This window comes from Hibiscus syriacus, unplaced genomic scaffold (assembly GCF_006381635.1).
Source record: "Hibiscus syriacus cultivar Baekdansim isolate YM2019G1 unplaced genomic scaffold, ASM638163v2 tig00110339_pilon, whole genome shotgun sequence".
Taxonomy (NCBI): Eukaryota; Viridiplantae; Streptophyta; class Magnoliopsida; order Malvales; family Malvaceae; genus Hibiscus; species Hibiscus syriacus.
This window is the reverse complement of record NW_024062692.1, coordinates 225,917-298,005: the sequence shown is the minus strand read 5'-3', so window position 1 is coordinate 298,005 and position 72,089 is coordinate 225,917. Positions and strand designations below refer to the sequence as shown.

At 35.1% G+C, this 72,089-nt stretch overlaps 2 protein-coding genes and 1 pseudogene across 2 annotated transcripts; 2 read left to right on the top strand and 1 right to left on the bottom strand.

The window, feature by feature from the left end:
* Positions 1 to 3,604: 3,604 nt before the first annotated feature.
* Positions 3,605 to 6,109, bottom strand: LOC120120498 (TIP41-like protein). The gene is made up of 7 exons (XM_039140138.1): positions 5,665 to 6,109; positions 5,470 to 5,560; positions 5,142 to 5,255; positions 4,966 to 5,025; positions 4,841 to 4,882; positions 4,520 to 4,648; positions 3,605 to 3,893 (listed from the first exon to the last, which is right to left on the bottom strand). Exons 1-7 carry the CDS (start codon positions 5,994 to 5,996, stop codon positions 3,783 to 3,785), a joined length of 879 nt encoding a protein of 292 aa, XP_038996069.1. The 5' UTR covers positions 5,997 to 6,109; the 3' UTR covers positions 3,605 to 3,782.
* A 30,618-nt stretch (positions 6,110 to 36,727) lies between these two features.
* On the top strand, positions 36,728 to 44,763 carry LOC120120531 (annotated as a pseudogene).
* A 6,370-nt stretch (positions 44,764 to 51,133) lies between these two features.
* Positions 51,134 to 53,495, top strand: LOC120120463. Its single transcript, XM_039140097.1, has 4 exons — positions 51,134 to 51,231; positions 51,262 to 51,719; positions 52,095 to 52,442; positions 52,550 to 53,495. Exons 1-4 carry the CDS (start codon positions 51,159 to 51,161, stop codon positions 53,171 to 53,173), a joined length of 1,503 nt encoding a protein of 500 aa, XP_038996028.1. The 5' UTR covers positions 51,134 to 51,158; the 3' UTR covers positions 53,174 to 53,495.
* The last annotated feature ends 18,594 nt before the right edge of the window (positions 53,496 to 72,089 follow it).

Sequence of the window (72,089 nt, the reverse complement as noted above, 5' to 3'; positions counted from 1 at the left end):
AAATCTAAGTCCCGATTTGGGACAAAACCAATACCTAAAGAAATCTGGCCTTCCCCCCCGAAGCTCCAACCGGTGCTTCACCGGCGACCTAAAATCCATTGAAGAACCAACTCGGGCTAAGGTAAAACCAATCCTTTTTACTGTTTTTTATTTAACTTACTGTTTTTATTTTGAAAAAAATAAAATATAATAAAATGTAAAGCTGGAAAAATATAAAACCAAATGTAAAATAACCTTTGTTGTGTTTTTATTTCCGGTTTTCTTTGTGTATTCTGCTCGATCCAGGTAAAACTTTACATACTGTTCTGGGGTTTTTATAACCCCAGTTTACATGTAAAAATAAATCAAAAATTTTACACTCTCATTTTGTTTTGTGGTGATGAGCTGAACGTTGATGTGGAGCATTGGTGGCCACGGATGGAGCTGTCAGCGACGTGGATCCTTTGGGACCACGGGCGTGGCAGCTTTCCTAGAACGAGGAGGGGCAGTTGGCTCCTACTGGAAGCCATAGGTGGAGGGACAGTTGGATTGCTTGCTGTTGTAGAGGATTCTGGAATGTTGCTGCTGTTGTTGGAAGCTACTGGAACGCTGTTGTGGTGGAGGGACAACTGCTGGAAGTGCTGGTAGCTGTTGGAGGCTAAGGTAAAAATGGGGATTACAGTACTGAAACAAAATAAAACTGATAGTTTAGGCATTAAATGTGTAGTTTATCCTAAAATAAATTTATTAAAATTAATAAAAGAAATTAGAAGCTGAATCAACTAAAAGGGGTAAGCATTGTTTGTTTGGAATGAAAAAAAGGGTGGGTTTGATTGTGACATCGGAATAAGAAAAGCAACGAATTCCATTGTGTTGAATTGAATTGGATTAAGATAAGGGCATAAATCTAAAATTAACCCTCAACATTTATCAAATTGATCATTTTGGTCCTTGTTCTTTTTTTAGAGATTTTGGTTTCAACATTTTATTTTAGGTTAAAATGTTATTTTAGATACTAAAACATTTTATTTTAGGGTAAAAATCATCTTTTTAACTTAGTTAACTTATTGTTTTCATCTATGGAAGGATTTTTTATCTTAAAATAAATTGTTGGAGTCAAAATGATTATTTTAATAAACGATGAAACGTTAATTTTAACATTATATCAAAAGAAAAGTTTTGATCTTTTCTCCACCAATCATCAACATTTCTTATCCCCTTCGCCAGGAGTAGCACCACCATTGTTCTTATTCCGAAGAATCCATTCAAAAGCAATTCATCTACGCTATGTCTTTATATTCTTTTCATCGCCACCATGTCATAATCACTTAATCAAGATAGGCTAAAATCACAATAAACAGCATTACAAAAATTGGGTTAAGATTAAGATACCAAAAGGGCTGTGCTTGTTGTGGGAACTCTTTTAAGAATATGTTGTGACCATAAATGCAAACATTGTTCAAACCTCAATTTCTTACTTCTTACTTACTCAAAAAGGAATCATGTAAAGGTGTTCTCATTTCAACAAAGGAGCAGAATGATGAAAATGTGGAATCCTAAGCCTTGATAAGGGGCACAGTTTCTAAACCCTAAACAACACAACAATCTAAAATCTAAGAAGTAATGGAAGAAGGGAGTCCAGGGGAGTGGTTGAAGCTGAGCTTAGGTGGGAATTCAATGTCACTGTCAACAGCAGGAGACTCTTAATCAACACCAATTTCAACTTCAACAAAGGTTTTCTCCTGTAACTTCTGCATCAGCAAGTTTTATAGCTCACAAGCCTTGGGTGGCCACCAAAACGCTCATATGAGGGAAATGGGTGCTGCCGGGAGATGCCATTCCCATATGATGATGTCGCGTAGTAATAACCACATGGTTCGATTGCTTGGCGTTCAAGTCCATTCCCTCCTGCATAAACCCAACAGAGATGGAGCAGCAAGGTTCCATGAAACACAAGTTTTGGAATGGCAGGGATGCAGCCTACGGTTGATGATGCAATGGACTCTATGTGGCCTGGAAGCTTCCGGTTTGATCTTCAATTACCCAAAGCACCATCAAAGCTTGACCTGAATCTCCGACTCTGATGAGAATAAGCAGATGAAACGCCAAGAGTGCATTGGTATGTCTTATGTCCATACTAACTTCAAATGCAAGTTTTGAAGAATTCGATCAATCTCTAAATTAAAACTATGGTGCATTGGCATTTTAGAATCCCATATTTTAGTTCAACTAACTATAAATTAACATTTTGGATTAAAATATTTAAGTCTCATATTTTAATTCAATTAATTGTAAATTAACATTTTAAATTAAAATATTTTTTTCAAACTTACAAAGATCAAATTATCCTTTTTTTAATAATATACTTACTTAAATATAAAATGTCAAACTGTACCTCTTATATATTTTAAGTGTCTAAATTTTTTTGATCAAAGTAGATGTCTGGCGTTATGACATTACAATTTAAGGTGTTTGACCGTAAAAAAAATATGTTATTCAATCATTGTTTGATATGCAATATATTTTATTTTTAAAAAATAAAATTATTAATTTTTTAAAGCTCCTAAAATCCCTAAATTATTTAAAATTCCTAAACCTATGAACTTCAAATCTCTAATTCACATACGCTACCATCAAATCAATCACCACAGGTAACCCTTTTTGTTGTCAAACTCTCATCAGTCGATCGTTTCTTTGTTGTCACACACCATCACCCGAAATAGAGTAATCGCAATACTTAGTCTCTAATCCCATGTCATCACTGAATCAGACACTATTGGTAACTCCTTTTGTCATCAGACTCGCACCAATTGATCGTCCTCTTGCCATCGAACGTCGTTGTCTGAAATAGAATAAACGCAACATTTAGTAGCTAATCCCATCGCATGAGATCGTCTTATCTAACTATCGTTTGTTCGTCGTCATTATCGATGAGACTTCACTGTCGTCAGAACCTTTACTACTGCCTAATCTCATACCGTTTAAGGGAATTTGGAGATTTTGGATTTCTTTTAGAAATTTAAATTTTAAATTTTTTTAGAACTATAAAAATTTATTATTTTCTCTATTAAAAAAATTAATGTTAATCATAAAATAATACCACATGTCAAACAATTATTGGTTAACGGATTTTTTAACAAATGTTGATGAAATAATCTTAAAATGATAATAGAATAAAATTTTAAACCCCTTTAATGGTAACAAAATAATCATTAAGCTCCTATTTTGATAAGAAAAAAAATTTGAACACTTGAAACAAACCAAAAAATACAATTTAAACACTTACTTTTTTAATTAAACCTTAATAATAAGATTAAAAATGAATTTTTTATTGCAGAGTAAACTCTAAACCAAAATTATGTAATTAAAAAAAAGCATTTCTTTACTCTCATTTCTCAACTCCATAAAAACAATCAACTCTATAAAAATGTTTTTCTTTCATGTTTGTCTTTCCGAAAAAACATATTTTCCAAGCCTTCAAGTTTCCTTTGATCTTACAGGCAAAGACCAAGAAACTCCATCTTTCGGATAGAGAATCTTATACTATAAATGAAATAGCATCACCTTTAAAACTGCAAATATAACAAAGAATCTAAATGCAAACATGAGAAAAATAAAAACCATTAACTATGACACCTCAAATCAAATATTAGATAGAGAATTCTTATTCTTGTTTAAACCCAAAATCACATCATAAAATTTGCTTGTTAGTGGTACATGAAATACAAGAACAGTGGTTTTTTGCCTATGGAATCCACCGAAATGGATCAAGTTCGCAACGACTACGAAGGGAAATTTACAGTCTACAAGTTACCTGGGATTATAAGCTTTTGGGTCTGATGCATGATGACGGGTAGCCTTTGGCTGATGATGCTTGGATCACTATATGAATCAGAACCGGTAGGATATCCGTTCTGCACCAAAATTAGAAAAGCATCAATAAGCAAAACAATGTCAATGTCACAAGATTAAGCAAGAAAGCTGCTTTTGTTCACAATATATGTAAATAAGATTTAACGTGCTAATTTCAGCACATTCCTTGATAGACAAACACCAAATCTGACGATGATGTTACCTAATAAACCTATTAAGTCATGTGTGTTGGCTGTCAGGGGCTATATTGCCGAACATTTATATTGAGCATTCAAATTGCTTCTCCGGGATTTAAATTCAAATAGCATAGAAACAAAGTTTACTTGAGCTTGAATTTTACGATATATTAAACCCACCCCAAATCACACCAAAAGGAGAAGGAAAAATAGCCACTTCAAATAGTACAACTTTGAAGCTACCTAATCTATGACACAGAAAATCATTAAATGAGTTCAAAAGTGACTGGTTCGGGGAGGTAAAGAAAAAATACTTAAAGTTGCAGCAATAAAGAATTAAGCTTGTGGCTTGCCATTTAGACTTACAAGGAAAGATAATAAACTTCCCAAGGTAACAATGCCAAGTACGTATGTGCAAATAAATAAATGTTGGTATGAGCTCATCCAAACAGGCAGAGAGAAAGTGAATGTCTGAGTGATTATATACTTACAGCAGACAAAGCTTGAAATGTTCCTTCCCTCCAACATCTTTCCCTAAGAATGACAGGATTAGCACTCTCATAAAAAACACAATGCATGCGGGTGTCCCTTAATCGCATTAGCACTCCATCAACCCGAAGCTGTTAGAGAAACTGAGTAAGTGGCTGAAAGGGGAAATATTGCAGCAGCTTTTATCTTAAGGGGTTTTCAGGCAACCACATGAAACAAGCGTAGCATTTCTTCCAGGATTAACGGGGCAAAAACATGAGTGCTAGGAAAATGTCAATTGCATACATTTGCCTAATGAAAGCATTGGTAGTCTTCCCACTTACCCAAAATCGCAGGAGTAGAAACCAAGAACTTGGCATGACTCTCTAGACAAAAGGCAATAATGTAATTAGTTCTCTTCCATTATAGCATTATACAGATCACAATCCTTTCAAAAACCAACATTTACCACTTTCACGGTTAGAAGTGACACTCCATTATCAGCCAATTCGTCTTCGTATAACACTACCTGCAGAACAAACATGGTAACTTCTGTAACTCCTAAGATAAGAATGTCCAGAACAGCACATAAAAAAACAGTGGGCCTTCTTTCATACTATGTTTATTATAGTCTAAGAAGCTGACCTCATCGTAGAACAGAATAGGTTCTCTTAATGTGAGTGCAGCCACATCAAGCTGCTCTTTACAATCTTCCCAATGGAGGCCCGAGCTGCCCCCCGAAATTCCCCCACTACCATCCTGATCATAATTTAAAATGCCAACATCATCCTCATTTTAAAAGTTCAAATTAGCTCTAGCAAACAAACAAAGATAAACCTTTATAAAAACCCCTAATTTCTCAATTCCTAAACAACAGTCTTTTCACAATTCCATACAAAAATGAACTAAAACCCTAATACAAGAAACAGTTTCAAAGTAAGTTACATTTTAATTGGAAAAAAAAGGTTCAGACCTTGTCTGAATCAAGCTCAACAGTTTCACTTCCACAATAAGGAGTTGTAAACGTATAGTCGTAGTCCAATATCACCTGCTGGAAGGGTTTACTACAAACATCAAAGCAAACAATTTTGCTTCACTTAAGTAAATAATCAAAAACTCGATTGCAAATCAAAATTAAAGGTTAAAAGAAAGAATGGAACATTTTCACCTTCTGAATTTCCAATTAGCGGCGGCGGGAACTTCAACAGGAGGCAGACATTCCTGTTTCCAACCGGCCAAAGCATCAAATGCATTGAAATGAATTTTGGTGCCGCTGCGGAGGTGTTTAAGAACCAAACAACTTTCACCGAAAATCATTTCCGGAAAGTGAGACGTATGGAGGTTTTGTTCCCATTGTTGAAGAGCCGAGGAGTTGAGAATAGAGCGTTTACGAGACTCGATCACCCATCCATGGATACGCAAACCTCGCCTTCCATCTTTCAAAAGCTCGGCTCCCGCTGATTTTAGGTCTTTCTCGTCTACTTCAACTTCCAGTTCCATCTTCGCCGTTTATACCAGACTTCACGCCCTCCCTTTCTCCCTTCAGTTATTCCTAATCTTCGCCTTTTTCTTAACGTAGTTACTCTCCCATGTCGGATCCAGATCCAATAAGAATTTGATCTCTCCTAGTGAAACTTCAAAGCCCATGTGATCCAAGCCCAGAGATAATTAATTTACAAAGTAAAATTAAACAACTACATCTTTTCAAACACACATATATATATATATATGGGATATATTTCTAATTAACACCATGATTTACAAAATTGATAGAGTTCCACAAGAATTTAATTCGCCAAAAAGTATAAACATTGAGCAAGTAACAAGACCAGCAGTTGAACATCCATATCATCGTCCTATTGGACAAGGCATCATTTATCAGAACATCATCTTAAAATTACATTCAGGCACTTTTGATGGTGAAGACATCATCACAACGCCCTTGAATTGTTTCAAATTGCATCAAGTCTCTGATCAAATAATATAAAACCTTCTGGCACCATTCAGCTAGTTAAAGAAATTATCAGCCATGGTTAGTTAGACGCTAATACTTTTACATAATCTGAAGATGAAATGTTGATTGAACTATAGGAAATCACCTTGTGTCGCATATACTTCTCCTATCACAACTCTCAAATAGCTTCTTCTTCGATTGAGACGTAAGCCGTGGATGGAAATGACGCATTCCTTTAAATCAATTGGTCTATAAACTCTTTTCCTCTGGATCCAATCACATTTTATTTTTAAAGATTGGGGTAACATTATTTTTCTATCGTCTTAAGTTTTGTTTGAATCTTTAGACACCTAATTTCGTCCTCGATTAATATTATTATGATCATACTGCTATAATATAGTTATTTATTGATTTATTTCATTATAATTATATTATACAATATGATACATAGTACACATTTTTCATTTCTTGTACCAGGCCCTGTAGACACCAAATTTCGTCCCATTATAATATTTAATATAAAATATATTATATATATATTATGTGTTATATTATCTATTTATTTATTGTTTTTGTTACATTTGCAGGCCCTCCAAATAACAAGTGGCCCAGAAGATGGGACAAGGCCCAGCAATCAAGACCCAAGTCCCACGCAACCCAATTCAAACCCTAAAGCAAATTAGGATTTTGATATCTCCTTTCAACGCCGTTGGTTCCACTCGAGCCTTCCTCGCGCCGCACGCAGCCATCGCCGGAAATCTCGGCGTCTACATCAACAACCAAGGAAACCAACGAGTATTAGGATTCTAGTTCCAATAGGAGTCTTAAAATAGGTTTTTCTTTTCGATTATAAATAATATGTAACACAAACGAAATACAGGGGGGAGAACATGAAAAATACATACGAAATACGGGGGAAGAGAAGCTTTTCATTTTTTTCCTTTGTAACCACAAGAGAGGTTCTATAAAAATTACTCTCGAAAATACATGCAAGGGATTGATTCTCATTTTTCAGATTCCAAGCAATACAACCCTTTCTGAAATTTTCGTTTTCTACCAATGGTTATATTTTTCCATTTCATGTGTTTGAGAAAATATAAGAAATAAAGTGGGTTTCAAAAATGAAAAAAAGGTTTGAATCTTGCCTGAACCGTTTGAAGCTTTATCGTTTGAGAGCTTTTTTGAGGAGGCTATCGGAGTTAGGAGGTCGTCGGATCGAGGAGAGTAAAAAGGGTTTTGATTTTGGGAATTTTAGCTTTGGTTTATGACACTTTGGGTCGATCTAAGCATGGTTTAGGGTGGTGACCATTGCAAATCGCGGGGCCACCACAGGCGCATGGTGGCCAAGCTTTCTTTTTTGGTTTTGATATGCAGCGCCGCTTGATGAAATAAGAGAGGGGGGAGCTCGTGAGAAGAAGAAACAAATTGGGATACACTTTTTAAAACATTCCCGAGGTCGTAAATGGAAGAAAATAAAAACACTGACGAGGAGCTGGGGACCATGGGTGCACGCGTGGAGGCTTGTCACTGATGATGAATGGAGATTTGGAATGGAATAGCCGAACAGGTTATTTTTACTCTTGATTTCCTTATAATTTTAACCCTATTATAAAGCTTTAATTTTTAAAGTCCATGGCTTTGTCTTATTCCATAGTGCTTTAATTATTAAATTTCATGGCTTTTTCTTATTCCATAGTGCTTTAATTATTAAATTCCATGGCTTTGCCTTCTCCCTTCAAAGTTCAAATAATCGAGTCTTCTCAATTTATCTTTGGTGCAACGTGGTCATTGGAGTTAGTACCCACCGACCATTAGCCATTGCCGAGACTAAGCGGGATTAAATTTTTTTTCATCATTCAATTGCAATTTAATTAGGGAACGAATTGTGCATTCGATCTTCACCCTAAATTTTTATCTCTAACATATCACACTTAAGTTGAATAGCCGCTCTTCTTTGTTGGGGAATTTTTAATCAAATCAAAGGTAAGTAATTCTAATCGGTTTTTTAAATTTTTAATTTAAATTTTAATTTTCGCAAATAAAGACAACCGACAAATTAATTGGTACCGAAAAGGCGGTTCAAGGGTGCTAATCCTTCCTTGACCGTAACCAACTCCCGAACCCGACACGTTTCTGGAAAGACGCATATCAGGTAAGAAATAGGATATCCGATCAACCCATTTATTTTAGAATAAATGATCGGTTGCGACTCCAATCCACTTTCCTAAGTCGAAGCCCAATTCTGGGGCCCAACCGAAAGACGGTTACTACAGCTTGGCGACTCCACTGGGGACTAGGTAAGTGAGTCAGTCCAGAATTAATTTTCGGTTGTCTTTTTGAGCAAAAATTGCAAATTTAAATTTAAATTTATTTTTTCGATTCCAATTATTTACCTTTGATCATTTTTCAAATAAATAGTTGTACTGACATTTTGTTCAATGGTTTCAGATTTTTGAAAAGTTTATATCTCTGGCTCTATACCCGAGCTCCGAACATCTTTCTAAGTGGGGGTGAAAGCGACACATTCGTGTGAATTTATTCACCGCATATGCCTAGCAAGTAGCCTTCGGGATTCATATACCTTATGTCTTCGTGTGAATTTATTCTCCGCATAGACATAAGGGAATGTGTCCTCTCGAGTTTAACTTAGTCCACACAAGCCTGTGATGGGTTTAGGACTAAGGGTCTGGTAAGCCCAAGGGGGCGCCAGTAAGGAGAACTCGAGTACCTTTTTTTTAGAACCAAAATCGGGAGACCATGGAGAATTAGAGCCCATCCCAAAACCTCATTTCCAAACCCTAGACTGCTTTGAATTATTTCCTGCTTTATTTTTCTGTTAAAAGCATGTGAACTAGAAAATTATGTGGTTATGATTTGTTTGAAATTAGCATGCGGGATAGAGATCATGTCCGAGTAGGAATAATAAGCATGTGGGGTAGATATCATGTGGGATAGGACTTTCATTTTCATGATCATTTTTTATTGTTTTTCACCTCACTAACTATTTTCATCTTTATTTTATTTTATTTTATTTTATTTTCATCACTTGCATCATTAAAAGAGGTGTTGATCCACCAAAAATGTGTTCGTTAACCATAAATAATTTGCATTAATGGACAAAGGGGTTGTAATACAAGAGGTGAAAGAGTGCAGGGGTCCGATTATGGTCAGAAAAGACTCAGAAAGAAAAGGAGGACAATCTGCAAGGCAACTATGTGTCATATTCGATCAAGAAGACGTGGTGCCCACAATCAAGTACATCAAAAATTAACTTTTCAAAAATGGGTTGACAAAGGTGGCAGGGGCAAGACGAGAAAAAAGATTACTAACCTCGAGAGTCCATTTAAAGATAACGAGAACAAGATGGCAAAACGATAGTTGAATTGGAAGTCATTATCGACAAATTCAAGAAACAAACAAATGAACTTCGGATAATCCCTTTGATGGGGGATTTCAATGGAGTTTCTGATTCGGCAAAGGATGAAAGCCAGAGATGCAGTCATTCGATACTTTTGGGAACAAGTACAAAAAACAACTCGTCACTTGCACGGTTTAGCCAGAGAAGCCGGAGCGGTTCGACAGGGTATTCGATCGGTGACAGACGAAGGTAGAAGACTAGTCAACTTGTTTCAGTGTCTAGAGGATTTAGTCCGGATGTACCTTTAAATATGTTTATTGTCTCTTAAAAGATAAAACACTTTTGTCCCAATAAAGATTATTTATAATAACAGACATATTTTTGGATCAATGCCTCGAACATTTCATACATTCTTGCATTTTGCATTTTTTCATCTTCATCTACATTTTTAAGCATTTTCATAAACATGAAATTTCTTCATGGGGGATTCGATGAAGAGGTTTTAACCACATGACACCACATGGAAGCAAGATTGTAACATCAAAAGAAAAAACTGAAATCAGTACAGTGGGAGCTGGATCAGCTGATTGTAGGACTAAGTCTGCCAGGATGATCTGAGAAAAGAGTACCCATCTCCTAAGGGCTACGATGTTGAAGCTGTTACCACATAAGAAGTCCCAAACATTCCTCTGAAAACTGTAAGGCACTGAAGCGCAAGATCCAAACCCTGATGGATTCAGTGGCATGGACAGCCGAAGAAGGGGGCATAGCATATACCATTTGCACTTAGAGGATTGTTTTGTTTGAACACGTCTTTGATATTTCATGTTTGCTTAATCGACTGAATTTATGCTACCCTCTAAGGTGAAATAATTGAACGAGTTTTAATCTTTAGTTCTTCGAATATTAAATGAATTAATGATTCTTTTAATTCTTCAAGAATTATAGATTTTTGACATATGGCAAGATTATACCTTTCTTATCCTGTCTCAAACCCCAAAATGAAATACCTTTATCATTACCAAAAAGACCAAATTTTGACATTACCTCCCTTTTAAATTTTTTTGAACATTGCCTTTATCTTTTTGATACACCTATACCTTTCTTTGAGTCAAATAAAGTCACACCATTGTCTCTTTAGACTCAAAATTGACATTTTAATACCATTAAAACCCAAGGCATTGAGTTGTTCATTTGAACATGAGCATTCTTCTAAAGACACAACTTGGAGCATCTCGCGGGGAGCCTGAACATTGAGACATCTGGGGAAAAGAAGCAGAAAAAACAATTCATTCGAAATAATTCTATCATGCATTAATTACACTGTTTTCATGTGAATATAATTAATCTTGAGGATCTATCCCCTTGGGGATACCTCTTCTGTGAATACTTACATGTATGAAATGATGAACGACTTTCTTTCTTTATCCCTTTACAACAGAAGAAAATATATATCCCTTGTGTCCCCTTTTGAGCCTATAGTATTTTTCTTCTGATTCAACCCTAACCAAGGATCACCCTCCACACTGGGGGGCAAGGCGGAAGAAATCTGCTCACATGAGTGAAGACATCAATCCAAAGGAGATACCAAAAGGTGGACCAAATGGCAAGTGCGAAGATCCAATCAAAAAAAAGAAAAGGAGAAAAAAGCAAAAAACAAAGAAACATGAGAAACAAGAACAAAAGGAAAAAAGAATCAAAAAGAAAAAGGGAAAAAGATCACATGCAAAGATTCCCTAAAGACAAATGGCACATCAAGCTTTAAACTATGAGATTGATCAATCACAATCATTCCCGAATCACTGAATCACTTCACTCGAAGATCATAGAGCATCAAGAGAGAGAAATATTTTGAGAAGACAAGATTTAAGTCATCAGAATGAATTGATCATTAGTTCAACACCCTGAAACACTTGTTTGGGCCTATTTATTCTTTTCTTTCATAACCATGAACCCTGGCCTACATTACGTGCCTTAAAAGTCCCTTCTAATCATACATGGATTTCTAAACAGAAGAGACTATCTTCAGATTTCATCCCGCCTATCAGGATTAATCTTTATTTGCAAAAAATAATGTAATTAATGCATGGTAGAGAAAAATAACAAAGGGGGGTTCAAGATGTAAATCCTGAATAACGTCTTGAAACCAAAGGAGGGTTCGAGTTGAAAACCTGAAAAGGCGGCTCGAATATAAAAATTGTGCAACTGAGGCGATCACACAAATTCCTTGATAAGGCATCGAACAATCCGAGTGTGACAACGAAGGTTGGGAGTCAGAGAACATTTCTAGTAGAGGAGCATGCAAGCTACCCTATCAAACCTTTGAGCATCAAATGCCAAACCTTTGAGCATCAAATGCCAAACCTTTGAGCATCAAATGCCAAACCTTTGACCAAACACGATAACCTGAGACTTTTTATCCTTTCCTTACTTGACCATCTCCCAAAGATAGCTTTGATCTTGGCACTTGTCAAATATCTATAATTTATTGAAGGATTAACAATGTAATTAATTCTTTGATATCCAATGAACTCTAGTTTTATGATTCGTCTTAATTATGAAACCAAGAAAGGGGCAATATTTTCAAAACTTTGGATTAAACATTTTTTGAAACTCTTTTAATGGATATTTTCAGAACTTTGAAAATAAAAGAGAAAGAAAAACATTTTCAAACAAGTCAGTCTCTCTATAGTGGATCTTGGTAAATGACATGTGACCCTTAGACACAAAACTCATGCTCAGAATCAATGTTGAAGCAAGAAATGAGGAACATTTGGGGCACCTTTGAAGATTCAACATCGAATATTGGGGCATCTTTGGGGATTCAACATCCTAATGCAAATTATCAGACCTTTTTCAGGAGATAAAATATAACCAATTCATATTACATGCATCTTATGCATACATTTTAGAGCATCATATTTATCATTTTCCACATACATAATTTTTGCAGCTTTTAGAATCAAGTTTCGACTTCAAGACGAATGATACTCGATTCAAAAGCACCTTTAAAGATTCATGTTGGTTGCTTAACTCAGCAGCAAGAAGCTACACTTCGACCAACTCGACAGATTGAAAGGTCGACATTCATCTTCAGATTCAACATTTCCAATATAAATTTGGTCTCGCTTGAGACAGTCTCATTTAATGCAGATGATTATCTCACTTGAGATTACTTTTTTTAAAACAGACTTTGTCTCACTTGATACTGTTTTACTTGAAATAAGATTTATTTCACTCAAAATTGTTTTTCTTAAAACAAGATTTGTCTCGCTTGAGACCGTTTTCACTAGAAAGAATGCATTTCATTTCACTCAAGACTATTTTTAAAGAAGATCTTATCTCACTTGAGATAGTTTCCCTTGAAACAAATTTTGTCTCCCTTGAGACAGTTTCTCTTGAAACATAAAATTTGAAAACAATTTTCATTGAAACAAAATCTTTGAATATGTTTTCCTTCAAACAAATTTTGTCTCCCTTGAGATAGTTTCTCTCGAAACAACACAATTTGCTCGAGAGTGGATTTCAACTTCACGACGAAGGATATCTAGCTCGAAGCCAAACTTCACAACAAAGGGGTCTCCACGGTTTCAACTTCACGTCGAAGGGAATTGTATCCACCCGCAACATACAATACTTGGATTTCAACTTCACGACGAAGGATATTCAAGTCAAGGCTCAACTTCATGACGAATGGGCCATCCCCGATTTCAACTCCACGACGGAGGATATCGTGACATTTAAGACAACACAAGTTCAACTTCACAATGAAGGGACGACTAGTTGTCAACAAACAATTTCCCAATTTCAGAGCTAATTTCAACTTCACAGCGAATGATATTGGACTTGAGACAATACAAGTTCAACTTCACAACGAAGGGACGGCTGGTTGTCAACAAATAATTTCCCAGTTCCAGAACCAATTTCAACTTCACGGCGGAGGATATTGGACTCGGAACAATACAACTTACTTACGACGAAGGATATCCAATTCCAGACTCAACTTCACGACGAAGGGGTCACCAATGGTTTCAACTTCATGACGAAGGGAATCGTGCACACAAGTAGCATCCATCTCTAGATTGGATTTCAACTTCACAACGGAGGATATCCAACTCAAAGAATGAGTGTCTGTCAACAAACTTTCCAGTTTCAGAACCAATTTTAACTTCACAACGGAGGATATTGGACTCGGAACAATACTTGGATTTCAACTTCATGACGAAGGATATCCAATTCCCAGGCTTAACTTCACGATGAAGGAGTCGTATGCATATACAACTTCACAGCGAATGGTATCACACCGAAGTCTTCAAGTCGAGTTTCAGCTTCACAACGAAGTATCTTTGGCTAGAAGACAATCCATGAGCTACTTCCAGTACTCTTAGTTCGATTTCAACTTCACGACGAAGGATTCAGGCTCAGAATTTTCCAGTTTTGACTCAACCTCACGACGAGGGGGTCATCTCGCGATTCATATTGACAAACAAGTTTCCATATCAGATTTCAACTCTACGACAGAGGATATTCGATATGACCGAAATTTGTGTCTTTTAATCTTTGCTCTATTCTCGTTACACGATAATGAGCAAAGAGGAGCAGCTGTAGACACCAAATTTCATCCCATTATAATATTTAATATAAAACATAGTATATATATATTATGTGTTATATTATCTATTTATTTATTGTTTTTGTTACATTTGCAGGCCCTCCAAATAACAAGTGGCCCAGCAGATGGGACAAGGCCTAGCAATCAAGACCCAAGTCCCACGCAACCCAGTTTAAACCCTAAAGCAAATTAGGATTTTGAAATCTCCTTTCAACGCCATTGGTTCCACTCAAGCCTTCCTCGCGCCGCACGCAGCTATCGCCGGAAATCTCGGTGTCTACATCAACAACCAAGGAAACCAACGAGTATTAGGATTCTAGTTCCAATAGGAGTCTTAAAATAGGTTTTTCTTTTCGATTATAAATAATATGTAACACAAACGAAATACAGGGGGGAGAACACGAAAAATACATACGAAATACGGGGGAAGAAAAGCTTTTCATTTTTTTCTTTGTAACCACAAGAGAGGTTCTATAAAGATTACTCTCGAAAATACATGCAAGGGATCGATTCTCATTTTTCAGATTCCAAGCAATATAACCCTTTATGAAATTTTCGTTTTCTACCAATGGTTATATTTTTCCATTTCATGTGTTTGAGAAAATATAAGAAATAAAGTGGGTTTCAAAAACGAAAAAAGGGTTTGAATCTTGCCTGAACCGTTTGAAGCTTTATCGTTTGAGAGATTTTTTAAGGAGGCTATTGGAGTTAGGAGGTCGTCGGATCGAGGAGAGTAAAAAGGGTTTTGATTTTGGGAATTTTATCTTTGGTTTATGACACTTTAGGTCGATCTAAGCATGGTTTATGGTGGTGACCATTGCAAATGGCGGGGCCACCATAGGCGCATGGTGGCCAAGCTTTCTTTTTTGGTTTTGATATGCAGCGCCGCTTGATGAAATAAGAGAGGGGGGAGCTCGTGAGAAGAAGAAAAAAATTGGGATACACTTTTTAAAACATTCCCGAGGTCGCAAATGGAAGAAAATAAAAACACTGACGAGGAGCTGGGGACCATGGGTGCACGCGTGGAGGCTTGTCACTGATGATGAATGGAGATTTGGAATGGAATAGCCGAACTGGTTATTTTTACTCTTGTTTTCCTTATAATTTTAACCCTATTATAAAGCTTTAATTGTTAAAGTCCATGGCTTTGTCTTATTCCATAGTGCTTTAATTATTAAATTTCATGGCTTTTTCTTATTCTATAGTGCTTTAATTATTAAATTCCATGGCTTTGCCTTCTCCCTTCAAAGTTCAAATAATCGAGTCTTCTTAATTTATCTTTGGTGCAACGTGGTCATTGGAGTAAGTACCCATCGACCATTAGCCATTGCTGAGACTAAGCGGGATTAAATTTTTTTTCATCATTCAATTGCAATTTAATTAGGGAACGAATTGTGCATTCGATCTTCACCTTAAATTTTAATCTCTAACATATCACACCTAAGTTGAACAATCAAAGGTAAGTAATTCTAATCGGTTTTTAAATTTTTAATTTAAATTTTAATTTTCTCAAATAAAGACAAACGACAAATTAATTGGTACCGAAAGGGCGGTTCAAGGGTGTTAATCCTTCCTTGACCGTAATCGACTCCCGAACCCGACACGTTTATGGAAAGACGCATATCAGGTAAGAAATAGGGTATTCGATCAACCCATTTGTTTTAAAATAAATGATCGGTGGCAACTCCAATCCACTTTCCTAAGTCGAAGCCCAATTCTGGGGCCCAACCGAAAAACGGTTACGACAGGCCCAATGTTACAAATAAATTTAAACCCCAAGGCCCAGTTCAAGCAAGTCCATCAGCTACCCAACAAAGCACCCAGACCCAACAACACACGACCCAGCAGTAGAAACTCGAACCCATTTGGGGAAACCCGAATCGGCCCGGATTTGAACGGGTTAGGGTTTGAAACCCTAACCCTTGCTCTAGTTGCATCTCCACAGAGTCGTTTCTTTCGAGGACTCTTTCTCACCCACACCACCGATTTTCATGGAAACGTCACCAAGTCAACAAGGAGAACAAAGTTAGTTCCATTAGACTCTCAACAAACCAAGAGTTCCACTCGAAATCAAATACTAAAAATATCATTTTTTTGTGTTATAAAAAACATGTAAACACATTCGAAACACACACACACAAAATACACAAGAAAGCACGGAAAATATGAAAGAAGAACAAGGCTTATAAACGTTCGAAAACAAAGAAATAAAAAAATGGTATAATTTTTTACCTTTGTTTTGGTTGTTCTTGGCATGCATGTTGATCTTTTTTGCTTGTTTTTTACACACAAAGTGTTCAGCCGAGGACTCGGGGAGGGATTGTTTTCGAAAATTCTTTTTTAGATCTACCCCTCTCGAGGTCTTTTTTCAAAAAAACCCAACTCTATTTTCGTGATGAGGGTGGAAAAAACTTTTTTAAAAAGCATAATTTTTTGGTGGGTTGGCGCCGATCCGTGGCAGTCGGTGAGGTGATGGCCACTGTTTTCTGGAAACAGCGACAGAGTATTCTTCGTTTGGAAGAACAAATGAGAGAAATTTGAAGAAAGGGGGCTCTCGGTTTGATATAAAGGAAATTAGAAAGTTTAAAAAATATTGACTTAAATACTCAACCCGATCCGACCCGCGACCTGACCCGTCCGCCCCTGAGGATCCGCGTGTTTTCTTAAATAAAAGGGGGAATTCGATTTTGGTCCCCCTATTTTTTTAACATTTTATTTTGCCCCCAAATTTAACTTTTGCACCAATTTCCCTTTTAATTTGGCCTTTTAATTTTGATTTTCTTCTAAAGTAGCCCTTTTTATTAATTACTATTATATTTTTCATATTTGTTTATTTTTATATATATCTATTATTTTTTCCTTTTGGACCTTTTTATTATTCTTATATATCCTTTTCTGGTTACTGTTTCTTTTATATTTTTTTTTATTTTTTAGGTATTTTATTTAGGTATATATATATATATATTATTTTTATTTATTTATTTGTCTTATTAATATTCTAATATATATATATTTTCTTTTTAAATATTATTATATATTATTTTTACTATTATTTCCTTTTTATTTTTGTCTCTTTATATTCATTCCATTTGTTTTTATTTTCTTTATATTGTATTTATTTATTTATTTATTTTTATTTTCTTCTTGGTTTTATTTATTTATTTATTATATATGTGTTTACCATTATTTTCTTTATTTTCTTTATTTTTATTTTTCCCTATCTTTATTTTATTTATGTTATTTACCTTTTTTTAACTTTATCTTATTTATTTACATTACCTTTTATTCTCTCTAACACGTTTCTTGACTTTTTAAGGGTACGTTTTCAAAACCATTAAGGTGAGTAATTTGGATCATATGTTACCTTTTAATTTAACTTTCGATTTTCTTAATTAAAGACAACTGGAAATTACGTAGTACCGAAAGGGTAGTTCAATGGTGCTAACTCTTCCTTGACTACAACCGACTCTCGAATCTGACATATCTTTGGTAAGATGTAGATCAGGTAAGAAATAAAATTGTTTGATCAACCTATTTATCTTTAAAATAAATGGTCGGTGGCGGCTCCAACACATTTCATTCAAGTCGAAGCCCAATTCCAAGCCCACCCGAGAGACGGTTCCAACAGCTTGGCGACTACGTTGGGACAGGTAAGTGAGTCAGGCTAAGGTAATTTCCAGTTATATTTTTAATGAAAATGGTAAGTTTAAATGTTAAGGTAACTGTTCAATCCTTATTACTTACTTTTGATTATGTTTTTCAAATAAATAGTTGTATTGATGGTTTTTTTAAATGGTTTCAGTTTATCAAACTCTTTTTCCATCTAAGGCTCTAAACCCGAGCTCCAAACCCATTTTAAGTGGAGGTGAAAGCGACGCCTTCGTGAGAATTTATTCTTCGTGCGGGCCTAGCAAGTAGCCTTCGAGATTCATATACCTTAAGTCTTCGTGAGAAATTATTCTCAGTGCGGGCATAAGGGAATGTATCCTCTCAAGTTTAACTTAGTCCACATGAGCTTGTAATAGGTTTGGGACTAATGGTCTGGCAAGCCCAAGGGGAACTCGGGTACCTTTTTTAGAACATAAACCGAGAGACTATGGAGAATTAGAGCCTACTTTGAAACTCCATTTCAAAACCTAGGATATTTTTACCCTAACCATGCAGTTTGCTTTTCTTTCTACCTTTTTATTTTCATTATTATTATTATTCTTATTTTACTAACTTTTTGCTTTCATGTTTGCCTTTTTTTAGCATTTGCATCATAAAAAGAGGCTATTGATCCACTAAAACGTGTTCGTTAAACCCAAATAATCTGCATTAATTGACAAAGGTTTTGTAATCCAAGAGATAAAAAACGCCGAGGTATGACTATGGTCCGAGAAGACTCAGAAACTATGTGTCAGAACTGGTTAGCTACGCCTCTGTCAACCTTAAGTAGAATGATGTACAAGAACTTTGGAACATCTGGGACAGTTGGAAAAGTGACCGAAAACAGAAGTTCAGCCAGCAGTATGGTGACATTGCACTCTTGATTTATGTTAAGACTGATGAGCCTCTAATCAGAGCATTGGTTCAATTATGGAACTTGGGGTACAATTATTTCACCTTTAACCAGAAGGACATGGTGCCCACAATCGAATAGTATCCTACACTGCTGCAGACTGGAGAGAGCATACATCAAACACATCAAAAGTCAGCCTTTCAAAAATGGACTGGCTAAGGATACAGGGGTTGATGAAAAATGTGTAACTGACCGACTCCGACACGAAGGTAACGGGGAAGGAATTGACTGGATCCATATCAAGTAACTGATGATGAATCACCCCGATGAATGGAATGCATTAGATCTCTTCGCACTGGGCCTGTATGGTTTGGTCATCTTCCCAAAGACTTTGGGGTTCATTGATGCAGTTGTGGTGAAACTATTTGAACAACTCCAGAGGTGAGTAAATCCAGTACCGACCTTTTTAGCTGAGACCTTCCGCTCTCTCAACTACTGCAGAAAGACTGGCAGAGGAAGGTTCATTGGTTGTGCTCAGCTTCTTCAGGTTTGGATTCACAATCATTTCTGGAAAACTAACGGGGTTGCCTACCGTCGATTCAGCACCACTTATTCGCCTTTGGGAGAGTTCATCAATCTGAAATGGCATGAAGGCACCTCAAATGAAAAATAGATTAAAGTCTTCACACATCTTCAGGACCGGGACCTTGCCTGGAGAGCTCCTTGGTTGACCCACAATAACATTCTCTTTCGATGTGGGGATTCAGACACTATAACCCTACTTGGACTATAGAGAGGAGTTGGGTACTCTCCGCTTTTGTCACTTCGATAGTATGGGGCATGATAGTTTCTCCCAGCAACATACAGACTATCGGGATCAAAATTTGTATACCATGGTAACAACAACAAGAAGATGATCAAGGAAGTAGCAGAGTCATGGAAGAAAGTATTCTGAATGGTTGTTGTGGCTGCCAAAGACATGCTCACTCCTGACTATTTGGAGTGGCGAAGGTTAAGGAAAAACGACAACATCTCAGTGCCTGATTGTGTCGATACCCGGACCATGGAGGAACGTCTCAGGCCTGTCCATTCCGAACTTGAGATAGCAATGGAAGAGTTTGAAGCTGTGAAGAATGAGCTGAAACAAAGGGTAAGAGAACTCGAGGCTAAACGTTACCAGTGGAATCTAGATACCGATACTCAGAAAGATTGGGTAGACAAACTGGAGAAGGAACAGAAGAAAGTCTGTTTTGAGTTTGAAGACTTGAGAAAGGGGTACCAAGAACAAGTCCAGAGTAACTCTAATCTGAAAATGACTTCTGAATAAAGGAAAAGCGAAGCTAACAGTCTGAAAATAAAGTTCGAAGGGAATGAAAAAAGAGAGACTCTGAAAGAATAGCTGAAGATTACTCAGAGACGTTTGATAGACAGTCAACATCAGAACAAGCGTCTGAGAATCCAGGTAGCTGACTTAGAGAAGTCTCTTCAGAAACAACAAGAACAGGATGGCAATACCATAGCTGAGTTAGAAGTCATTGTGGATGGATTCAAGAAGTAAGCAAGCGAGCTTCAGATAGTGCCATTTAATAGAGGGTTACAGTGGTGTTTCCATTGGGAGGAAGCTCAACAAAGGGTGAAGGCTATATATGCATTCATCCGTGACTTCCTGGAACAAGTACAGAAGGCAGCTCGTCATTTGCATGGCTTAGCGAGAGAAGCCAGAGTGGTTTGACAAGGCATCCAACCAGTGACAGATAAAGGAAGAAGACTTGTCAACCTGTTAAAGGTTGTTCGGGGTCTAGAGGATTTAGTCCATATGTACTTTTAGATTGTTTTATTGTCTCTTAAAAGATAAAACACTTTTGTTTAAATAAGAATTATTTATAATAACATACACTTTTTTAGATCAATGCCTCTAAATCATATACATCATGCATCTCATACTTTGCATTTTATATTTTATGTTTATTTTTATATTTTCTATGTTTTTACATTCATATTAACTAACAGAACATGTCTAATCAGAAGAACGAACAAACACCGAGTTTACCTCCACAAGCTTTAGACACACATCATCCATATAATACTCGAATGAAGAAAAGAAAAATAGAAGCTAGAATCACTCAAATCGAGGAGAACATGTTGAAGCTACAGAGAGAACTGGAAGATAAGATAGCCCATAACAGTAGAGCACCCTGGATTCCATCACAAAAAGCCAGGAGTCCTTGGTCGATCAGATCATGGCCAAGTTGACTGGCTTACAACAAGCGAGTGCACCAGGGGCAGGTTTATTTGAAGGGGTAACTTTACCACCGACCCCACAGGTGGTTATCTCACTCGGAATATCACTGGAATCCTACCCGGGGACTCATATGCTACCAAAGGGAAAGTCGTATCTGTTGCGAAGATACAAACTTCTGCAACCAACCCTGACAATTATCCGGATGATTACCCTATCCCGAATTTTGATGAGGAAGATAAGACGAAAAAGATGGAAGAGAAGATTAAGATATTGGAAGACCAGATGAAGGTGGTCAAAGGGGACCATAACTATTATGGAGTTGATGCAATAGAACTGAGCCTGTTTCCGAATTTGGTGCTTCCACCCAAATTTAAAGTCTCTGAGTTTGAGAAATTCGACGGGAATAGTTATCCCTCAGCCCACAACAGTATGTTTTGTTGGAAAATGACAGGGTATGTGGAAAATGATCAACTCCTAATCCACTATTACCAGGAGAGCCTGTCCAGTTCAGCTATCCGGTGGTACAATCAACTGAACTGAACTCACATCAAGACATAGAAAGACTTAGCCAAGTCTTTCTTGGAGCAGTACAAGCACATTAATGATATGAGACCAGGTTGGGTTATGCTGCAAAGCCTAGAGAAGAATCATAACTAGAGTTTCCGACAATACGCACAGAGATGGAGAGATTTGGATGTGCAAGTTCATCCACCCTTGGATGAAAAAGAAACTAGGAAACTTTTTGTACAGACCCTGAAGGCTCCTTACTTTAGGCACCTGGTCGCAATCACATCAGGAAGCTTTTCAGACTTGGTTATGGCCAGAGATATGATTGAGTTGGTCATAAAGCAAGGTAAAATTGAAGGAGGGGAATCCAGCAAGAAACCTCCCATGAAGAACAAAGACAAGGAGATCAATAATGTCAACACCTATAATGCCTCCAAGGGTGTTATGATCTCAAGCACTAAAACAACTGCAGTTGTACCGTCATGTACTTCTAAACAAAATCAGAGAGAACCGAGGAAAGAAAGGGAAATGGAGCAATTTGATCCTATTCCCATGACATACAAAGAACTTTACCAATAGCTTTTTGACACTCATGTGGTGTCACCTTACCCTATGGAGCCAATAAAGCCCCCTTACCTTAGATGGTATGACAAGAACGTGCACTGTGAATACCATGGTGGTGTACAAGGACACACGATAGAAAATTACCTCGCATTCAAGAGGCTTGTACAATGAATACGAAAAAAGAATTGGATTCATTTTAACTCTAGAACGACAAACGTTGCACAGAATCTCAAGCCTAATCATCAGGAGACTAGGATTAACACAGTCACTATCGAGAAAGGAAAAAGAATAAAAAATGATGTTTCAGAAGTAAAATCTCCTTTGGCTTTGGTATGGAGCCAAATGGTAAAGGTAGAGCTTCTTACACCAGAGTTATATACAACGAGAAATGAAGATGGAAACCATTGTTGTTACCACAACGAAGAAGGGCATGAGGTGCAAGATTGCCCAAAATTCAAAGCGTTAGTCCAACTCATGATAGACCAGAAGGAGCTAGAGTTTTATGAATAAATTCAAGATTCTCTAGAAGCAGATGTTTACGCCACTAAAGAATTATCAGAAAGGAAATACGGCAGGGGTATTCCTTTGATAATAACCCCTAAAGCAAAGATAGCACCAACAACATAAACTAAGGTGGTAATCACAGCACCCCAACCTTTTCAATACAAGGAGAATCGACAAATGTCATGGAAGTATGAATGATAGGTGAGTACTTCAAAAGAAGATGATAGCAAAGTGGTGCGAAGACCACTTGAACCTTTCAAGGAATATGTGTTGGCTATCAACAAACCCATAAAGGATGAGAAAGCTAAAGAGTTCCTCAAGTTCTTAAAACACAATGAGTACAACATTATAGAACAGTTCCACAACTTGCTGATGTGCACTTCAATGTTGACACTATTGTTAAACTCGGAGGCATACCAAGAGACACTATTGAAGGTCTTAAATCAGACGTTCGTGCCATATAACATACCAGTCAGCAAGATGGATCGACTGGTAAACAACATTCAAGCCGATAATCTCATCTCATTTTCAGATGGTGAGATTCCATCTGGAGGGAGAGGCCAAACAAACGCATTACATATCACCACCCACTGTAAGGGGCACACTCTACCAAGTGTATTAATCAACAACAAGTCAGTCTTTAATGTAATACCTTTAGTCACATTGAAAAGGCTACCAATAGATACCTCATATATGAGAACCTGCCAGAACATGGCCCGAGCATTTGATGAGACCAAGAAAGAGGTAATTGGTAAGATCGAGGTGTCGTTAACCATCGGACCTGCCACCTATAATGACGAGTTCCTAGTGTTGGATATCATGCCTTCCTATAACTGTCTTTTTGGAATGCCTTGGATTCATCAAGCAGGTGCAGTACCATCCACGCTGCATCAAAAAGTTAAGTTTATTATCGACGGGGCCTTAGTAATTATTAATATTGAGAAAGAGATCGTGGTAAGTGTGACCACAGAGGGCCCGTACATCAAAGTAGACAAGGAAGTGATAGAATGTTCATTCCACTCCTCGGAATTTGTAAATGCCATATTTGTGGCCAAATGAAGGAAAATTTCCAAACCCCGGCTTTCCATGTGCTCCAAGATGGAAATAAAGAAGACCTTGGGAAGAGGCGCTAAGATGGGAAGAGGATTTGGAAAACTGTTGCAAGGAAGGATTAATCTAGTCCTTCCTATTTCAAAACTTGATCAGTTTGGTCTTGGTTTTCAGCCTAGTCACTAAGAAAAGAGGAAAGAAATCCAGAAGAACCGGGAAAAAAGACTAGTCAGGTTAACTAGAAGTGAATTTCAATGGGAACCCATGGTTTTCCCACTTCTTTATAACACATTCAAGTCAGGTGGTTATGTGTTTTAGACCACCTCATCAGATTTGGGAACGGCTCTAAAAGATCTGAGTATCAATGCCATAATCACAGTAGATGCTAACGACATGTATAGATCCGGAATCCTCCCTCTACCACCTGGGTCTGTGCTTAGCAATTGGTCGGCGGAAAAACTACATGTGGTTTACAAAAGTCTTTCAGAGTAATATTTGAACTACCTCTATTTGCCTATACCCGGGGCAATAGGTGATCTTTTGTAAGGGTGAATAAACATTGTTTTAAATTCAATAAAAGATGCGAATTTTCTTCATGACAAACAGTTTTCTTGCTTCATTTCTTTTGCATTCTATTTTTTCTATCTTCTTCATTTCAGTACTCCATTTCATTCTCTTTCGAATTTAATTTTCGACTGTTCCGTGTGGGATATTTTCCTCTCATGCATTACATTGTCTTTTTCCTTCAGGTCCCCAGATAATGATAATACAGACACTGATGATCTTGATCCGGAAATGGATTTTAAGTTAGCCATTTGTCTCAGGGAATTTGATGAATGCGATAATGAAGAGGAGTGTAACTTAACTACCGAATAGTTGAGGATGGTGGAAAGATAAGACAAACAAATACTGCCACATGAGTAAAAGATCAAAATCTTGAATCTGCGTACTGAAGAAGAGAGGAAGGAGGTTAAAATCGGCACAACTCTTTCGGCTGAAGTAAAATAAAACTTGATAGTCTTGCTTCAAGAATACAAAGATGTGTTCCCATGGTCATATCAAGACATGCCTGGGTTAGACACAGATATGGTAGTCCATAAATTGCCTATCAAATCATAATACAAACCCGTGCAATAGAAACTAAGGAGAATGCGACCTGAGATGCTCCTTAAGATTAAAGAAGAGGTCAAGAAGCAATTTGATGCCGATTTTCTTCAAGTGGCTAGGTATCCGGAGTGGGTGGCTAACATAATGTTAGTTCCGAAGAAAGATGGGAAAGTATGCATGTGTGTCGACTACCGAGACCTTAACAAGGCAAGCCTTAAAGACAACTTCCCTCTGCCACACATTGACACATTGGTGGACAATATAGCCGGGAATGCTTTCTTTTCATTCATGGACGGATTCTCGGGATATAATCATATCAAGATACATCCTGAAGACATGGAAAAGACCACGTTCTTCACAATGTGGGGAAATTTCTGCTACAAAGTAATTCCCTTCGGATTGAAGAATGCTGGGGAAACGTATCAGAGAGCTATAGTAACCCTGTTCTACGACATGATATACAAAGAGATCGAGGTCTATGTCAATGACATGATTATCAAGGCACAAACTGAGAATGAACATGTCGAGAATCTAAGAAAGTTCTTCAAAAGACTAAGAAAGTTATAGCTGAGACTGAACCCTAATAAGTGCACCTTCGGGGTAACATCTGGGAAGCTGTTAGGTTTTGTGGTCAGCAGGAAAGGCATCAAGGTTGATCCTGATAAAGTTAAAACTATCCAGAATCTACCTCCCCCACGAACAAAAAAAGAGCTCCGATGTTTTCTGGGCAGATTAAACTACTTAGCATGGTTCATATCTCGGTTAACCGCCAAATATGACCTAATCTTCCGCCTTCTCCGAAAGATCATCCTTGGAACTTGGGAAGAAAACTGCCAAACTACATTTGAAAAAGTAAAGAAGTATTTTTCTCACACTCGTATCCTGATGTCCCTATCCCAGGAAAACCTTTGTTCTTGTATCTATACATATTCGAGAACTCAATGAGGTGTGTCCTGGGTCAACATGATGAATTCAGAAGGAATAAAAGGGCCATCTACTACCTGAGCAAGAAGTTCACCGATTGCGAGGTCAGATATCCTCACATTAAAAATGTTTGATGTACTTTAGTCGGGGTTACAAAAAGACTCAGACAATACATGTTGTACACCACTTGGTTGATTTCCAGGTTAGATTCTTTAAAGAACATGATGGATATACATGCTCTCTCTGGAAGGTTAGCCCGGTGGCAGATGCTGTTGTCTGAATTTGACATCGAGTATGTGAGCCAGAAAGCAATAAAGGGAAGTGCCATATTGGATTTCTTGGCAAGCAGAACAGATGAAAATTATGAGTAGTTGAACTTTGACTTCCCAGACAAAGACTTGATGGTTATCTCCTTAGAGAAGGTAAGTACTTCAACGGACAGTTCCTGGGATTGCATTTCGACGGCGCGTCAAATGTATTAGAACATGGCATCAGGGCTATACTGATCTCCCCAGAAGGGAATCATTATCCATTCACTAGCAGGCTGAATTTCGATTACACCAACAACATGGCAGAATATGAGGCTTGTGTTTTGGGAATTCAAGTTGCAGTGGAATACCGAAAGCTAATACTAGATCTGCTCGAAGAATTCGATGAAGTCACCTTCCACTACGTGACTAGAGAAGAAGATCAAATGGCTGATGCTTTAGCTACCCTGACAGCCGCATTTAAGGCTGATGGGGAGTCTGAAATGATGCCAATTGACATGTAGTCATATGAGCACCCGACTCATTGTTACCAAATTGAAGAAGTGAAAGACACTAAGCCTTGGAACTACAATATTCTACAATACGTCAAGAATCGAAGTTATCCAGAGGAAGCCACTGAAACTGATAAAATAACCATTAGAAGGATGGCAGCTGGATACGTCCTTGACGGGGAGGTATTGTACAAGAAAAGCCATGATCAAGTCCTGTTAAGGTGTATCGATGCAGAATAGGCAAAGATGATAGTAGAAGAAGTACATGATGGAGTATCTTGAACACATGCGAATAGATATATGATGTCAAGAAAAATAATGAGATGCGGATATTTTTTGTCTACACTGGAAAGCGATTGAATTAACTATGCTAGAAGATGTCATAAATGTCAAATTTACGGAGATAAAATAAATGTTCCACCTCATCCACTTCACGTGATGACATCACCATGGCATTTCTCTATGTGGGGCATAGATGTTATCGGGCAAATACATCTGAAGGCTTCGAATGGTCACCGGTTCATTCTTGTGGAGATCGATTATTTCACGAAATTGATGGAGGTTGTATCATATGTCAGTGTCACTCAGTCCACTATTTGCAAGTTTTTAAAGAAAGAGATCATATGTATGTATGGTTTACCTGAAAGGATCATCACCGACAATGCTACAAACCTAAATAATAAGACGATGGATACTGCTTGTGAGCAATTCAACATAAAGCATCACAACTCTACTGCTTATAGACCAAAGATGAACGGAGCAGTAGAAGCAGCAAACAAAAACATCAAGAAGATAGTGGATAAAACGACTGAGACCTACAAGGATTGGAACGAGAAATTGCCTTTAACTTTGTTTGCTTGTCGAACCTCTGTACAAGCTTTGACTAGGGCAACCCAATTTTCATTAGCATATGGGATGAAAGCAGTGCTGCTCATTGAGGTGGAAATTCTATCATTCCGGGTCTTGTTAAAAGTCAAACTAGATGATGCAAAATTGGTGCAATCCCGATATGATCAGCTGAACCTGATAGATGAAAAGAGATTGAAAGCCATTCATTATGGTCAAATCTATCAGAAACGAATGATTCGAGCACATGACAAGAAGGTGTGCCTGAGAATATTCCGTAAAGGAGATCTGGTGCTAAAAAAAATTTGGTCAGTTCATAAAGATTTCAGAGGAAAATGGATGCCAAATTGGGATGGACCTTATATCGTGAAAAAGGCCTTCTCCAGATGAGCACTTGTCCTAACTAAAATGGTCAAATCTAAACAACCAAATCCCGTCAATTCGGATGCAATCAAGAAATACATCGCTTAGGATGAAAACCCGAGAGGGCGTCCTAAGTTGAAGAAGAAAAATAAAAAAGAAAAGAACGTTTAAGGTGAAAACCTGAAAGAGAACCCTAAATTGAAAAAAAATGAAAAAGAAAAAGAAAAGAAAAGAAAAGAAAATAAGGTGTGTTCAATATGAAAACCCGCAAATGGCGTCTTGAAACCAAGGATGGGTCCAAATTGAAAACCTGAAAGGGCAATTTGGACATTGATTCAAAAAATTCAAGCAGTGAAGCATCACAACATCCAAATTTTCTACAGACTTAACGAGTCGGAGAAAGGTTGCACTCTCCCGAACGTTGTCACATTTTTGAAGATCCCTTGACAAAGGCTGCGTTCAAGGTCACCTAACGGCTTATCAGCTCAGAAGCGCCCGCATTATTGGAATCTAAGACATCCCTTCGCTTCATTTATGTTTTTACATTTTAGAATGTTTTTTATGTATTCTTTTGTTCTTTTTCTCTATATGAATAAAGACAATAATTCCTCTAAATCAATTCCTTTTTAGCATATTGGGTTGAATTTAAACCTAATGATTTATTACTTCTGAAAAAGATAATCGCATATTACTGTACAAAGATTTTTGAAAAGTACAAGCACTTGGAAGCCAATCAAGGCTCATACACATACTTGAGATGGTTGTGAAGCATTTCCCAAATCAAGGATAAAAAAATAAAATCTACACATCAGATTTGAACACTTGAAGAATTCAAGATCGATAATCAAAACTTCAAGATTCCAGAATCAATAGTCAACAAGACAGGCAACCAGAGATCTAGATTTCTCTCTAGAGCCTAAAACAACATATTTTGCATATGCATATTAGGCACACCTAAGAGCATTGCATCCATAACATTGCATATATGCATAACATTGCAGGTTCTAGCTAGAGTCAATTTCAACTTCGCAGCGAAGGATATTGGACTCGAAGCCACACCATTTACTCGAGATTGGATTTCAACTTCACGATGAAGGATATCCAGCTCAAAACCAATGTGGTAAAACAACCCTTGGGTTTCAACTTCACAATGAAAGATATCCAATTCCAAGCTCAACTTAACAAAGAAGAAGTCATCCACGATTTCAACTTCATGATGAAGGATATCATGCCCATAAGAAACGTTCATTTCTAGATTGGATTTCAACTTCACAACGAATGCTATCCAATTCAAAGCTCAACTTCACAGCGAAGGAGCATCTGTCAACGAACAACTTTCTAATTTCATTGAGAGTCAATTTCAACTTCACAGCGAAGGATATTGGACTCGAAACAACACAACTTACACAATTCTTGGATTTCAACTTCATAACAAACGATATTTAATTCAAAGCTCAACTTCACAGCGAAAGAGCCATCCATGATTTCAAATTCACAATGAAGGATATCGTACCCAAAAGATTGACCCAACTTCACGATGAAGGAGTCATCTGTAACACAACAACACTAAAGTCTTCAGGTCAAGTTTCATCTTCACAACGAAGTATCTTGAGCTAGAGGACGATCCATGAAGTACTTGCCAAAGCTTTGAGTTCGATTTCAACTTCACGACGAAGGATATCGTGCTTAGAATTTTCCAGTTCAACTCAACCTCACGGCGAGAGAGTATTTTCAAGATCCACTTGATATTAATAAACCAACCATGACATCGGATTTCAACTCTACGACAGAGGATATTCGATAAGGGGGAATCATTCCCATAACAGATGACTAAATGATACATTCATGAAGGACAAAATTGGTGCCTTTTAGTCTTTGCCCTATTCTCGTTACACGATCCTAAGCAAAGAGGGGCAGCTGTAGACACCTAATTTCGTCCTTGATTAATATTATTATGATCATACTGCTATAATATAGTTATATATTGATTTATTTCATTATAAGTATATTATACAATATGGTACATATTACACATTTTTCATTTCTTGTACGAGGCCCAATGTTACAAATAAATTTAAACCCCAAGGCCCAATTCAAGCAAGCCCATCAACTACCCAACAGAGTACCCAGACCCAACAACACGCGACCCAGCAGCAGAAACCCGAACCCATTTGGGGCGACCTAAACCGACCCGGATCTGAACGGGTTAAGGTTTAAAACCCTAACACTTACTCCAGTTGCATCTCCATAACGTCGTTTCTTTCGAGGACTCTTTCTCACCCATGCCACCGATTTTCACAGCAACATCACCAAGTCAACAAGGAGAACAAAGTTAGTTCCATTAGACTCCCAACAAACCAAGAGTTCTACTCGGAATCAAATACTAAAAATAGGATCTTTTTTTGATATATAAATAAAGCTTGTAAACACATTTGAAACAGACAAAAAAATACACAAAAAAGCACGAAAAATACGAAAGAAGAACAAGCTCATAAACGTTTGAAAGCAAAAAAAAAGTATAATTTTTTACCTTTGTTTCGGTTATTCTTGGCATGCATGTTAATCTTTTTTGCTTGTTTTTGACACGCAAAGTGTTCGGCCGAGGACTCGGGGAGGGGTTGTTTTCGAAACTTCTTTTTTAGATCTAACCCTTCCGATGCCTTTTTTCAAAAAAAAAAACCAACTCTATTTTCGTGATGAGGGTGGAAAAAACTTTTTTTTAAACATAATTTTTTGGTGGGCCACTGCCGATGAGCGGCGGCTGACGCCGATCCACGGTAATCGACGAAGTGGTGGCCACCGTTTTCTGGAAACAGCGACGAAGTGTTCTTCGTTTGGAAGAACAAATGAGAGAAATTTGAAATGAAGGAAATAAGAAAATACTTAACCCAATCCGACTTGTTTAAAATGAAGGAAATAAGAAATTTTAATTTGCTTGACTTAAATACTCAACCCGATCCGATCCGACCCGACCCGCAACCCGACCCTTCCGTCGCTGAGGATCCACATGTTTTCTTAAATAAAATGGGGGAATTCGATTTTGGTCCCCTGCTTTTTTAACATTTTATTTTGCCCCCGAATTTGACTTTTGCACCAATTTCCCTTTTAATTTTGATTTTCTTCTAAATTAACCCTTTTTATTAATTACTATTATATTTTTCATATTTGTTTATTATATATATATATATATTATTTATTTTTTATTATTTTTTCTTTTTGGACCTTTTTATTAATCTTATATATCCTTTTCTGGTTTCTGTTTATTTTATTAGGTATTTTATTTATGTATATATATATATATATTATTTTTATTTATTTATTTATTTTATTAATATTATAATATATATATTTATTTATTTATTTATTTCTCTTTAAATATTATTATATATTATTTTTACTATTATTTCCTTTTTATTTTTTTGTCTCTTTATCTTCATTCCATTTGTTTTTATTTTCTTTATATTGTATTTATTTATTTATTTTTATTTTCTTCTTTTTATTTATTTATTTATTATATATGTGTTTACCATTATTTTCTTTATTTTCTTAATTTATTTATTTTTATTTTTCCCCTATCTTTATTTTATTTATGTTATTTACCTATTTTTTACTTTATCTTATTTATTTACGTTACTTTTTTTTTCTAACAAGTTTCTCGACTTTTTAATGGTACGTTTTCAAAACCATTAAGGTAAGTAATTTGGATCATATATTACCTTTTAATTTAACTTTCGATTTTCTTAATTAAAGACAACTGGAAATTACGTAGTACCTAAAGGGCAGTTCAAGGGAGCTAACCCTTCCTTGACTATGACAGACTCCCGAATGCGGCATATCTTTGATAAGATACATATCAGGTAAGAAATAAAGGTGTCCGATCAACCTATTTATCTTTAAAATAAATGGTCGGTGGCGGCTCCAACACATTTCATTCAAGTCGAAGCCCAATTCTAGGCCCACCCGAAAGACGGTTCCGATTGAATCTTTTAGATCAAGGTTAGATCCTCCCAAACGAAAGATTCAATTTTAGAATTTTATACGAAATTTTGATCTTTAATGGTGATTTTGGTTCTAGTTTTTAAATTTTTTTATTGTCCTCCAGGTTCCAGGATTTTATCATGACTAATTTAGATCGATCCGCATCGCACACCTGACTTTGATGGATGAGTCTCCCAACATGAATTTTCTTCATATATAAGACCTTGAACTCGAGAAATACTTAGTTGAATGATTAGAACGGAAATAAAAAGATCTAGTGATATTTTTTAATTTATTCTTTGATGATTTTTCGAAAAATATTGAGATGGTGATATAAGAATTACTGGAGGTATGTGGTGATTTTAAGTCAATTAGAATGCATTTAAGCTTTTGGAAGTTAGTCTTAAGTGTTAGAATCACGAAGTAGCAAAACAAGCTTAGATTTCGGCTTTGTACATTCATTCATTAGATCTTTGTTTTTGTTGATGTTTGAATTGATTTCCATCAAGTGTTGATATGTTTATGTGATTTCTCGTGTGTTTGAAATATTATATCTATGGGTGACTTCTACAATTAGATCGAATGAGAATGTGACTAAGGCTGTAAATGAGACGAGACAAATCGTGAGCTAGTTGAGTTCGATTTGATCAAAGTTTGGCTAACATTCATATCAAATGAACTCGACTCGAGTTCTTATAGAGCCAAAACGAGTTACTTAATATCCGATTCGAAAAGCTCGTGAGCAACTTAAAAAATATATTGAATTTTTAATTTTTAAATTAAATTATTAATAATATTAACATTTATACATAATTTTTTTAAAAGCAATATAAGGTTTTCATGTACTTAATATTCAAGTTCGAGTTTGAGCTTCAATCGAGTTAAATCTGATAATGTTTTGAATTCAAGCTTTTTCGAGTTTGAGTTGAATTTCAATTTTTGATTTCAAGTGTGTTTGATGAGTTGACATTGTCTAATTAGGACTACCAAACCCGAACCGTCTGATGAATTTTGAATTGATTTTTCCTAACACAACTAATTTTTTATTTTGAAAAGTTTGATTCTAGATATAATCATATGGTTATATGGTTTTTTTTTCTACCTTTTCCTAGTGTTGCTTGTGCCTCCATGGTTACATGCAAATGCTTGAGCCTCCATGGTTACTTGCAAATGCTTGAGCCTCCATGGTTACTTGCAAATGCTTGAGCCTAAGCATTGCAGTATTGCACCTTGGGAACACCAGTTTTGAAATATCCAGACCAATAAGTTGAACCAAAAATTGATAATATGTCCTAGATTGGTATTGTTTCTCCCACGATTTGCCGAAGAGGGATGATTGTGACTAGGGATGGCTCGAGGGGTATTTGTCCCCTTGAAAATTTTAAATTCTTCTCTATTTTAATTTTTTTTTGAAAGAAATACCAACTGATATTAATCATTAAGAACATCGTTCGTAACATGATAAGCTAAAAAACTAGGACAATTACGATCCAAGTAGATGGATCAGATCGATGAAGAGGACCATTATTAGAGAGAATAAGCAACATGATTGGCTGAACGTCAGACATATTGGACCTAAATGGAAGGAGGAGAAGCAAAAGTTGACTAGCAATAACGAGAAGGAAGCTTGCAGCCGAGAGATTGATATTCCGAGAGAGGAGTTGAGTAACCAAATTCCTGGAGTCACTCTCCACCACAATAGCAACAGCAGTTAGAGTCGTTGCACAACGGATACCTTCAACTAATACATAAGCTTCAATAATGGATGGATCATGGTGAGTTTTAACAAGACGTGCAAATCCGGAAAGAACAAGATCATGATCATCACGAACAATCACCCCTAAACCTATATTTTATATTTTTTTTTATATATTTTCTATTGATAATCTATTTTCGTCTCTTCAAATTTTATAAATTTAAAATAATAAGAACTGATTAAAAGATTACGGGTGGAGCAGCAATAGGAGAAGGGAACTATTTTTTACGATGACAGCGAGTACTGCTATGGGCGGTGAAGAGGAGCCTAAAGCTGGGACCCCATAAACTATCGAAAACATTAGAAATAAGAGGCTTGCTCATATTACCTATTCTTTCTGCAAACAAACCTTCCTTGTTATTAATTTTAAATAGTAAGTAAATAATTAATTGTTAGTTGACTAATAATTAATCTATATTGTTAATATAATATTTTTATATGTGTTTAATTGCTTATGTGATCATCATTTTTGGTGTATGACACGTGATATGTCATCGCTATGAGTGATGTGACATATGTCACATCATTAATTCAACACATGTGAGAATATGATGTAGTAAAATGAATTAATCTTTAATCAACTAACAATTTTCATCGAATAGAATTTGTTTTGACCAAAAGTTAAAACATTAAGAGTAAAATGTTTTAAAAAATATGAACAAAGTAATCATTTATACAAATATTTATAATATTTTTATCATTATTTAAAAAATACATTTAGGTAGTTTACCCAAAAATATACAACAACTGAATGCAATCCCATTCTTGTCTCTCACTCGCTCATTCCGCTTTGAGTAGGCATGTAAATGAATTGAACGTTCAACGAATCGTTCATGAATCGTGCGGCGGAAAGTTCGTTTATGTGCATTTATTTATTAAATGAACGAACATGAACAAGATTTTGTGTTCGTTTAATTAAATGAACGAACACAAACATATGTCTCGTTTGTTCATTTACGTTCGTGAACGTTTTGTTATGTTCGTTCAGTTATGTTCGTTCAGTTATGTTCGTTTATGTTCGTTCATTTATGTTTAACCCAATCTTCTTAAATCAATTTTGGTGACTAATTTGTAAGTATCTTAAAAATATTAATTAATATGATATTCTGATGATCAACTCCATAATTAACCCAATTTTATTTGGAGATTAAATCCAATATGTTAACCCGTGAGGCACCTCGTACCTATATTTATTTTCCCCCTTTTTTCCCAAACCCTAGTGTTCACTGGAGAGTGGAGACGATCGGTGAAAGCTTCAAAACAAGTTATATTATAATGCAATCTGAAGTTTTACAGGTATGTTTTCATCTCTTTCTCTGTTTTATTTGGCTTAATAGTTGATATGTAAAGTTATTATAGGTATCTTCACATCTAAAACTCAAGAAAACATCATACTTCTTTCTAGAAATAGATGGGAAGATAAAGGTAATAATTGGAAGTATATGAGCATCAGTAAAGAGAAAAATATATAAAATTTACCAGAAAACAAAACAAAGGTTTCTATGTAATTTCTGAAAAAGAGTGTAATAACGGAAGTAATGGGTTTTCCAGGAAGAACCCATTAATAAGTAGAAAATACACTTTGACAATTAACTTTTGTTTTCATAATTCTTGTGTGTCCTTTAGTTGTGGAGTAGACTTTAGGTATGTTAAAATTTTAAATGGTGGTTTAGCAATAATATCAGTTACGATATGTAGCATGAGAGGGATTTCGGATCTATATTATTGCCTTGTAGTCCAATTTGTACCGTTCAAAATCTTTATGCTGTTAAATTTTCTACTCTGCCAACGGAAAGGACCATTATTAACAAATCTCACTAAAGTCTAACATTGATGTCACAAAACTTTTAGCCGGCGAATTTATTAGAATAACGTAGTGAAAAATGATTGTTCATATGTAATCATGGATCACTAAGATAAATGTTATAGCGTTAAATTAAAGTCCTGTGAATCATTTAATATCTTTAAAAGATCAATCGAAATATCTGATATCTTCAAACATTTCATGACTGCTAATCAGCTCTTACGCTATTTATCACTGTAGATTTAGTTGATTAGCATTGTCGACTATTTTTCATGAAAGAACAATGGAAGGTAGGGTCTCCAACGTTTATGTTCGTTTATATTCGTGTTCGTTTATGTTCGTTTATTTATTAAATTAACGAACATGAACAAGCTATATTCCTTAATGAACGAATATGAACAAAAAAAATTTTGTTCGTTTATGTTCGTGTTCGTTTATTTATTAAATGAATAAAAATGAACATACCTCCGTTCGTGTGCGTTCGATTCGTTTACAGGCCTAGCTTTTAGGGTGAGCCAGAAATAAAGGCCCTTCTGTGTTGTTCCTCCCTCCTCTTTTTTCTTCAATCACCACCAATGCTAGAAAATCTCTCCCCTCTCTATGTTTGCAAAATGCACAATTATTAAAGGTTAGTTCCTTTAACACCTTCCTCTCCTTTTTTTTTTTTTTGTTCTAATGCAAACAAAAAGAAGATAATAACTAAAACAATAATGGCAAAGAAAGTTCGCTTCTATTAATTTCAAATTCTATTTTCCTTTTGTCTCCTTCTCTTGTTCTGCAAAAAAAAAAAACTGCAGTTTGCCATCTTAGTTGAGTTTTTTCTTTTCTTTTTTATAGTTTCTTTTCGTTCCGCGAGCTCGTAATTTTAGCTAAGGTTGCTGTATGCGTGCTAAGTTGAGGTTTCATTTACGTAAGCTTGGTATTCGGTGCATGCTTAACCATTTAAGTTGTAGATGAGCAATTTCTTTGTTAAATGAGAATGAAATGATGCAATTGCTTTTGCGTAGCATGTTTCAAGCCTCATTTTTCCCTCTCTCTCAACTAAGTAGTAAAATTGATAATAATTTGATGTTTACAAGTATAATGTGCTATGATTTCGTGTTCTCTTCATTGTTATTTCCTTTTGAGCAGTTTGTAAAATTAGACTTTCCATACTTCATATTTTACTTATTCTGGTCGATTACTTAATGTTGAATCCTGTAATATTTTCTCCTCTCAGAGCTTCATTAGCTGGGTTGGATTGTAGAAAAATTGTTGCCGGTTCATGGAACGCTACACAAAACATTCCTATAAATTGTGATCAGGTAATCCTTGTTATTTTTTTTGTCAATTTCAGGAAAATGCATATGGTTTTGGGGTTTTATATTGCAGAACTTATTGTGGTAATATGGTGCAGGTATGGGTAATTGCTAGTCTTATAACATGTATGATCAAAGTTGAACATATGGGTGTATCTCCATCACAAGCAAAGGGTAAAGAGGGGAACCATGTTTTCCTTGAAGGAAGTACATCACAGCAGTCGCATGAAATCGGAAGTGAATATTTACTTACTGGACTTTCAGAAAATAAAGACCAACACGGTCGCGCAATGACACAAAATGAATCAGCAGAAATTGACACTGGTGTGTCTTGCTCCAGCATTCACAAACCATCTTCAGAATATGTGGCTAGAGGTTCTTCCACTGAACATCAGGGACAGCTTCCTAGAGGAGGCAGTGAGCATAATCATACTCAAAGCTTTATCCCTCAAGAAATTGTACCAAGAAAAACACTTGAACACAAGCGTCAGCATGGTTCTGAAATTGTTAAAATTAAAGAATCATGTCCTGCATAACAATCAATACCATTTTCTAAAGGTTTGTCCCTGGATGCTGTTACTGATAGTTTAGGGCTGTCACCAGAAGATTCTAGTAAGGACACTCAGAGTAATGAACTTTCATGTCCCCAACAAGGTAGTGCAGAGACAACAGTTGGTTCGGAATCTGGAAACATATGTAAGGAACTTAGTGAATCGTCAGAGCAAGGGCAACAGATTGATTCTGAAAGGATACTCACTAGTATAGAAAAAGTGTCTACGGATGTTTTTAATCAATCCTTGCAATTGAATTCTGAAGATACAAACAAGAGCAACCATCGCAAGAGTTTACAGTTACCCTCTGAAGAAGCAAACAATGTTGTTCAGACCACTAAAAGTTCTCTTGTTGATGAAGCAAATAATGTTATTCAGACAAGTAAAAGTTCTCATGTTGATGAAGAAGCAAACAATGCTATTCAGACCAGTAAAAGTTCTCTTGTTGATGAAGAAGCAAACAGTGTTGTTCAGACCTGTAAAAGTTCTCTTGTTGATGAAGAAGCAAAAAATGTAATTCAGGCCAGTAAAAGTTCTCTAGTTGGTGAAGAAGCAATCAATGTTATTAAAACCAGTAAAAGTTCTCTTTCTGACGAAGAAGCACACAATGTTATTCAAACCAGAAAAGGTTCTCTTGTTAATGAAGAAGCACACAATGTTATTCAAACCAGTAAAACTTATCTTGTTGATCCTGTAGAGTTCCATGAAGAATTTGCTCCAAGAGATCTTAACATTCAACAACTAGGGATCAATTGTGAAGACATGGCCGAAATTTCTGGTGCAGAAAAGCATAAAATGTCTAATGATTTTGACTAAAGCAAGGATGGACAAACTTCGGAAATGATAAAAAATGAATATATGCTAAGATCTTTGACAAGCGATGAAAAGGTTTTGGCATCAAATTCGCAACAGAAATCTAAACCTAGTGAGTCGAGCAATAATTTGGCTGATGTTGGTTCTCGTAAGCCAAGAAAAAGGAGGGAAAAAAGAGAAGTTGCTGATGAATATTCAAGAATCAGGGGGCATCTTAGATATTTATTGACTCGGATAAGCTATGAGCAAAGCCTGATTCTTGCATATTCAGCAGATGGCTGGAAGTGTCTAAGGTGTGTTTATTTTATTGTTCTATCACACAATTTTGTTTATGAACTAATTGTCATGATAATGCAACAAAATGCATTTTATGTCCATGTTAAATATGATATGCTATAGATTAAGATGATGCCAAAGCAATGAATGAATTTTATCCCTACAACTCATTTTAAAGTATGCCACTTTTGAGATTTGAAGAGTAGAAAAGACTTTGAAGAATATTAAAGTTGAAATGTTGGATCAAATGCAAAGATGTCACCTTTTTGGAACAAAAAGTGATTCCTTACATCTGTGTATGTCATCAGAGAAGTCTGATTGCCCATTTTCCCATGGATAGCTAACATATGTGTGTTTCTTTGGATTGTTTGTGTAACCTTCAGCCTAGAAAAGTTAAAACCAGGATGTCACCTTCGGCGCAAATTGAAAATCAGAGATCTATTTCAACGTATTGATTCATTATGTGGTGAAGGCAGGCTTCCCGAATCTTTATTTGATTCTGAAGGACAAATTGACAGTGAGGATGTAGGAGAATCATAGTTAATATCATTGTTTTTATATTAGTAGTCATTTTCTTATTAATTATGTCTATTTGTGTCTTAGAAGTACAAATGCTTAGACATGAACTCTTCTAACTGCAGATATTTTGTGCGAAATGCGGGTCCAAATACCTGTCTCCTGACAATGATATCATACTCTGTGATGGCGCTTGTGACCGTGGATTCCATCAATATTGCTTGCAACCACCTTTGTTAAAAGAAGACAGTAAATACTTTCCATTTTATGTTTTGAATAATAAATGGGTTTGAATTGTTTTATTGTCATTAATGCTTTTCTTTTTCCACACTTTACCACGTTGATACAGTTCCTCCTGATGATGAGGGTTGGTTATGCCCCGGATGCAACTGCAAAGTTGATTGTATCCAATTGCTTAATGAATCTTAAGGAACATGTTTTGCACTCACTGACAATTGGGAGGTCAATAACATATTTTCTTTCTTTTCACTATTTGTTTTCTAAAATATATTTATATTTTTTCCTCATCATGCTTCTTCTTTCATTAGAAGGTCTTTCCTGAGGCTACACTATCTACATATGGACAAAATATGGACTCTAACTTTGGACTACCGTGTCATGCACAAGAGAAAAGGCAGAGAAGAAGAAGTTAGACTCGAAGAAAGGAATTAGGGAATTACTAAGGGTTAGGGATTGTAAGTAAATCAATTGGGAAATTTGGGGATTAGAAGACAAAGGAGAGTGCACGTGGGAAACAAGTGATTATTAAAACAATAGATACAAAAGGGAAGTCCATTACCTATGCAGCAAGAACAGGCCTGCAATCCTCCAGCCCAAAGGAAATAGATGACACCAGAATTTGTTATGACCAGGACAGCCAGCTGGCTTAGATAGATTCCCTAGTACTATTGTAAACAAATAAAACGGGTACCTGTAATGGGATCATTATGCATATTTTGAATGAATTCTGATTTCTTCATCTCTTTCTCTACTTCTTCCTCCTACGTTCTCTTCTCTCTACTTCTCTAATCTCTCGTAACCATAACAATTGGTATTCAGAGACATCATTTCCTGACAGCTTGAAGCAAAGAACCAAGGCATGACAGACTTCATTAATCTTTCTGCGATTCAGATGCAGCTTGACGATCTCACCAAGATGATAAAGGATACAACGGCTAAATAAACTCCTCCAAAATGGTGGGAAGCACAAAATGCTCGCATAACTGATTTGGAGACGGAAATGGATGCAACACAGAAATCGACGGAGCAGATCTTCCAGATTCTGGCTAGTACAATGAGTGAGCAAAAACAAAAACAGAAGGGATGTGGTAATGTGTCTCAGGTGTTCGATAAAATGCAAGCAAAAGAAGCTGAGCCATTCATCATTGAATCATCCAGCCTCTGTGATGGTCAAGATCCTGCAGAAACAGAAACTGAGCAGAAACATGCAATGGAAAACGATATAAAGGCTACTATAATGGATGATGCTTACGGTAAGAACATTTACCCTGTCTATACACTTGAAGAAGCTTGCTTTATGCCCAAAACTAAGTTAGAAAGCATTGAACCACCACTTAAATGTTATGCTGAAACTGTAAAGAGTGGCCCCAACAATGGTGTTATGATACTTCATTTCAAAGGGCATAAAATGTTTGAGAAAATGTTAGAGCTTCAGCATTGCGTAAACCATAGCAGTGGTGACAAACTTCTCAGTCGTGGTGCTGAAAAATTCAGCAAATGTGAGTCTAAAGGGGTACGCATCCACTGGTTAAATCAATACCAAAGTCTGAAATCTTACCTCAACATGGATAAAACCAAAATTTGGGAGGAGCTGAATCTGAAACAGAGACTTCTCCAAAATCGAATGCAGATTCCAGATGAACTGAGAAAGAGAACCACCATTTATTATGATATGGGATGGAGGGTGGACCAATATCAATTGAGGAATATTGGAAATCTAGACCAAAGTCTTCTTCCATTGTCACGCGTGTCGTCTTTGAAGACAAAACTTCTGCAGTTTTTGTTAGAGGTCTCTGTTGGCCAGGAAAAAGAATCAGCTTCTTTGGCTTTTGAAGATGCAAATGTGGAAGCCAAAAAGGGGAAAGAATTGTTGGCTGACTCGGAAAAGGTGTAGGTTCAGAAAAACATCGATACATGCTTTTACCACTTGACTAGTAAAAAGAGTCAACATGAGCAAATGAATCCAGAAAATGACCAGCAAAACAGTAACCAATGGATTATGCAAGAAACTCTCAAAGTCGAGCCCTTTGACATTGCGAGGACAACCTTATCACTTGAACTTACTGCCTTTATACATGAGACAAATCAACGAAGAGCTTCCCTTTCTGTTGGAAGTCCATGCGAGATGGTTGACAGCAGACAAAGCTTTTTGGATGGATTAGCGGCAGTTGTAACATCAAAGACAGTCCCATCAAAGAAAGCACAAGCAATTTTGATGTCTCGTACTTATTCATCTGCTGGAAATTTTGAGAGCTCGATCAATCAACCCTTGAAGCTTGCTGAAAATTTTGTTGCTGCTAAACATGCTTTGAAGCAAACAAGTTCAAATCTTGAATGGCAGAAAGCTTTGCTTGAGTTATTGGATGGGGATCCTGATGCAGGTGGTCTGAAGATTGAAGAATCGCCTTCCTTTGAGATGAAAACATACGGAAGTGCTGCTCACAGTTCCACTAATACAACATACTCTGTCGATGCTAGCAAGAATGATAATCAAGGCTTTGAGCAGCAGAGTTTCTTCAATGATGCAATAGAAATTTTAGATTGGACTAGAGACGTGACATCAATTCTCGGAATTCATATTTGTGCTATTGATGATAGGCTTGTATGGGTCATCTTCAAGGGGCCTATGGAACAAGATATTACAGACAAATTGTGGACAAGAGCTCCAACTTGAATCTGGAATGTCAACTCACCAAATCTATGACACGAATATAGCCTTGCATTTCACCAATTCTGTCCATGTGAGCACACGTGTTGTTGATCCATGCAATGATAGTACCTTGCCTTTGCAGGTAACAATACTTTCTCAAGTGAATGCCACATTAAATGTTAGTGAAGCTTGGCTTAATCTTCAAGATGGGTTTGTTCATATTGGACAAAGTGATGGAAGATCAATTTCCGCTTTTCTTCCAGTCAAAATATCTCTAAATTCAGGAGCAAGACTTGCATTCCATGTAGGCTTCGGGAGGGGAACTACTGAGGATGAAAATAAACTACAACCTGAAAGTCTGTTAAAAGTTACATGTAGAAATTATGGAGATATGAACAGTGGGGCACACTCACCTTCAAATGATAGCGAGGGCTATTCAGAATTTCATCTTTCGAAGTGCTATAATCTGGCAGCAGCAAATCCTCGATCTATGTATGGCTGTTGGGTTTCTACCTCTTCCTTCTAAGGGTCTTAGAGTTGGAAAACTAGCTACCTTGAAATGGAGAGTTGAGAGATTAGGAGGCGTCGGGAGAGTAAAATTCCACAAAACAATGATGAGGGGTTGTCCGAAGTGAAGGTGAAGTCTGATAAACCACCTACTATGTTATGGTATTTAGAATTTATAGTGCAGATTGTTCAAGATATGTTACAATACAAAGAGCAATGGAGGCAGATTACTAAAGTGCAACTACAACAGACACAGAACATAATGAAACAACATGCTGATACAAGTTACAGCCAATGACATTTTCAAATGGAAAAAGAATACCTACAAATGTAACCTTATAGGCAGGCAACCCTAGCATTCAAAAGAAATCTTCAATTAGCAGCATGTTTTTATATGCATCTTAAGATTACTGAAAAGATTGGAGAAGTGACTTCCAAACTTGACTTACTAGATCATGTACAAATCCATCTCTTCTTTCGGGAGAACTGGCTAAAGAGGAAATTTGGCGAAAGGGCAGTGGCGGCTACTGAACCTTCTCAGGTGATAAATGATGGACAATGGAAAGTGTTTCTTGAGATGTTTTTGGATAAATGGATCGTTAAGAAATGCGTTTGCACAATTACTCAACTAATTGTGAGATGGACGAACTTCAACTTCGGTCACAATAATTGGGAAATTTGTATAGTTTTCAGGGCTCGGGTTCCTAATTTCGATCCTTGGGGACAAGGATCTACTCATGGAGGGGGTAATGTCATGCACAAGAGAAAAAGCAGAGAAGAAGAAGTTAGACTCGAAGAAAGGAATTTGGGAATTACTAAGGAAGGGTTAGGGATTGCAAGTAAATCAATTGGGAAATTTGGGGATTAGAAGATAGAGGAGAGTGCACGTGGGAAACAAGTGATTATTAAAACAATAGATACAAAAGGGAAGTCCATTATCTATGCAGCAAGAACAGGCCTGCAATCCTCCAGCCCAAAGGAAATAGATGACACCAGAATTTGTTATGACCAGGACAACCAGTTGACTTAGATAGATTCCCTAGTACTATTGTAAACAAATAAAACGGGTACCTGTAATGGGATCATTATGCATATTTTGAATGAATTCTGATTTCTTCATCTCTTTCTCTACTTCTTCCTCCTACGTTCTCTTCTCTCTACTTCTCTAATCTCTCGTAACCATAACATACCGTCAGATGATTCTGATGATAATGATTATAATCTTGACGATAATGATTATAATCCAGATGGTTCGGAAACTGGTAAGAATGGTCAGGGAGAGGAGTCAAGTTCTGACCAATATGATTTCACTTCTCCATCTGAAGAATTGAAAGAACCCGGTAATGTCGATCCCTATTGGGGGGCTTCCATCTAATGACTCAATGGATGATGATTATGATCCTAATGGTTCAAATGATGATAATGTGGCTAACTGGGTAATCTAAAGTTCAAATTTTACATCTGATACTGAGGATTTTGGTTCTGTGTTAGCAGACGACAATTCTTCCCAAAAAGATGAAGAATACCCATGTTTTTGAATGATGAGCTGTTATCAATAATGGAATCAGCTTCCGGAGAAGATGGTGCTGTTGTTTCTATGAAACGGAACAATGACAGGTTGGACTACAAAAGATTATATGATGCGAGTGTCATGTAAAGTTAAATTATTATACAAGAGACGTATGGCAAGTCAAGTCACTTCCCATATGTTTTGGGGTATATATAGGAGACATATGGCGATGTTCCTTCTAGTTCCAGTGATGATGAAGATTGGACCGATGATGCCGCTGCACCAAGAAAAAGGTTGAAACGTACCGCAGAATCGGCATCAACATTGTCAAATGGAAATGCTTCTGAAAAGGGAGTTGCAACTTAATCTGGTTCAGGTGGTAAAAAACCGAGTTCATCAACACATAGAAGACTAGGGGAAGCTGTAAAGCAGGTAAATGTAGTGCTCTATATGACTTTGATTACTCGTGACAGGATCAAAACATTGGTATAATCCAGCTTTAGCTTTGTGAAAACTGTAGCTTAATTTGGTTAATACTTACTTCGTCTGAAAATCGATCAATTCGATCGATTTTTTTTCCATTTATGTAACAGGGACTTTACGAGTCTTTCAAGGAAAACCAGTATCCCGATCGATCTACGAAAAAAAGTTTGGCTAAAGAGTTAGAAATAACTTTCCAGCAGGTTGAAAACTCTAGATTCAAATTCAATATCTTCATGGTAATCCTTAAATTAAAGCACAAGCTAGAGGCAGGCTCAACACAAAGATTTCTTTTATTTTTCATTGCTCGATTAGAATATTGTAACCAGACATTTATAGCTAGATTTTGGTGTTTATATATTCATGTCTTGTTTGTATATTTCTATATACATTTTGATAGTTAATATTATGTATTATGTAAATTTTAATACATTTAAGACTTTCCACTGTGTTTTTTTTATCTTGAATATGTGTTGTGTTGGTATTTTTTTTATATTATAGGATGATTATAATGTAGTATTTGTTTAGAATCTATTTTAATTATTGACAGCATATATACCTTACAGACGCAACTGCTCAAGGACGGAGCACAGTGAGGACCCAAAGGGGCCCGACCCCTGTTAAAATTTGTATATTTCATATGATTTTGGTATAATAGTATTTTGGTTCATGCAAAAATAAATATTTAAATTAAAAATATAAGAATTTATTAAATATTTAATCAAGTAAGGACCGAAGTAAAAAAGATAACCCTATGTTCTCAAATTTTTTGGTTTGATAACAATTTTGGTCATTATAAGCTTAAATATTAGATAAATTAGATGTTATCTTGTGAATTTAGATTTTTTTTAATAAATCTAGGGTGAATACAAGATGGTACATATTCAAAGACTTTCCACTATTTGACAATGAACTCTCATACCTTAATTACTAAGATCGCTTGATTCGTATTAAATTTTGAGTTTAATACCTAATAAATCTTTATACTTTTAAATAGTTTAATATTTCAATCCCTATCAAAATTTAATTTTAATTTTGTTTTTACAATTACTCAAACTTAAGATTTGTACGAAGAACAACATTTTATTTAATCATTAAAACCATTTTATCAATTATGTTATATTACCCGACACTAGCGCTGTAGGAAAAGGAAAAGAAAAAGGGAGAAAAAAACGGTACTTAACAAAGGTAGCTTATTTACTAATGAGCTAAAGCAGCATCTGTTGCCCGTATTTTTGTAATTTACTAATAAAATCTTGATTTTTATCTGTTTTAAATGATATACCTTTGGATTGACAAAGATTGGGATTTCTTGATGATTTATAGGGTAAATAATATTAAAATAAATTTATAAGATGTAAATAATATTAAATTTATTGATGATTTATAACACGTGATTGAATAATCTGAAGTGATTATAAGATAATATTTATTTAAAAAAATTGAAGTTATTGGTACCTTACATACACAATTATTTAAATCTAATATTTCTAGAGAGAACATTTAAAACATGTAAATGACTAAATTGATATAATTTGATTAATATAATATAATATTTTAAGAATTAAAATAAAATGGCTTTTAAGTTAAAAAATAGCTTTTAAGTTAAAAAATAATTCAAAATTTAAACTATAATTTAAAGTATACGATACATTTAGCATTTTTTTTCTTTCTTTATTTGGTCGCCAATTTAAATAATCAGATGATCGTTCATTATTAATTAAATAAGGGATTTAAATGGTAATAGGAACAAAAAAAACTTTTTTTTTGAATAATCTGATGTGATGTGATTATAGAGTAATACATGTTTAAAATTTTTTTAATTTATTGATAACGTATACACACCCTATAGATATCACTACTCGAACTTAAATTCTCTAAGGTGGCGTTTGGTTCGCTGGAATGTTTATGAGAGAATTGGAATCTGTAAAGGAATTAGAATCTGTAGGAATTGGAATCCAATTCCATATTCTGTTTGGTTGGCAGGAAATGAAATTGGAATCTAATTCCATATTATGTTTGGTTCGCAGATATGTCAGATGAATTTGATTTCAGTAATATAAAATGATAGAATTGTCCTTCTTGTTTTTTTGCTTTATTTTAGTTTATTTTACAACTTATATGTAGTAATATATTATAAAAAATTAAAAAAATATTAAATTTTCATTTTATTGATTGATTATTCATTTCAATAAATTATAAAAATCATGTTAATAAACATTATAAGTTAAAATCATCGCAATCAAAATATGTTAATAAGTTACCAAAAGATAGAACAATATTTCGATACATTCCAATCGGAGTATGTTAATTAGTTACCAAAAATATACCAAAAACTATTTTTATTCAATATATAAATTAGAAACTCGACCCGACACGAATCAAAATAATAATAAAATTATTTTTATTCAATAAAAATATTAACTTAATTGAAAAAAATTATATATAGAGGGGTATTATTATAATTATTACTAAATATATAAGGTAAAATTATATTTTTTTTTCGGGTCGGTTCGGTTTTTTTACCCTAAACCCGAACCCGACCCGACCTGACCCGAATATCACACTTAGAAAAACCCGACCCAACTCGACCCGAATGTCACACTTAAAAAACCCGACCCGAACAAAATAAAGTTTCATCCGACCCGACCCAAATATATGAATTAGAAATTCAACCCGACCCGACCCGAAATAATAAAAAAATATTTTTATTTAATAAAAACAGTGGCTTAATCCGACCCGACCCGAATTATATATATTTTCGGGTCGGTCCGTTTTTTTCACCCTAAACCCGAACCTGACCCGATCCTACCCAAATATCACACTTAAAAAACCCGACCCGACTCGACCCGAATATCAGACTTAAAAAACCGACCCGACCCGAACAAAATAAAGTTTCATCCGACCCGAATATATGAATTAGAAATTCGACCCGACTCGACCCGAAATAATAAAAAATTATTTTTATTTAATAAAAACAGTGACTTAATCCAACCCGACCAGATTATATATATTTTCGGGTTGGTCCGGTTTTTTTCACCCTAAACCAGAACCCGACCGAACCGAATATCAAACTTAAAAAAACCCGACCCGACTCGACCCGAATATCACACTTAAAAAACCCGACCTGACCCGAACAAAATAAAGTTTCATCCGACCCGACCCGAATATATGAATTAGAAATCCGACCCGACCCGAAATAATAAAAAATTATTTTTATTTAATAAAAACAGTGACTTAATCCGACCCGACCTGAATTATATATATTTTCGGGTCGGTCCGGTTTTTTTCACCCTAAACCCAAACCTGACTCGACCCGACCCGAATATCACATGTAAAAAAACCCGATCCGACCCGACGAAAATAAAGTTTCACCCGACCCGACCTGACCCGAATATATGAATAAGTTACTAAAGAATTGATGAGGGTAGTATGGCCAAATTTCAATTCCCTCCAACAAGGGAATTGAATTCCATCTATTTTTTGATAGAATTCACTTTCCCTAATTTGATGGAATTGAATTCCATCACGGATCTCAATTCTCTTGAAAAACTTGAATCAAACATGAGAAATTGATGGAATTAGATTTTAATTACCACCAATTTCAAGAGATTTCATCCAACCAAACACCACCTAAGGACGTCAACATTCACTTTTACTTTTACTTCAGATCTAATAAACATATCGTTGTCAATAAATTACAATAAATTTTGTGAAACAAAAGAAAATATATATATATAACAAAAGATAAAACTTAATCTCTTCCTTGAATTTTTTGTGGAGTGTATTAGTCCCTGAAGTTGTTTTCTATAACATAAATTAATCCTAAATTAGCTTTACAATTATATTCATCCTTTAACTGCGAATAGCAATGGTTAAAAATATTAGGTAACATTCACTGCCAAATATTTGGAATATTAGGTAACATTCACTGCCAAATATTTGGAAGTTTTTTATAAATAAATTTAGTGTGAATAAAAGGTGGTATATGTTTAAAGTCATTTTTAATTCTTTTGACAATGAATGTTCATATTTTTATATATACGATATTTGAACTTGAGACCTCGAGAGGTACCAACAATTCCCTTCACCACTGAAGTTGTAGCATGTATATTATACAATATTTCATTTCTCACCCAACCCAACATCGGTTTAGAAATGCATACAACAAAATTTTATTGAATAATAGTAAAAAAGGAGTATTATTCTCTTTAAGGATTTAAGTTTAAGTAGTTGTGTCTGTAACATATATGTGTATTATTAATAAATTCAAAAAATTCTTAACATATATTATCTTATAATCACTTTATACTATTAAAAAAAAGAGCATGACAACAATTAACAAAATCATAATAAGATTTTAAGTGAAAATTTTAAATATATTTATTTTACATTTTTCACAATAATTCTCAAATATATGGATAATAATGAAATATTTATTTTATACTTGATTAAATTATTATGATTAGAAAAATAGTTTAAGTGTGTGAAAATTCATTGTATTTTTTTTAAAAGAAAATAGTTAAATTTATCATTTTTATTTAATTCAATTTATTAATCAATACAATATTATGTGATAGTTCATTATGTTGATATGACAATTTATATGCATTGACGTGATAATTAACATGTGAATGATGATATAATAAATAACTTAATTTATTTCTTTTAAAAATTAAATGTCTATTTAATTTTTTTTATAAAATTCGAGCATTTATTTAACTTTCAAGTAAATAACTTTAAATTTTAAAATATTATTTAAAAGATCAAATATATAAAAGTTTGTTAAAGTATTTCAAAAATTAAATATTCAAAATAAAACACTATTAAAATTTGAGTAAACTAAGTATTTAGTCTCCTAATTATTCTTGCGATTTTGTTTTGGTCACTTAAATGTCTTGTTTTCAGAAACATACATAACACTATGTTTTGGTTCCGTTTCGCTCACATGTTGTTAAAAAACAGAACTGTTGATATGAAAGCTTTTTTTTGTTTTTTTAAACAATGACGACATTACCTTATGGTGACATGTCAGCGTCACTATTAATTTTTTAACGATGATTGACCAAAATAAAACCAAAACATAACGTTAGATATGATTTAAAAAAAAAAATAGTTGGGTGACCAAAACGAAATTGTGGGAATAGGTGGGTAATTAAATATGTAGTTTATCCTAACCTTTTTTTAAATAAGGGTAAACTATACTAATGATTGCTTAACTATTGTCCCCTTTCATTTTTACCATCGATCTCTCAATTTTGTCATTCAGATCACCCACCTAATTAATTGTCTATAATTAAACCACTTGTCGTTAATATTTAACGGATGTAGAAAAAATTGGTATAATTATATATTTGATCCTTAATATTTATACATTATATTAATTTAGTCATAATATGTAAATATGACGTGGTTGATTGGAAGATAAATTTATTAAATTGAACTAAAATTATGACTAAATTGATATAATATGTAAATATTAAAGACTTAATGTGTATTTATACCAATTTTTAACAACCACATCATAACCCCATTAAATGTTAACTGTAAGTGGCTTAATTGGATACGATTAAATAGTTAGATAGTCTGATAGATAAAACTTAAAGATTAATGGTTAAAGTGAAAGTGTAATAGTTAAGTAGTCATTAGTATAGTTTACCCTCAAAATAAATACGAATTAAATATAGACTTAATTTAAAAAGAGTCTCTAAACTATACATTTTTCTATTTAGGTGTTTAAACTATTTTCGGTCAATTTAGGTATCTAACGTTATAAACGTTATCATTTTAAGCGTCTCAGTCGTAACTGTTGAGACACTTACGTGTCACATTTATATAATTTTAAAATTTTATTTCAAATAAAAACTTTAAATTATATATATATATATATAACTTAATTTTTTTGAAATTATAAAAAATACCCCAATAACTAAAATCCTTAATTTTTACGTGGTGGAGATTTGGGGGGGGGGGGATGGGGATTGCTATGCAAAGGTGGGGGCTTCTACTCCATTTGGCCTTTGGTCGATAATACCAAATACGGTGAGGGAGTTTGTAATTAAAAAAAATTAGAGATTTTTTAAATATAATATAATATTTTTAAGTTTTTTTAAAATAAAAATTTTAAAAATTACCTGAATGTAATATGTGTCATTTAATGAATTTTTTATAACGATAGTTACTATCAAGATACTTAAGATAATAATGTTTGTGATGTCACTTAAATTTATCGGAAAAAAAGTTTTAGCACCTAAACGACAAAAAAAATATAATTGGACACTTTTTTATTAAACCTTAAATATAATAAGGGTAAACTACACCATTCACCAATAAATTTTACTATGTCTCATATTTCACTCACTATACTTCTAAATTTTTTTTAATTTACTCACTAAACTTTTAAATTATTCATGTTTTGGTCATTACAAATTATAAATTATTATTATTCTATGACATGACATATTTTATTATTATTAAGTTTAAAAAGAATTCATCGCCCCTTCTTGTAATCGTCGACCACTTTCGACCTTTAGAATTAACATCCGTTTAATCCCAAATTGTATTGAGAGATTCGCTTTGACACGCTGACTGCGAATCTGATGATTGTTTCACTAGAAAATATCCCAAAATCCGTGAATCTCGACTGAAACATTTCGGTTTCGTCACTTTTGATCTCCAATTCATGGGCTTTAAAGCTGACAAAATGAATGTTAGATTCAGGCTTAGGGGTCGAGGCAAAGTGACCCATGTAATCAGAGTGACCAAAACATGAGCAATTTGAAAGTTTAGTGAATAAATTTAAAAAATTAAAGATATAGTGATAAATAAGTGTAGTTTACCCATATAATAAAACATTTTAAAAAAATCGAACACTCTTTTCTTTCTCGAAAAAGCGTGGGGTTGGTTTGTGTGTTTATAAACAAAGGCATAAAGTGTCGAAGAAACCCCGTTTCGTTTGCTCCATAGCTCTGCTCTTTCACTGTCTCGCTCCATGAGGGAACTTGGCTACTCTTTCCCTTCTCTAAACGCTTCTTTCTCAATCCCCTTCTTTCTTCAACCAAACAATCTCTCTCTTTTTTGAATAATCTGATCGCCAATGGAGAAAAAGCAAGGTTTCTTCTCTGCTCTCAAAGAAGAAGTAGTTCGCGGGCTTTCCCCTTCCCGCTCCAGGTCCAACAGCCCTGCTAGAGCCCGTTCACCCATGGCCACCCTGTTTCGGAGAAACAAAAACAACCACGCTGCCGCTTACGTGGCGCAACCGGAGTCCTTGATCGTGAGATCCGGGAGTTTCAGGCCAGTCGGGGAAGCGTTAGCGCCGCTCATGGAAGGTCCGGATCCGGATGGAGGGGAAGTCGGGGATTCGAAGCGGGTCGGGTCGGGGATAGGACATTGGGTTAAAGGCCAGTTATCGAGGACTCAATCGGTTGCTTCGATGAGTTATAGGAGGAACGATCTAAGGCTGTTGCTTGGTGTCTTGGGTGCTCCTTTGGCTCCCGTTCATGTTAGCTCCACTGATCCTTTGCCGCTTTTGAGCATCAAAGACACGCCCATTGTTAGTCCCCCTTTTATTTTCTCTCTCTCTCTCTCCTGCTACTTTTTTAGCTTCTAGCATTGCTTCACCTCAGAATTGTTAGTCCCCCTGTTTTCTTTTTTTTAGCAGAAAAGGAATGTTTGGTTGGATTTTAAATTACCCATAATAGTATACACTAATGTTTGCTAAAATTAGGTTCTTAACTAAATGGAAATCTCGGAATTGTGTCCGTATTTCCGCAAACAAAACTCTCTCGGAATTTTGTTTTGTTTGCGGAAATACGGACACACGAAACTAAATGTTGGTGGAGTTTCTCATTTTATCAAAATATTAGGTTCTCTAATGCTAAAATTCAGAGATTTAGTAAAGCAGCTTGTTACATTCGGAATTGTGCAGGAAACTTCCTCCGCTCAGTACATATTGCAGCAGTATACAGCAGCTTCTGGCGGGCAGAAGTTGCAAAACTCCATTCGGAATGCGTATGCAATGGGAAAACTCAAAATGGTAGCTTGTGAATATGAAACTGAAACGAGGACAGTTAAGAACCGAAATGGCTCCAAAGGTGCAGAGTCTGGCGGGTTTGTACTCTGGCAAATGAACCCGGACATGTGGTATGTTGAACTTGCGGTTGAGGGCAGCAAGGTTCATGCTGGCTGTAATGGGAAACTTGTGTGGAGGCATACACCTTGGCTTGGTGCGCACACCGCAAAGGGGCCTGTTAGACCCTTGCGTCGTGCACTGCAGGTGAGATTCCATCTTCTTACGCAACTGTTTAATATTGGTTGTCACGTTATACTATTAGTATTTCTTTTCTCTGATATTTTCTTTGGGGTTTATTATTCTTTCTTCAGGGTCTTGATCCTAGAACTACGGCTAGTATGTTTGCTGATGCAAGATGCATAGGAGAAAAAAGGATCAATGGTGAGGATTGCTTCATCCTCAAGCTTTGTACTGATCCACAGACACTGAAGGCAAGAAGTGAGGGCCCTGCAGAGATCATCAGGCATGTTTTATTTGGCTACTTTAATCAAAAGACTGGACTTCTTTTTCAAATGGAAGATTCACATCTGACTCGCATCCAATCCAATGGTGGTGATGCTGTTTATTGGGAAACAACAATCAATTCATTTCTTGAAGATTACCGTCCCGTTGACGGTATCATGATAGCACATTCTGGACGTTCTGTTGTTACACTTTTCAGGTTTGGAGAAGTTGCAATGAGCCACATGAAAACAAAGATGGAAGAAACATGGATGATTGAAGAGGTTGCCTTTAACATACCAGGTCTTTCTGTTGACTGTTTTATCCCTCCAGGTGATTTGAGATCCGGATCCATCAGTGAGACCAGTGAACTTCCTCAGGATGAAAGAGGAAAAAGTGCAATTGCGTTAGCAGCACATCGTGCCAAAGTAGCTGCCCTACAAAAAGCACAAGATGGAAATTCTGAAAGCATGATTTGGAGAACGGTAGCCTGATGGAGTTACCGGCAGTTGTTCATATTGGTAGTTAGTGCAGACCAGTTGACTAACCCATCAGAGAGGTTACAAGGTAGAAGTCATCTTTTTGGACTTTTGTTTATATGCCTCTATTAATCTGTAAATAGAGCATAATCATTCACAGGTTCCAACTTTCAGCGGACCTGTGTGAATCCTTATACTCTCAAAGCTGAATCCAACTACGGAGTTGGAGCTCGTTTTTCCAGTTAGGGATCGAGCTAATGGAGGTTTGATTTTTAGGTTATGTTCCTTGTTTGCTTCAGGGTAGATGGTAAAGCAGTCCAATTCACCTTTTCATAGTCTTAATGAATATAATGTGGCAGTATAAAGGATACTGCTACTGTTTAGCAAGAGTTTGACACCAAATGTCTAGTTTTTAATGTTACTGTTTCTCTACATATGAATCCTTTAGCCATTTGTTTTAACCATTTGTCCATTGATGTTGAATGCTACAAATACAGCAGAAAGATCATGTTCATCTATTATTTAATGCTCATGATGACCATGTCTTTGAATGAAGCGTTGACTGTTCCACCATTTTTGAAATTTGAATGACCTAGATTATTATTATTTTATTAATAATAAATTAATCCTGTGTTAACGTTTCTTTTTCATTCATGTTATGTATATTTAATGTTTAAAAACCTTGAGATGAGCACCTAGGCTAGTTTTATAGTTTTGTTAATGTGGGTGGGGGTCTCGTGTGTGTGAACTCGCTTTATGTTGATGGTGCATGACAGCAAGCATCCAGGCTTTGCCGTTTAAAAGTTGACCACAATTGTTTTAGCCTTGACCACCATGTTCCCTGGTGGGGCCACCACTACTTGAAAAAGCATCCATTTCATTCCTACATGGAAAAACATGTTTGACCCATGGGTGGGGATAGCTTAGCATGTGTATGAAAATATCCATCTTTATTCATCACAAGTTGGCACGAGGTGAAATCTCGGCTCTGCTGCACTCAGTTTCACCTTACGTGATTTTCTTTTGCAATAATGCTAAAATTAGTTTATTAAAATGGTCATTTTATCTATTATTTAATTTTTTTATAAAAATTTTTAGTCTCTAATATTTCATTTTAAGGTAAAAAACCTTTAACATTTGATACAATAATAACTTTGTTCATTATTTTTTAAAGCATTTTAGCCCTTAATATTTCATTTTAGGTTAAAAAATCCTATATTTTGGAGCGTTAATTGTGTGTTAACTAATGATTTTCGTTTATAGAGGGAGTTTTTGTTTCAAAGTGAAATGTTAGGAGTTAAAATGTTAAAAAAAAGAATAAGAGTCAAAATAATTATTTTAGTAAACGCTGAAGACTATTTTTGACATTATGCCTATTTTGTTTTAACAAATAGTATCTTATTTTTTACTTCTTTTTAATTAAGTGGAGAGACAATCACATTTTTAAAATAAATATTAGGGTCCAAATTTACATAAGATAGAATAACATGAATATCTTTATCCACTCGATCAATTAATGAATATATTTTTCCATCTTTCAACGTCCTTCAACTTGGGTGCTGCTTTTTTTTTTATTGTTAAAAGTGTTTATATTGGTAAAGGATGTTTCTCAACGCTCAAATTATCATCGACCAATTTACCTGGATTTGGACGTTTATGGTTCAAAATAACATTTTTAAAAATATTATTAATATTTGTATTTTTTATATTTAAATTTAAACACTCTTATCATTAAAAATGGGGTAAATATATTTTTACATATTTTACTGTTTAACACCATCCTTAATATTTACTTCTAATTATTCCCTTAAACATAATTTCGAACAATCATTGAAAAGTATGTTATCCTACTAGTAAAATTCCGAATATGATACAGAAGCAATTATTGGAACGTGCATAAATGAAGATAATAGCCATAGGCTATATGCAAAACCCTGTCCAATTCGGCAGCAATTAAATACAAATCATACGATGATGCAATACCAACCACCCCAAACTCCTCTTTTTCAATGCAGTAAATCTTAATCTCATCAATTCTTACAAAATTGCTCAAAGCATCGTTTTTGTATTTATAATTTCGTCATGTACAAATCAAGTGACTTCAGTGATTAAGAGATTTATTGTTATTCTTTAAAATCTCGAGTTCAAGCACCGCGTACACATGAACAAGAGCATTCATTGTTAGGTTAAAAATCTTTGAACATATACTACCTTATATTCATCTAAAAACCCTAATAATGTACGGCCACAATGCCAAGGTTCTCATAGGATCAATCTCATTAAATGTTCTTCATGAACGAAGTTAAAAAGTTTGTTTTGCCTAAAGGAATATCCATAATTCATTCATCAAACAATAATGTCATATGCTATTAATATTTTTCAATGGAAGTTTCATTTTTCTGAAAAAGAAAAAGGAAATAATTACAATATTGAAGCAGTGTAGCTATGAAATACTACATGTTATGTAAAATAAGTGGGATTCAGTGCCTAATCTGATCTCCTGGATTATCAGGTGTGCTCCAAAGGAGGCCCTTCATTATTAAGATGAGAACATAGTTTACTTTCTGATGCATACCATTCAGAGTGTAAATATAATAAAGTTTGAATCTTAATATATTAGACACAGACATGATGTTGTTGGCAAGAATGTATTCATGTGCATTTTCTTTTTCTTTCGGATTTATAAAAGAGAAAATAACCTCAGTGACCAAAAATGCCTTATAATATACGATTTTAACCAACTTTTTTTGGATTTGCCAAAATGACCAACTAAATCGCAATGCGATCGATAATTCGCAACGCGATCTCCGGTATCGCAAATCAGTTTCTAGATTCGCAACGCGATTCTGACTATCACATTGCGATTTTCCAAATTCGCGTTGCGATTTTTCGACTATAGCAATGCGAATATGTAAATCGCAATGCGAGTATGACTATCGCAATGCGATTTTCAAAGCGCCATTATTATCGCAACGCATATTTTTTTCAAATTCCAAACACGAATATTAATATATCGGAACACTGAATAGTCCACAGTATATCCCGTAATCGCAACTCATAACCTAAAACCCTAAATCACAACTCAATCCCATCTCCATCTCTCACTCTCTAAGGCGACATTCGTCCCCATCTCCGACGAAATCAGTCCCCATCTCCGGCGAAATCCGTCTATCTCCATCTCTCAGAGCCACCCTCACAATCATTCACGGTCAAAAATGGAAAATCAACCAAATCAACCACCGAGGGTTAGTTTTTTTAATTATTTTTATTTTGAAATTTTTGCATTATTATTAGGGTTTTCATATTGAAATTGATGATAAGTTTACTGGTAATTTCAATAATAGATTAACCATTTCATTTAGATTGCTTATTAAATTCATTCGATTGCTGCCAATACTGCTAAACTGTTTAGTCTTTAAACCCTGTGAATTTAGTATTTGTCTTTGTTTTGTCTTTTGGTTGAAGTAATGCAATCCATTCAAGTTTCAATTTTAGTATTTGAAACCGAGAATCGCAACGCGAAATGAAAATCGCAACGACAGAATCGCAATGCGATTTTAGTTTCGCGTTGCGATAGTCAAATTCGCGTTGCGATTTTCATTTTCGTGTTGCGATTTTAAGTTTCAGAAACTATTCTTCTTCTGCAAATTGAAACTTGAATGAATTGCATTACTTCAACAAAAAACAAAGACAAATACTAAATTCACAGTGTTGCAAATTTAAGTTTGAAGAATAAACTACTACTCTTTATGTTTATTGTTCTTGGTATATCTTCACAGTGTAGTTTTTGGTATATCTAACTTGGTATGTTTATTGTTTTTGTAGAACTTTTATTCGACTCAATTAACCTTAAGAAATAAATTAAGCCTGACCAAAACAATTGCGTCGAAGCTTTCACCTGCACAAAGAAAAATGTTTGAGGATACTTGCTTCGGGCCATGGCTGAAAGTACAACATCCGGGTGGAGATGCTATATTGACCCATCTGTTTCTTCAAACCATGACTAGCGATCTACCAGAGACTATACAACGTCGTGATGAAGAGATATGGTTTGATTTTCCACCGGCGTATACGTGTTTTGGGCGGGAGGAGTTTTGCTTAATCACCGGTCTACGCTTCGGACACGATGATGTAGGTCGGTACACTAGACATATTACCCGCCTATCATGGTTATCCCGAGTTTTTCCTGAGCTGTCAATGGAGAAGCCGAATTTACACGTGGAAGACTTGACGAGATTATTGAATAAGAAAGATGGTTTTACTCGGATGGATGACGTCGATGTTGTCCGAGTATGCCTTCTAATACTTTTGCATGCCGACTTTTTAGGCAGAGAGGCCAGACAACCTATTCCTAATGATCTAATTAAATTGGTAGAGGACCTAAATACATGGAACATGTTTCCGTGGGGTTCGTATCTATGGAAAGCTACATGGAATAAGTTGTCGTCTGCCTTTGATGATCGAAAAAGTTTGCGTGGCAATGGTTCTAAATACACTTTGTCAGGCTTTATTTGGGCCTTTAAGGTAAGAAATTTTATATAATGTTTCCAAAATTATAATTAATTATTATTTAACAATTACTAATGTTTGTTATTATATTGTTTGTAGATTTGGATATTTAAGGCCTTTCCCGCCATGCAGACATATGCATTAAAAACTTCTAATGATATTCCTAGGGCTATTTCCTGGAAGAGGAAACAAACCTTGCAGCAATGGGAAGATTTACTACCGTATACGACAATAAATAATGTAAGTTAACACAAATACTACCATATGTTTATAAACAAGTTATTACTAGTACACGTTTAACTTTGTTTGAGCTTTTATATTGTTAGGAGTCCAACACTCCATTACAGAGGCTGACACCCACGGAAGCTGAGCTTGCCACTGATTGGTGGCAAGCTAGTAAGCGTTTTTTTGATGGTACGGATGATGAGCAGCCTCCACTTCGAGAGCCATTACCTCACCCAGAGCCATCACCTGATCGACCCGACTATACACCTCCACAACGAGAGCCATCACCTATTCTGTCACATCATCGAGCCTCTTCTCCACCATCACCTCATGATAGGCGACCAGCAAAGATGCCACGACGTTTATCTCCCTGTTCTCCACCTCCACCTCCACGGGATGAGTTAGGGGAGTTACGTGATGAGGTTAATGCCTTGCATGAGGAGGGCGGTACTTTACGCGATGACAATGGTGCATGTCGTGTTGTGGTGTCTACTTTACGTGGTGAGGTAGCCGCTCTACGTGAGATGGTAGTATCGTTGCAGAATGAGGTTCATACTCTACGCAACGAGGTAAGTTTAATATTTTTCATATTTAACTTGATGATAAATTTACTCGTAATTTCACTTAGATTAACCATTTCACTTAGATTAACCATTTCACTTAGATTGCTTAGTAAATTCATTCGGTTGCTGCCAATACTGCTAAACTGTTTATTCTTTAACCCTGTGAAGTTAGTATTTGTTTTTGGTTGTCTTTTGGTTGAAGTAATGCAATCCATTCAAGTTTCAATTTGCAGAAGAAGAATAGTTTACTTTCGCAATGCGAAAATGACTATCGCAACGCGAAAATGACTATCGCAACGCGAAAATGACTATCGCAATGAAAGAATCGCATTGCGATTCTCTCGTTGCGATAGTCAAATTTGCGTTGTGATAGTCATTTTCGCGTTGCGATAGTCATTTTCGCGTTGCGATAGTCATTCGTGTTGCGATTTTAAGTTTCAGATTCTATTATTCTTCTGCAAATTGAAACTTGAATGAATTGCATTACTTCAACCAAAAGACAAATACTAACTTAACAGTGTTGAAAATTTAAGTTTCAAGAATAAATTACTACTCTTTATGTTGTCATTGAACCTGCACTAAACCTATATATTGCCCTTTTAAATGTTTATATAAGTGATTACTTCTGGAATGTTATCTGATGCATTTTGTGAACAATGATAGAATAATAACTTGGGTGAATACCCTGCAAGTTTGAAATATATTTGTCTTTGTTTTCACTGTTTAATATCATGTCTGTTTATTTACTGATTTATGTATTAATTTATTTTTAGCGGCCCGCTAAGGTGGATGCTCTACGTCGGGTTTTTCTTACAAGACGGAGTTCACGCATCAGACAGCGTACACGTGCCATTAAGTCTCCGTTCACCCCAATAGTGTGAAGAATCCGTAAGAAAAAGCCCGACTCACCTGTCATCGTTTAAGAGGCCTCCCCTATCGTTCAAGAGGCCCCTATCATCCCTCAACAGTCCCCTCCCACCGTTCAAGAGGTCACTGTCATCGTTGAAGAGGTCCCTCCCAATATTCTAGAGCCCGATTCAAACGATATAATATATCGAATTATTGAGAAACCCCCTCACGTGCCGAACAAGATGGATGACTGTTGGCTTTCGTATAAGTTACCGGCCAGTACCATTCCGACAGATGAAGTGGAGAGGAAACAACTACCGGAAACAATTCTGGATAATACCCTTTGGGCTAAGACCGCAGTTGATTTTTATCTACATGAGCGGAGCCAAGGGTGTTACGCTGACATATATAAACTCAACGATGATATGCATTTGTTGATTGAACGGTCTTGGTGGGGTGTGTTATTAGGGGTTGAAGACAATGGCTATTTCGAATGGGGGTAAGTCTTATATTTCTTCTTATATTTCATTTTGATTAATTTTTTTTTTAAATTTATGTAATTCACTAATATATGTCTTTTTTTTGTAAAACAGCATATTGATGCATGTGTGTCACGTCTTCTAATAGTAAGGAAATTGAAGAAAAAAAAGTACGCGATATACAATTATGCCGACGTCTTTTCACGTAGTTCACTTGAAGAATCAACGACATGAATCATATGTGTTGGCTAATGGACAAGCTAAACTTTATCCTGCATGGTGGGAGGTCGATAAGGTTAGTATTTATTTTTTTAAAATATTTTAAAGGTGTTCATAAATAAGTGCGCAATTTGAATTATTACTTATGATTGTAGGTGTTTATCCCTGTTTTGGAACGTACTCATTGGCTTCTCGTCGAGCTTCAGCTCCCCTGAAGACAATAGTATATGACAGCATGATAAATTACATATCATTTTCTGATTTGAGAGATATTATTAAGGGATGGAGCTCTCATTTGGCTAAATTCTTGGATGCGATTAATTATTGGACTTATTCTGGAAATAAGAAGCCAAAGAAGTTCAATGTTACAGTTATCAGAGACGAGACCGTGCCACAACAAACGCCGGAAGCCAGAGGGGATTGTGGTCCTCTCGTATGCATGTGCTTGGAGTGTTTGACGACAGGAAGTACACAGTTTCTACCTCCCATCGATAGAGGTAGAGGTGTAATAGGCTTGTGGTTTCAACATTTTATGGCTAGAGCGATATATTCGAGACGCTGCCTACCTGCATCTGCGTTATGAAAGTGTCCATAAATAATTTGTAAGTCAAATGCAAGTGTTGTTAAGTATCTAGAATTCAATAATAATTTGCTGTTTGTTGGTTTTAGATGTGTAGAAAGTGATATTTGAGCAAATGTTTGGTTTCTGCAGGTTAATCCTGAAGTGAGCTGCGTGAAATTGATGTATGGGTGCATAAACAACTGTCTGGGGTACACTTTTTTTGATTGTTTAATTGATTCTTAAAAGTCTGATTTGTTTAATTGATGAGGAAAATAAGAATTATTATCACTTTTTGCTTGTTTAATTGATTTATAAAAACTGATTTGTAAAAGTTGATTTGGTTAATATTGATGTGTAAATAATTCTTATTTGTTCCTGTTTAATTGATTGAAATGTAAAATTTGATTTGTTGATTTCAATCTGCATCATATTGAAGGAAAAAGACCTGTTGGAGGTACACTTTCGCAACGCTAAACTCAAAATCGCAATGCGAAAGACAAAATCACAACGCGAAAGTCAATTCGCGTTGCGATAGTCTAATACGCTTTGCGATTTTCTCGTTGTTGTGATAGTCAAATTCGCGTTGCGATTTTTGAGTTGCGATAATCAAATTCGCGTTGTGATATTCAAATGAATGTGTAATAAGTGATAACAACTGAACATATCATAGCAATGTTCAAACTCAAGTTACTAATACATGCCTAACTGAAAATGTTAAAAGTTTACACATAAAATACACATAATAGTCAAATTCGCGTTGCGATATTCAAATGAATGTGTAATAAGTGATAACAACTGAACATATCATAGCAATGTTCAAACTCAAGTTACTAATACATGCCTAACTGAAAATGTTAAAAGTTTACACATAATACAACGTTTGCATTTAAAAATCACCTAAGTTAATAGTCCCAAAAGGTGAAGCCGGTTGTGATTGGGATTTTGATTTTGATTGCGATTTTGATTTTGATTGCCTTTTTCTTGACACCATATGAGCTTTGGATTTTGATGAGGATCCATATTTTGGTAGAGGAAAAGATGATTGTGATGGCACTGATGATCCACATGTCAACCTTGTATGACCACTTTCCTTGCACAGACTACATGTCGATCTCTTCTTCTCTTCACCCTTAGACGGTATACGATCGTGACTTTTTGGTCGGCCAGGTAGTCTTCTGTCCATGGCTGGTGGCAAAAATGTTTGTAAGTCATCTGGTATGTCCCACTCAGAAGGATGTGGAATAGGGTAGATAATCTCGGCATAAGTCTGTCGATATATTTCTGTAGTGTAGCAATCCATAGCGTATGCGCTTGAATCATCTTGGTTTAGATGAAGAGCAACTTTTATAACATGCCCACACGGATAACCAGATGTTTTCCATTTCATACAACTACACGTCTTTGCATTTAGATCGATAAGCCCATTTAAGTTATTATCCAGTACTTCAAATAAAGTGTTTGAACATGGTTCAACTCTCCATGACATTGACTTCACAACACGTTTCGTTATCTTTTTTTCAGTCCATGGTGTAACACGATGTTCCAATATTCCTGTAAATTTAAATAAATAATACTTAGTAAAAATATATGATAAGTTACGAATTTAAAGAAATAATACCTGCATGGTTTCTTTTCTTGTAGTACCACTGTTGAATAGAGGCTCGAAAAAACTCCATTAACATAGTAATGAGTAATTTCCAGGAATGACGACTTAGAGCGTTGATTGATTATGCACTATTAGACGTCATGAAACCATATCTTGCTCCAAGTTGATGTACTCTTGACCATCTTTCAAACCCGACATCTTTTAGTGTTTGAGCACAATGAGGCAAAACACGTCTTAAACAATTTATATGCTTATTAAAATCCACTTCTCGATAAGTTTTTACAGCCTTCCAATATGTCCATTTGTGATTTTTTATACCAGCAGACCTTGATTTTAGATTTCTATATAAATGAACACCACAAAGTCCATGAAAAGCATCTGGGAAACACCTTCTAACAGCTTTGTCAATTGAGTTTGCCCTATCAGATATGATTGTCAAATTACTAATAGGACCTATGTAATCCCTAAGATGCCCCATAAACCATGTCCATGAATAAGAGGTTTCAGATTTGCCAACCCCGTAAGCTATTGGCAGTATCCCATTGTTAGCATCCATGGCTACTGCTAATAAGTTTACTCCAAGGTATCGACCTTTTAAATGTGCTCCGTCAACTATAATAACTGGGTGCATACAAGTATAAACGAACGAATCTACAAAATCATATACACAATAAATATAATCATTTAAATGCGAAATGCATGTAACTAACAAAAATGAGTCAACAAAATTATATTGATTTACTAACCGTAGCACCAATGGCAATAAACAGCAACTCAAAGCGTCCATCTCTATCTGTTTTGATATGAGGTACCGACCCAGGATTATTCAGCTTTAAATTGTGACAATAAGCCGGAAGTTGGGCAAACGATGCTTCTGGCGACCCCCTCAATAATTCCAAGGCATAACATTTGGCTCTCCAAGCTTGAGAATATGAGATACTAATCTTGAACCGAGCATTCATGTCAGTCATAATTTCATGTCCCCGATACACCCTGTCATTCAAAAATATTAACTCAGCTAGAAAACCACCCAACACCTTTTTGTTTGCCTGTCTATGGTGAGGAAAAACTTGGGTTCTTGAACATGTATGTTTATCAATAAAAGTCCTAACTTGAAACATTTCGCAATCTTTTATCCTCTTTGCAATCATACGCCACGTACAGTTTTTGTCAATCATACACCTTGTTTTGAAACGATCTTTGCTTGATTTGTTAACTTTTAGTTGATAGCCATCTTCCACATATTTCGTATACAAAGCTATCTTCAAGTCTTCCTTTGTATCAAAACAATCATTTTTCTTGATACGAATGATTTTTGTGTAACAATCAACTACTATTTTTACCAACTCTTCTTCCGGTATCTGAAGTAATTCTGGCATATTCCAGTTATACTCCCGTGGCATTTTCTTCGGGGACTTTTCTTCGACGATTTCTTCTTCTTCTTTTTCTTCTTCAGGGTTATATGAATTACAGAATGGATGTTCAACATGTTCATTCATAGTCGTAACTTCCTCCTCATTATCATCAACAACATCTTCCTCGGCAGCGGCTGTTTCATCATCAAAATTCGGGCATTGATCAATATCAAAATCATTACACGCAGGGTCTGTTTCTTCTTCTAAAACATCATCAAAATCCGAGTATTGACCAAGATCAAAGTTCGGGTATTGACCAAGATCAAATTTTGAATACCGACTAGTACTCACAATTTTTTCTGTTGGCTCATCATCGTCTAACTGGTTAATACAAAAACCGGAATTTGGTGTTGAAAGTTTATTGGGATTTGGATTAGGGAAAGGTTGTGGGTTTTGAGATTGTGTTTGGTATTGGAAATGTGGTGAAACAAAATTTGCTTGGTGATGAAATTGTGGTGGAACCATTAACTTTTAAGCACCATAAACTGGGGTTGAAAAACTTAGTTGATTACTACCCGCTACAGACCCAACTTCACTACTTCTAGGTTCAACAACATACAATGTAACATCATCTTGCGAAACACTAATGTAAGCAATGAATCGTTCAACATCTTCATTGTCGGTTAACAAATAAAATTTACCTTTTCTCTGATAAGATAGCCTAAATCCACTTAAGGGCTCTAAATTCAATTTATTTGCAACACGTAACATTAGAGTTTCATAAGTTAACTTTTTTAATGACAGTTTTAGTTGAAGATTCATGGGTAAAGGCATATATTGTAAAACACCATGAACATTCTCCCATGACCCTCCAAAACACAAATCTATCCAAACATGATCAACATTAGATGATTTCATTATTGTAAATTAATTTACTAAACAAACGAGCTGCGAAACTAAAACCTGTTGTCGGATGGGGAAGGATGTCGTTGGATATAAGAACGGATGTCGCCGGAGAGAGTGATAGATGGAGATGGAATGAGTTGCGATTTAGGGATTTAGGTTATGAGTTGCTTCTGTTGCGTAGTTATATACCCAAAACATTTGTGTTGCGAAACTAAAACCTGTTACGAATTTGAAATTCAGTGTTGCGACAGTCAGAATCACGTTGCGATAGTCAGAATCGCATTGCGATTTACATATTCGCATTGCGATTTATATATTCGCATTGCGATAGTCGGAAAATCGCAACGCGAATTTGGAAAATCGTAATGCGATAGTCAGAATCGCGTTACGAATCTGGAAACTGATTTGCGATACCGAAGATCGCGTTGTGAATTATAGATCGCATTGCAATTTAGTTGGTCATTTTGGCAAATCCAAAAAAAGTTGGTTAAAATCGTATATTATAAGGCATTTTTGGTCACTGAGGTTATTTTCTCTTTATAAAATCCAATTACTCATGAAATCATATGCATTTTAAATTTTAAAAATAGGCTACTTAAGCTCATATTTCTAGGGCCCAATGATATTGCTCAGATTCTAAGTCTGAATTTTGGGTGAATTACATGTTTAGTACCCCTAACTATTATTTTTGTTCCATTTTGGTCACATAATTAATTTGTTTTCAAAATCGTACCTAACGTTACATTTTGTTTTCATTTTGGTAGCTCATAATTAAATAATTAATGATGATGTTGATATGTCACCATAAAATCATATCACATCATTATTGATTTTTTTTGAAAATGTCATGTCAATAATTCTTTATTTCTTTTAACGGTGAGTAATCAAAATGAAATCAAAACATAAAGTTAGATATGCTTTCGAAACAAAAAATAGTTGAGTGACCAAAATGAAACTAAAACGTAAAATTAGGTATGCTTTCGAAACAAAAAAAAGTTGAGTGACCAAAACAGAATAAAAGTAATAATTAGGATACTAAACATGTACTTCACCCTAGATTTTTTTCAGAGTAACGATTGAATCACGTAATTAAGGATATATTTGATTAAAATAACCTGTATAATTTGTAGTGTATTTATTTTATTCCTCTCATAATGTGTGGGGCTGGTGAGCTCTTTAAAAACACACGTACACATTCAGAGTTTGTAATATCAGATATTAATAATTTCGAGGTTTGGGGGGGAAAATGGAGAAAACTTTAAATATATGATACGACGAAGAAGCTTCTAAGGTTTGACCCATTCCATTCCCATGGGGAATAATTAAGAGGGGGCAATGGTGCAGTCAAGTCATATAGTTTTCACATTAATATTCCTTTATGCCCATAACACAAGCAACACAATATCTTACTGCTCTGAAATACGTTTTACCTAAACGTGTCGCTAGTCCATAAGACTAATGGAGAGGCTGCTCTCGTATCTATTAACTACACGACAATCAGGGCCGGCTCTAGGCCGGTGCAGGAGGGGCGCCTGCCCAGAGCCAATAATATTTTCGTTGGTGAGGATGGATTTGTAGATTCCCAAGACCTTTGTACTTTATTCATGGGTCGAATACAACAAGCTTAAAAAAAAGGCCCCAAAGACCTTTGTACATGAAACAGATTTCCCTCCTCATCAGAAGGAATTTCAAAAAAATAAAAAAATAATATGCACACGTGTCGCCATCACACGCATGAAGAACACCACCGGATCAAATCCTCTGTGTCTAGGCCAACAAAGTTAATGCCATCTAGAAAAGAACAGAAGATGACTGAAAAAGAACGGAGGCATTTCCCGCCAAAAAAACACACATACACACGTGCGTGTCACACATGCCAATTGTATGAATACACAATCCATTAAAAAAACAGTTCTTTTGTTAATTTTTCATATTTGTATCGAGGAGGGGGAGCTTCAATGTTCAATCCGTAAATCCGCCTACCCAACCACCAAAATTTCTCTGCTTTCGGCTCTCCTCTGCCAAAGGGACACGCCATCTCCTTCAATTCCAGGCTTTCACACCCTCGCACTATGAAATATTTATGTAACAGATCCCTTTTTCTTGGGAATCTGTAAATCCATCCCCACCAACGAAAATATTTTATACATCACCAAACTCTTTTATACATCACGCACTATGAAATATTTATGTAACAGATTCCTTTTTTCTTTTTTTTTGACATTTTTGATATGATAATTAATTACTATTTATTTATTTTAATAAAAAAATTAATATCAATTTTTGACTATATATTTTTTTAATATTTTTTAAAATTAGGGGTCCATTTCTTTTATTTCGCCCTGGGCCAAAAAATACCCAGAGCCGGCCCTGACGACAATTATTAATATTATATGTGTAGTGTCTCTATTTTTCGAGGTTACCTCAGATGTTGCAATGTCATTGTAACAACAAACATCCCTTTTTTCGGTTGTCTCAGGCCAGAATTGGGGCAGGTGAAGTGGGAATACTTCATAAAGAAGGCCCTGAAAGATGTTGTTTGCCCATTTCTAATGCTCGTTGAAAGAGTGATCCAAGTAAGGAGAGCACATCTTGTTTATGTTATCTTCTGAGGAATCTTCGATCACGCATGCAAGTTCTGTCGCTCGATTATTGGTGTCGGTTGAAAATAGTAATGTAGGTTGAAGGGGATTTTAAGAAAAAAAGATGATGATAGGAGATGGCAACAGGTTGTTGAATGTTGCTCTTCATTAAGGAATTCAAGCCTAAGGTCCAAGACTCAATCAAAAAGAACTTTTGGCATAAAAGAGAACCAAAATTAGAATTTTGGTCGAAATGTTTCTATCACAAAATTTAACAAGAAGATGATAGTTAGAAAGGTGATGACGAGTAGATAATGAATATGTAAAAAGATAAATAAAAAGATAGATATAGATGATAAAAGATTGAACTTGAAAATTTCTCCTCGTATGTATTGATATGACTTGAACTAGGGTTGGTGTGACGTCTTTGGCGTGAATAGATGATGGTGATGATAATATTGATATGAATTTGTCCTAAGCATTCTCCTAGTCGCAATTAACTAGGTAATTGTTATAATAGTCTCTAAGCAACCCTCCTAATCACAATGGAAAGACAACTCGAAGTGTGGAGATCTCTCTCACGTTGAATTCGAAGAACTTTGTGGTGAAGAAAGCTTCTAAGGCAAAAAGAAATCACCACATACAAAAACGTACTCATGTTGTTTTAATAATCAATAATAAGTTGATTTAGAATGGTGAATAGAGCCACTTTTATATGGTAGAAGAGTTCCAAGGTCTTAAACAACTAATGAATAAAATAATAATAAATTAGAGATAATCTTATGATTTTATCCTAATTCATAATAAAATAATAATAAATTAAAGATAATGTTTTAAGGCTACCTTAATTCTTAATAAAATAATAAATCTAATTCTAAAAGATAATGCATCATCATATATTAATTTATATTACAAATGATCAATAAAATAATGAAAATTCACAATATTTACAAAATCACATATTAATCCTTAGGAATTTCTGCATGCGTTGTGTAATATCCCAAACATCGGGTCAATGACTAAAGTATAAGAATTCAAAATTTAGCGGTTTGATTTTGATAAATTGAAATGTTCAATGATTTATTTGAAAATTTTTGTTTAGGATATATTATCAAAGATTGAATGATGGAAGGGCAAAATGATCTTTTGGCATGAAATGTATTTAAAATTCATTTTTATGTTATATTAACATGTGAGGAAAAAGAGGAAAGGTAAAGAAAATCCTAGAAACTTTCTCTTCATATTTCTTCTTTCTTTTTCCACAGTGAACCTCTTTGTTAAGGTAAATAATATTAAAGTTGGTTGTTCATTTCATTTTTGAATTGGTTTTGAGTGTTTGGTGGTATAGAAGCTTAAGAAAGCTTAAAGATGATTAAAAACTATGAGATTGATGTAACACCCCAACCCGTACCCGATCCGGATACGAGTCCGAGATGTCACATTAACTTTTAAAAACGATATTCTCACAAAATATCAAAACATTTGAACTCATTTTAAGAAAATACAACAATATTCTATTAAATTATGTTTCAGTATAAAAATCCAAGTAAAAAACGTATGTATGAACAGTACTATATGGTATGAACAATACCGAGAACAGTAATGATCAATACCGTGAATAGTACCAAATGTTAAAACTTTTCCAGATTGATGCTAGGGTACCGATACCATGCTACAGTACTTCCATAAAACATACATAAACTCTTAAAATTTAACCTTTCATCGGTATACATTTACTGTTAACATATATACGTTTAAAACATTACAAAACTTGTCAGAGTATATACCATTTAAAACATTAATTACATGCAAACTACTTTCACTATCCAAAATACATATGATTCAAAATTCTTTTATGATATGATCTTCGGTAAGAAGCAACTGACTTGTCTTGCTCCACATTGCTCTTTATTCTTATCGAAACCTACGTGTGAAACAATCACACGCTAAGTCTACGACTTAGTGAGGCATATAAAACATATAATAAAAATCATAAAACATTTCATATATCACAATGCATACATGCACATATACCATCATATTTCTATTCATATATCAAATCCACACATGTACATATATGATTATCTTCTTCCTTATCATTATCCTATTATTATCATTAATACCTTTTATCATATAATTATATACTTATCAGTTATACACATCATATGCAATTTCATAAAGAAATACACTTAACATCATATAATTCATGTAATATAGTTCATATAACTAAAAACATATATCCTTTCATATAACCAATACATGAATCCTGTAATTTATTCCATATAACAAATACATAAACATATCATATTCAGTATATTTTTGTTTAATCTCTTTATTAGCCCATGTACACCTGCGAGAACTTAAGGTATGTGAGTACATTGAGGTTGTGCACTTATGCTGTCACCACAACTGTCCCACTGAGTGACATATGAAATTTGTCCCGAAAAACCTATGAATATCCCAAAGGATCTCTGTATATCCCGAAGGACCTATGTAACTGTCCATATGTTCTGAAGAACATAGGTAACCCTCGACTCTTGGCATGCCAACTATACCACTAGCTCTCATATCACATAACATGGGCATTATCATTTATAACATTCTTGTATTCATATCATTTCTCTTATAATAACATATTCATTCTCTTCTGTCACATACCACATGTATGTGTAAACATATATCTCATATCATATAACATGTATCATATAGATTCATATCATGTAAAATGTATCACATGTGCATGTAATCACATAGATCGTATCATATAACTCATATAATTTCTCATGTGTTCACATAAACACGTATGTCATATCTTATTCACATATGTTCATATATACATCACAAAGCACATAGAATAACATATAAACTTATACTTGTATTCATGTACATACTTTAATATAGTTCGTATATCAATGCCCTATAAAACTTATCTCACAGTTTAACAAAATCACTTATATCACATTAACTATATATTATTTCCATATATTCACTTAGTTCAGTTTCACATATCGCATATACATGTAATCATGCAAATCATGTCACATATAATAACATAAGACCCATATACTCATTTTCATGTACTCATGCATACATAGGAAATCACAAATCTTATAACATTTTAGGAGTCACTTCTTACCATAGTAACTCCATCACTGGCTCATCGCAAGCCAATGTTTATTCAATAACATAAGTACAATTAAATTGCACTCACCTTAGCCTTGCTTTGATTTGATCCTAATTCTTTGATTGTTCCAGAACTTGTTTAGGCTTAATATCTACATAAACATAATTTTCGAGATGATTATCAGAAGCCTAAACCTTATAACTTGATGTTAATAACTTAAGCTAGTTTAATGAACCAAAATTCCATTTTTCCTTTAGGGGGTATCGATACCCTCCCTAAGGTATCGGCACCCTTATTGAAATCTGTAAATTTTTGCTCAGAAATCACTGTTCAAATACGAAAATTCACTATTTTCATATTCAATACTTCATGTTTCATTCCCTTTCATATTTGTAACTCAAATACACATACTTAAATCAATTTATATTCATTTATCTCATCTTAAACCTCAAAATCTTTTCCTCTTTATGAACTTCAAGAATCATACTCAATTTTCAACATGTTTCAAATCCAATTATAACACTTAATACTTCTTAATTAAGCTGATGACAAGTCAAATTTAACTTCAAATTCAACTTATCAACTCTATTTCAAGATTTCACTCAAGAACTCGAAATCTTTAATCTTCCCTAACTCCTTTATCTTTTGATTTTAAGATAACTTAAGCTTTCCTTAAGCTTAGTTATCATCTAATGATCAAAACTCAAACTTTAAATCAACAAATAATCAACAAAATAAAAAACTCACCTTTGCTCTATCTTGGAACACGAGAAGAAGAAGAAAGCAAGAGGAAGAAGATAACTCTCTTCACCCTACGTGATTCATTCATATAAAGGGGGAAAATATCTTTCATGTAAAATGACTGTTTTGCCCTTTAATTCCTTTGATAATTACTAACAACTTTCAGGAAATATTTCCAAATAAATCATTGAACTATTCAACTATTCTACTTTAATCACCAAATTCTGAAATTTTATAATTTGGTTGAGGATGTTACAAATCTCCCCTCATTTTAAGAAAATTCATCCTCGAATTTTCACTGCACATCTTGATAAGAACATATCTTCTAATGTTCTCATGTCACTTCCATTACTTCATCTTTCTTGTCGTCATAAAAAAACTTGTTTTTCAATTCTTTAGTTTTTCAACTACCTTTTTCTTTTATACTACCATATCTTGTCACTTATCATATAGACAGTAACATCCATTTTCATCACTCCATATCAGTAATCCATCTATTTCTTCATTAATCTCTAATTACCTTATAACAATACCAAACTTTTATTCCATCATCATTTGACCAAAATACAACTTTAAATCTTCTTCAAACGTGATTAAACATATACTTTATAGAATCAAACAATCTTTTCACATCACCTTGCACACTTTTTGTATTTCTATATCGAACTTATCATCTACACTTCCATATAACCTTTATCATACTTAACCCTTTAATCTCCTTTTCATTTAATTTCTTATCCTTTAATCCTCCACAAATCAAAATCTTCTTGTAACATAGATCATATCTTTCCTTCAGACTCTCATACTTTGTTCATATCACTTATACTTATCCCTTATTACTGATCTTCATTGCATCTTCGTAACTTTGATAATCCCCTTTATTTATATAGAATCTCTTTCTTTACCATTTATTGTACGAATGATTTCTTCTTTAATCTTATACAAATACTTATTTCTTTGCTTACATCATATCTATATGATCAGAATACACAACCAAATCCAGATTCACATCATACTTGATTAACTCACTTTATCTTTTCTTCCAATCTTATAACTCTATCACCTTTACTCTTATAACTAATTAATAACAACTGTTCAATCTAGGACACAGGCCCTAATCAATTAATCATATACAGCATTTCTAATCAGAATTATCTCAACAATAATTTACTTAACTTATCAAATCCACATTTCTTTCTCATACACCATGA

Coding starts and splice junctions, on each gene's coding strand:
- LOC120120463 (XM_039140097.1), top strand. CDS start 51,159: ATGAGGGAACTTGGCTACTCTTTCCCTTCTCTAAACGCTTCTTTCTCA. Junction 51,232..51,261: donor CTTCTTTCTTCAACCAAACA/ATCTCTCTCTTT, acceptor TAATCTGATCGC/CAATGGAGAAAAAGCAAGGT. Junction 51,720..52,094: donor GCATCAAAGACACGCCCATT/GTTAGTCCCCCT, acceptor GGAATTGTGCAG/GAAACTTCCTCCGCTCAGTA.
- LOC120120498 (XM_039140138.1), bottom strand. CDS start 5,996: ATGGAACTGGAAGTTGAAGTAGACGAGAAAGACCTAAAATCAGCGGGA. Junction 5,561..5,664: donor GCTAATTGGAAATTCAGAAG/GTGAAAATGTTC, acceptor TGATGTTTGTAG/TAAACCCTTCCAGCAGGTGA. Junction 5,256..5,469: donor TTGAGCTTGATTCAGACAAG/GTCTGAACCTTT, acceptor AATTATGATCAG/GATGGTAGTGGGGGAATTTC.